The sequence below is a fragment of the Symsagittifera roscoffensis genome, chromosome 8 (assembly GCF_963678635.1).
Source record: "Symsagittifera roscoffensis chromosome 8, txSymRosc1.1, whole genome shotgun sequence".
Lineage (NCBI taxonomy): Eukaryota > Metazoa > Xenacoelomorpha > Acoela > Convolutidae > Symsagittifera > Symsagittifera roscoffensis.
This window is the reverse complement of record NC_087069.1, coordinates 3,399,732-3,471,820: the sequence shown is the minus strand read 5'-3', so window position 1 is coordinate 3,471,820 and position 72,089 is coordinate 3,399,732. Positions and strand designations below refer to the sequence as shown.

Genomic DNA, 72,089 nt, shown 5'->3' with positions numbered 1-72,089 from the left:
GTTTACAAATTTTTGTTTGTTTTTATTTGTTTTAGATGATTGAATGGTGAAATCTAAAAAAGAAAAGTGAGAAAAATATAAATATTGATTGGTAGGTTTTTAAATTTTTTAGTTTAATTGATTAATTATACTTACAAACGGTTGTTGTCGATAAAAAATCCATTTGGGAAAATAGTACTAATAGTTTGAACTTCGATGGGCTGTATCTTTTCGTGGGGGATTATTAGTTGGCGGGATTCTTCAACAACAGGGCAGAATAAATTCAATTGTCTTATCTGGTCATAATTTCGGAGGATGCCGCTCAAAATAGTTTTTTTTAGACAATAAGTGAAGTTTAGAAAGTTTGGTGAGGTGTATTTGGAGTTATTGAAAGTGAATATATGTTGTGGTTTTCGTGATGGTGTGTTAGTTATGAAGTGTTGTTGAAAAAACTTACACTAGGTGTATGTGTGGGTAAGCTTAGTGCGTAACATTATCTCATGCGAGCAGTGCTAGTCAACTTTCTTTTGGTGTGAGAAAATTAAAATTAGTGAAAGGTGATTAAAATTGTTGAAAAAATAATGGTAAGCTTTGTTGTCTTGGATTGCAGTAGAGATAATATTAACAATTTTTTTGTTCATGCTTTTAAACGTTTTGTTTTTCATGAAAAAAAAATCAGTTAGTTGGGTATTAGTGTTTTTGTCTTCCTGTATGACTAGTTTTTCCATATATTAAGGAAGAACTTGATCGTAGTGATTAATTGAAAATCTGTTTGCGTTTTGCGCAACAAATCTGTTAAATGTATGCGTTAGTCCTATGGTTGTGAATTGTTTTTGAGGTAGTGTTGTGGTTAGGTCGTGTAGTTGGTATTGACATTTTTCATTTTGAGCTGGGTTATTGTATGAAGGGAGTGCTGGTGGATTAGTGAAGTGGTAGTATGAGGTCCATGATAGGTGTGAACCAGACTATACTCATCAACTTAAGTTCGTTGGTCGTTCTTATTGGTCTGAGAGTAAGTGTATTGTGGGAAGAATGGTAAACTATCTTTTAAAAACTCCCTATGTTTGCGTGGAGTGGCTGAAGGGAAAACAGTCGAGTGCTTTCGTTTGAATACTCTCTGGTTTTGTCTACTGTGGAGGCTGAGTTGGATGATTCGGAGGAGGAAACGGATTGTGATGAGTGATGAATTGTTAATGTGTTAGTGTTTTGAAGCTGTTGTTGTAAAGTGAGGAAAGGTTCAAGCTCGTATTCTAGTTCTTCATTGACGGGGTTAGGGGGAGCGGATTAATCACTTGTTATCGGGGAGAGTTTTGGGGTTGTGTCTGCGTAGGATGAAGGAGCTGGGGAAGTTTCATTGGGAGTTGGGGTGAGGAGCGGACGGAAGGGGGGTTGCGAAAAATTGGACGGGTCGGGCTCGGTGTTCTGAAACTCAATTTGATTTTCAATATTGGAATTATTAAATTGTGAGATGGTGTGAAAAACAGTGTTTGTGGAATCATAAGAATCCAAGCGTGGTGAATTAGTGGTGAATGAGGGCTAGGGAGAAGAAGTGAGGTCAGAAGTTGATATGCTAGATGATTGACGTTGGAGAAAGGATGGTTAAGAAGGGGAGCGGTTGAGGGATCCGATTTGGCGGCTCATAGTGGGTTAAAAAGATGGTAGTTCTAAGAACAAAAGTTGGTGGTGTGTGGTTGTTCTACAATTGTTTCGTATTTGTCTTCTATTTTTGGTTGATGGGCTTTTATATGAGTAACTGAGCTTAGTGGGTAGCTATGACTTGTAGAGTTGGTTATCATGGAAGTTTTGTAATTTTTGTGCGGTAGGTGTAGTATTTCTGTTGTCTTGTGAAGTACCGTATGCATTTGGTGTGGTTCATAATTTTTTTTATTGTATTCGCTTATTTGAGGGTCTAAAAGAATTTTAATAATTGAGTTTAAAAAAAGTCTAAAAAATCGTGCAAACAATATGCATGCTACACTTTCTTGTTTGTTGACTTGTGTGTGTTTTGCGCATGTGTTGAAAATTTTTTTGATGATGAGAAGAGAAATCCAAAAAAAGTTAAACATAGCGTATAAGATAGTCAATCTTTCTAAGATGTAATAGGGCCATCCTAGAAAGGCGAGAAGTTCATTTTTTAGATTTACGGAACAAAAAATATTAATAGGTGAAACATCTTGTGGACGGTTTTGCTCACCGTTTAAATATAGGTCATCTTTTGTATATTTAAAGTATCCGCTGTTATCTTGTGCACAGATGTCTGAAATCCCTGCGGTTTCGGCAAGTTTTCTTGAATTCTGATCTAATGATTGTATTTGGATTTTGTCAATTTTAGTAAGAAGTTCTTGAAACTGTTGTGCGCCAATGTGATTTGCATATCGGATCTGGAGTATATGCTTTTTGATTGTAAGTCTACATTGCGGTTACGAGCAATCGCTCTGATACTTTCTGGTGAAAGCTTCTTTAATGGTGGCATAATCGCGGAGTATGGGGTGAGAGTATTTGTCTTCATCTGAGTTTAGCTGTACAGCGTTGTGGTTATTTTCAGATCCAAATGGGACGTCTTTATCCAAAAAATATGTTCTTCTAGAAATTGTATCGACAAAATGTACTTTTTTTTTGTAGAATATAGGCATTCCTTTATAACATCTTTTGTCTTCAAAAACATATATTAGTGTTAAGTTTTTAGTACATGAAACGTAATCGATGAAATTTGATCTTTTGTCTGATAATAAATATCCTGCGTAAGGTATTTTTAATACTGCTAGTGCGAGTGATTGTAGAAATTGTGTTTGTTCTAGTTCAAAGAAGTTGTCCACCAGTATTTCCTGTGTCTTTCAAAAATAGTTTTACGTAGATTTTTCAAAAATTAAGAGTATCTAATAGATTGTAAAAGGTCGACTTAAAACAAACCTTATCATGTTTTGAAGTTTTTTTGAAAAACTTTCAGTTGTGTGATAAAAACTCCAAGTTTTTGCCCAAAATCTCTTACCACTTACTTAGCATGAACCAAAAAACTAAATACTTAACCTTCCTTTCACAAGCTAGAAGTAATTATCCTTTGATATTTATAAATTAAATAATAGGTGCCAATGTTTTTGCAAAAAAAAAACTAGAATTTTTTACAAAAAATCTAGAAAAAAATTCGTTTTTCTTACCCTTAACTCACCATCACACAAATCATGAAACCTTATCATTGGTATTCCCTATGCCTATACATTGTAGACTCTATATCCATTGTTATTACATAGCATGGAGGATCGGAATTCTATAACGTATCTTAATACTTGGGTTCTTCACTTCAGCTCCAACATCTACTACTGTTACATTATAATCTCCAATCAAGAAAATGCTTTTGTTTATCACTGATCATGGAAATAATGTCACAGTCTGTTTTTTTAAGAAAGAGACCGGTGTGTCTAGTTCTTGGCGAATAGGCAATGTTCAAATGACCTTTTTTTGATGAGCACATAAGCAAAACTCCATCAAAAAGTTCAAGGTTATGCTGTTGTTAAGATGTTGTGTGTCATCACTTAACATAGGATTGAGTCATGCATCAAATTGAACCGCCTCCTCTAGAGTTTTTGTTTGATCTATCTTGTCTAGAAAACTGATAACTAAATTCATTCATCAATAAGCTTGTGGTGAAACCGGATTCAACCCAACTTTTTGTTTTTCCATGTGTTGTACTTTCATAATTTCAAGAAAGCTTCGATGCTTTTATTTTTCTTGATTTTGCTTTGAACGTTTAGATGATTTAATTTCTTAAATTTTAAAGTTTGCTTTACTTTTAACTTGTTTCATAACAACTTACAATGAGTCCAGGTTTGCTATGAATGTCTCCGCACATCAACAGTTTCTCGATAAGTGAATTTCTTAAAGAAAGTTTTCATAGAAATAAAAAAAAATTGCATTACGTGGCCAAACTGTGCATTTTGTGCATTGTAAGCGAATTCCACAACAAGGACGCTCCCTTTGTTCTTCTTTTGTTCTTTCATTTTCTTTGATCGTTCCGTAAAGTTTTAACATGTTTTAAAACTGACTGAAACTTTCTTTGCACTTTTTTTAGCTTAGTGTTATTGTGATGACAATTTTTTCGATGGTCCAAAAGTTTCGCTAATGTTTTTTGGGACCACGAGTAGCCTTTCTCATGGCGGTCCATTACGAGACCAAACTGTGCTTTTTGGGAAATGTTAGGGAGATTCCGCAACAAGGACACTCATTTTGTTCTTCTGAGTTATGAACTTTGGCCTGTACTCATAGAGTAATTTCAGATAAGATACACCGCCTGTTCGTCTCGCTGTCTTATTTTCGGCCGGATAGATTCGTGCAACCTTTTATATCTCCTAGTCTCAATAGATCTTCGCGAGTTAGTTCTTGGAGTTTATCCAGAAGGAGAACAACTGTATACTAAGATTTATTCAAAATGTTCTGGTGCTGAAACTACAAGTATTTTCAGCACTTATCAATAAGTGTCAATGTCAGAGATGGAATATGATTGGTTAGTTAGTAATATGTTATAGAGACGATTTTATCAAAAATTTAATTGGTTTTTAAATACTTGTTTAGAACTGGCTCCACCCATCCGGGTTCCAGGGATTTTTTAGTTTATAATTGATTTTTATAGTGGCGGACGGGTGATGTAGTTTTATTTTGAAGTTTTGAGCAGTGACTTCTTGGAGAGAGGAGAGATGTAGTTGTTTGTGTAGATGGAAGAAGGCTGTTTTGTTCGTGTTTTATGATGGGTCTCGTTGATCGTGGGTAGTCTTGGGTGATTGTGTGAAGACTTCTGATCGATGCTATGATATATCGATTTCATTAAATTTAGATCGAGACTACGTGCAGGATGAAGTTTGACTTTTCCGTGTGAAGTGCCAAGTGACTAGGATCGGTATGTGAGATCAACATCGAGATGGTCATTGGTCTGGCTCAATGGGTTTCCTTTGCTGCGATGTTGAGTCCATACCTAAAAACCCTTAAGGGTAGTGACTTCGGCAGCAAACCAAATAGATTTGCAATTCCAGATTGGAATGTAGTCGGGTTGTCATCTCCTTTGCTGCTCGTTGCTTAGGCTATAAGAAATCTTTACAAATTGCTTTCATATGTTAACATCTTGTTGGTTAAGTTTTGTTTTTGGTTATGATTGAATAATAAATATTATCGCAAAAGCGTTTTAATTTTAGCTTGGTTATTTTAAAAATTCACTCACCCTAGAGCAACTCTCGTCAAAGTTAGAGTGTGGGTCACAAAACGTGGTAATGGCGCGATGGGTTAGGCCAGCTATAGACCATGCTCAGGACGTCGCTCTGGTTGGTGAGGCCAGGAATGGGCTATTATTTATCGTCTCTTTGTGCAGAGTCTTTTTTATGTTCAACCTTTTGTTACATTTTCATTACGTTTTTTTCTCATTTTTGTTTTGGTAGTGACCTTTTCTCAACATCACAATCATTTGTTTTGGTTTTGTCTTTCGACTTTTTTGTGTTTTATTTGGTTTTTTTTAAACTTGAAAATGGCTTCCAAAAGATGATTTTATCCAATTTCAATTTGTGTTTAGGCCGGTTTGGGTACTGTGAGACTTTTTTTCTCGGTCATGATATTAGTTTGTGGTTTTGTGGCGTTTTTAAGCTGCGTTGGTTAGCTTAATTTACTTAATAATTTCCTTCCAACCGGGTCAAAGGAAAGTTTGAAAACAAGTTAGAGTTGTTATCAGTGAAGGTTAAAATTGATGTTAATTATTTAAACAATTCTTTGTGGGCGAGCTGTGCGGCTGTGAAAAGAGTGTGTGATTTATGGGCGAGTGGAGAATTCAAATTTATAAACGAAGCGTCTTCTAACAAGTTCAAATTTCTTCAATTTATTTGCAACTTTATGAATTTACTACATATCAATATAGTTTACTGCTAAGGAAATTAAAATTTATGAAATTACTGCTTTGAAAAGAAAAATTTAATGCTTCAATTACATACTGCGATTGTTAAATTATATTTGAGCACTTAATTAAAAAGTGAGACATTTAAAAACTGGTTAGTTTTTTTTTTAATTTTTAAATTTAAATAATTATTTATACTTACAAACGGTTGTCGTCGACAACAAATCCATTTGGAAAATAAGTGCGAATAGTGTCTGATGATGTGAGGAGCTTGGCAAGCTTGTGGATAACACATTTAGTTTGAAGGAGAGGCCATAGAAGCTCGAGTGCTCGGATGATGTTGTGCTTTTCACTATTGAGTGAGAATTCATGCGGCGTATTTGGGATTAGGTTATATAGCTTGTGATTGTTTTTAGTGTTGTGTATGTATTCTAGAGTTTGGACTTCGATGGGCTGTATCTTTTCGTAGGAGATGATTACTGGGTGGGCAGAATGGGGTTGCTTAGTGGGCAGAATAAATTCAATTGTCTTATGTGGTCATAATTTCGGAGGATGCCGCCCAAATTAGTTATTTTTAGACAGCAAGTGAAGTTTAGAAAGTATGGTGAGGTGTATTTGGAGTTAATGAAAGTGAATCCGTGTTGTGGGTTTCGTAATGTTGTGTTAGTTATGGGGTGGTATTAAAAAATCTTAAAATAGGTGTATGTGTGGGTAAGCGTAGTGCGTAACATTATTTCATGCGAGCAGTGCTAGTCACGTCTTTTTGGTGTGAGAAAAATAAAAGTTATTGAAAAGTGATTAAACTTGTTGAAAAAGTAATGATAAGCTTTGGTGTCTCGGAGTGCAGTAGAAATAATATTATTAAATTTTTTGTTCAAGCTGTTAATTACAAAAACATTTTTTTTTTCATAAAAATTTATCAGTTAGTTGGGTATTAGTGATTTTGTCTTGTATGACTGTATATTCCATATCTTGTGCAAAAACTTGATCGTAGTGAATAATTGAAAATCTGTTTGCTTTTTGCGCAATAAATCTTTTAAATGTTTGTCTTTTATGGTTGTGAATTGTTTTTCATGTAGTGCTGTGGTTAGGTCGTGTAGTCGAGATTGACATTTTTCATTGTCAGCTGGGTTATCGTATAAAGGGAGTGCTAGTATATTAGTGAAGTGGTAATATGAGGTCCATGATAGTGTGGGAACCAGACTATACTCATCAACTTAAGTTCGTTTCTCGTTGTTAGTGGCCTGATACTAAGTGTATTGTGGGAAGAATGGTAAGCTATCTTTTAAAAATTCATTGGTGTTTGTGTGGAGTGGGTGAAGGGGAACCAGTCGGGGTGGTCGGTGATGGTGAAGTCTATGGGTATTGGGGTGCTTCCGTTTGAATACTCTCTGGTTTCTTCTACTGTGGAGGCTGGGTTGGAGGATTTGGAGGAGGAAACGGATTGTGATAAGTGATGAATTGTTAATGTGTTAGTGTTTTGAAGCTGTTGTTGTAAAGTGATGAAACGTTCAAGCTCGTATTCTAGTTCTTCATTGATGGGGCTAGGGGGTCGGGTTGATCACTTGTCATTGAGGCGCGGAGTATGGGGTGAGAGTATTTGTCTTCATCTGGGTTTAGCTGTACAGCGTTACTGCTATTTTCATATCCACATGGGACGGCTCTATCCCAAAGATATGTTCATCTAGACAGTGTATCGACAGAATGGTTTTTACTTTTGTAGAATTTAGGGATTCCTATATACAATTTTTCATCTTCAAAAACATATAATGGTGACAAGTTTTTAGTAAATGTGTAGTACCATAGTATGTTTCCTCCGTTATCTATGAAATTTGATCTATTGTCTGATAATAAATATCCTGCATAAAGTATTTTTAATACTGCTAGTGCGAGTGATTGTTGAATTTAAGTTCATTCAAGTTCAAAGTTTTTTTCGAAGTTTTTCACCAGTATTTTCTGTGCTTTTCAAAAACGTTACTGAGATGTCTGAGTTTTTTGTCACTAGAACTGTGGTACGTTGGAGTTGGGTTAGTTTTCTGTTTTCGCATTCGACAAGAAATTCTGAATATTGCGTTTTGTATAATAGAGTTTTATGGTTACAAGCGAGTTCTGTTTCGCGATAGATTTGAAAACGTGTTAATACATTTTCTATTCCATTTATATTGTTATAGCGATTTCTGTTTTGTCTTAGTTTATCAGGGTTTACTTAATCAAAATTTTTTGCAACTTGTAATGTGGCACATGTGTCTTGAGAGAACCGAAAGGATGGTTGCTTGTGTTCTTGTGGTGGGATCTCAATAACCTTGGTCATTTTTGCAAGGTAAGCGTACTCCGTGGTAAATTTTTGTGTCCTCTTTTAAATTTCGGGTTAGTTGTAATTTTTGAATTTTCCATCAAAAAACATCTTTTGGTGACACCCTTTTTTTGTGTCTGCTTTTTTTTGAAGGATTATTCATTCCATTGTGTGGCATGCAATTTGTATCCTGTAGGTCATACGTTAATTGTCCGTGTGCGCCGTGGAACGGATATTTATCATCTAATTTCATATGACCTTGGTATCTTTCAATTTCTGCTTGATGTGCAGAGTCTGGCAAAGCATGAACATTTACCAATTTTTGATTTGTGCCTTTGTTTGTGGTTAGTTTTAATCATTTGAGCTTGTTTTTACAGTCGTCGATGTTAGGATGTAAAAATCTTCTATGTTATTTTGATAGTAAGAATCCTGATCAAGTCTATTTTCGTTTCCATATGACATTTGGGAAAACTGTACTTTCTTTCTGTGAAAATGTTGCTGTGAATTTATATCCTGTTAGGGTTGTAGCTCGGGCTTCTGAATAAAGTGTCGCTACTATTTATAATTCTTGTGGTTCTGATTCGCATTGATTCACTTGGTTCCTGGCGTAGTAATGTAGTGTTTTTTTTTTGTTAATTTTCTTCACAGTCATAATGTGTATCTAATAAATCTTGAGATCCTGTTCGAGGGGAAAGATTTTGATGGGATGTTGTTTCTCAAAAAACTAAAGGAGAGAGGGTTTGTTGAAAAAAATTATTAAAACATACATGTGTAGGATAGTCCCGAATATGGGTTATAGAATGTTATGTAGCCAAGTGTCTTTTTTGCATATCTATCGTATTTATAGATTAGTTCTGTTTTTATAAATGAGGGAAAAACAATGAGCTGTTTCTTTTGGTGGAGCTAGGGGTAGATGGTGATGTACTAATTTATTCAATTCTACTGTTCTTTCAAAATTATTTGTTAAATTGTCTCGTGTAAGGATCTATTCTTGTAAGTCTTTGTCAATATCGTGTCTGTATTTTAACCTGTTGAATGCCGATTTCTGCAATCTGTTGCAATCAAGATGTTGACAAAAGAAAGGAGGGGTTGTTACGAATGTATTCGAATCTAATCGTAGAGGTATATTGTTGGTTAAGAATTCTCTATATCTGCCATCTAAATTTGTGGGGAAATTTAGTGGAAATGTTGTAGTTGGAATTTGACTTCTTGTTGAAGGGTTTGAATATAGTAGTGATAAAGTTTCTGATAGTGACAAAGACGTATCGGATGATTTTCTAAATCTGGCTCACCTTGAGTGAAAGCTTGTGTCATCCAATGTGGGAGACGTTGTGTTGAAGTTGGGGGGTTAACGGGATTTTCACCAATTTGTTCGGTTGTGGGGGGTTGATCCTACGTAATCCGATGGTGTGTTTGGAGTGCTGAGTGCTTTGTGGTGGAATCGTTTGTAATGGTGGGGGGGGGGTGGTACTTTCAATTGAGTTAATGGAAAGTTCCAGAGGATTTGGGGATGGTGATGAGGGTATATAAAAATGAACTTTGGGTGTTAAAAGACTTCTATTTCATCTTGGATGGATTATTCATCTATCTATTGTAGATTTTTGATGTTAGTTTTGACTAGGGTGTATTGGTATATTAAGGTGTCGTTGGAGAGAAGAAAGATATTGAATGTTTGTTCATTTTGCGGTTCGCTTAGAGGTGCATGGCGAACTACAGGTATTAAAAGTACTGAAAGTAAAGCGTGTCTTTCTTCATTTGTGTAGGGTTTTCTTGAAAAGAAATGCGTGTTGATAATTGGGGTTGATTTGGTTGTTGATTAGCAATTTTGAAAAATTTGGATTTTTTTCTTATGAAGAAAATCTTTGTTGTTCATAATATTCTTCAATGATATTGATTACGAGATTTGTTGCTAGTGCAAAGGTGATTATTGCCTTTTTTATACATTTACATATAGTCAAAATCAGGGAACCTAGAAAAGTGAAAAAATTACTAAAAGAAGAAGGATGTCTTTCTTGTTGAATAAATGTCTTTGTATTTAGATAGTTGTTGAAATATCATACCTGAGGAGGTAGGCTTTTGAGGTAGGCTTTTGAGAGAAAGTGAAAAATTACAAAAAAAAACTGCAAGAAATTATGAGGAGGAGGAGTAATATATCAAAGGTGTTTATGATGAAAATATACTATGTTGAAGAAAAACTGTAAAGAAAGAAAGTGTTTTGAAATGAATATCTTGAGGAGTCGAACTGTTTGAGAGAGAAGCATTTGAGAAATGTTTCCTCACGTCGAATTTTTTTTCGAGTGAAAAAGTGAGTGTGGTCGGATTCTTTATTGATTTTGAGAAGGGTTGGTTATAGGCAATTTCGATGGAGGGTCTGAAGGTCTAGGAATGAGCTTCCTAGTTTTGTTTTTGTTTTTTGGTTGATTAGGGGTATTCAGGAGAGGAGTTATATCTACTTTAGGCTAAATGATCATGTCGTATTTTTTCTTTAGGCTTCTTTAACATTTTCTTCGAGCGAAATTTGTAGTGTAATTTGAGACAATGTTGTTGACTTTTGTACTGGTTGATAGGGGAGGGTTATAACAATTAGATTTTGTTGATTTAAGTTCTCAAATATAAGTTGTCGATGAGAAGAGAAATCCAAAAAAAGTTAAACATAGCGTATAAGATAGTCAATCTTTCTAAGATGTAATAGGGCCATCCTAGAAAGGCGAGAAGTTCATTTTTTAGATTTACGGAACAAAAAATATTAATAGGTGAAACATCTTGTGGACGGTTTTGCTCACCGTTTAAATATAGGTCATCTTTTGTATATTTAAAGTATCCGCTGTTATCTTGTGCACAGATGTCTGAAATCCCTGCGGTTTCGGCAAGTTTTCTTGAATTCTGATCTAATGATTGTATTTGGATTTCGTCAATTTTAGTAAGAAGTTCTTGAAACTGTTGTGCGCCAATGTGATTTGCATATCGGATCTGGAGTATATGCTTTTTGATTGTAAGTCTACATTGCGGTTACGAGCAATCGCTCTGATACTTTCTGGTGAAAGCTTCTTTAATGGTGGCATAATCGCGGAGTATGGGGTGAGAGTATTTGTCTTCATCTGAGTTTAGCTGTACAGCGTTGTGGTTATTTTCAGATCCAAATGGGACGGCTTTATCCAAAAAATATGTTCTTCTAGAAATTGTATCGACAAAATGTACTTTTTTTTGTAGAATATAGGCATTCCTTTATAACATCTTTTGTCTTCAAAAACATATATTAGTGTTAAGTTTTTAGTACATGAAACGTAATCGATGAAATTTGATCTTTTGTCTGATAATAAATATCCTGCATAAAGTATTTTTAATACTGCTAGTGCGAGTGATTGTAGAAATTGTGTTTGTTCTAGTTCAAAGTTTTAGTCGAAGTTGTCCACCAGTATTTCCTGTGTCTTTCAAAAATAGTTTCACGTAGATTTTTCAAAAATTAAGAGTATCTAATAGATTGTAAAAGGTCGACTTAAAACAAACCTTATCATGTTTTGAAGTTTTTTTGAAAAACTTTCAGTTGTGTGATAAAAACTCCAAGTTTTTGTCCAAAATCTCTTACCACTTACTTAGCATGAACCAAAAAACTAAATACTTAACCTTCGTTTCACAAGCTAGAAGTAATTATCCTTTGATATTTATAAATTAAATAATAGGTGCCAATGTTTTTGCAAAAAAAAACTAGAATTTTTTACAAAAAATCTAGAAAAAAATTCGTTTTTCTTACCCTTAACTCACCATCACACAAATCATGAAACCTTATCATTGGTATTCCCTATGCCTATACATTGTAGACTCTATATCCATTGTTATTACATAGCATGGAAGATCGGAATTCTATAACGTATCTTAATACTTGGGTTCTTCACTTCAGCTCCAACATCTACTACTGTTACATTATAATCTCCAATCAAGAAAATGCTTTTGTTTATCACTGATCATGGAAATGATGTCACGGTCTGTTTTTTTAAGAAAGAGACCGGTGTGTCTAGTTCTTGGCGAATAGGCAATGTTCAAATGACCTTTTTTTGATGAGCACATAAGCAAAACTCCATCAAAAAGTTCAAGGTTATGCTGTTGTTAAGATGTTGTGTGTCATCACTTAACATAGGATTGAGTCATGCATCAAATTGAACCGCCTCCTCTAGAGTTTTTGTTTGATCTATCTTGTCTAGAAAAATGATAACTAAATTCATTCATCAATAAGCTTGTGGTGAAACCGGATTCAACCCAACTTTTTGTTTTTCCATGTGTTGTACTTTCATAATTTCAAGAAAGCTTCGATGCTTTTATTTTTCTTGATTTTGCTTTGAACGTTTAGATGATTTAATTTCCTAAATTTTAAAGTTTGCTTTACTTTTAACTTGTTTCATAACAACTTACAATGAGTCCAGGTTTGCTATGAATGTCTCCGCACATCAACAGTTTCTCGATAAGTGAATTTCTTAAAGAAAGTTTTCATAGAAATAAAAAAAAATTGCATTACGTGGCCAAACTGTGCATTTTGTGCATTGTAAGCGAATTCCGCAACAAGGACACTCCCTTTGTTCTTCTTTTGTTCTTTCATTTTCTTTGATCGTTCCGTAAAGTTTTAACATGTTTAAAGATTTGTCTTGGAATTTAGGAACATACAGACACAAGTGCAGAGTTTGGCCTCGTAATGAGGGCGTGAAAGAGATATATTCTGTAGTTGTTGTTTTTGTTATGTCGATGGGGCTCTCCAGCGTTCCACTGGAATTTAATAAGTGGAAAATGATATCACCTAATAGAGTCAGAAACACTAGACTTTGAGCAGCTGTAAAGATTTTTACTGCAAACAAACACTATCAATTTTCTGTTTTTTTTTCGTTCAAGTATTAAAAAAATCGATTGTTTTCTTTTGAAATTGGTTCGTTTAAATACTGAGATAAGTGAGACAGAAAAATTTTTTATGCGCATTATTTCTAGGCAGCGCCGAGTTCTAGTTTAGGACAACGTGGATCCACTTTGTTTTGATAATTTCTGGATGATATGGAAATTTGAACATTGGAGTGCTATTGAAACTAACAATGTTTGTTGTTGTTTCTCTAATTACTAGTGATCAGAGTATCAGTTAAATCAAAGTAAGTTTACCTCCTGCATGAGTTTTGAATCTTTTCCATGCTTTCCTAACCTTGGTTGATCAAGGTCAGCACATAGGGAACTTTTTCAAACAAAACTCTCAGTTGGTATTTCTTGTCCCAGAGTAGGCTTTCTTAGATATCAAATGCATTATTGTTAAACCTTTAGTAACAGTTATAATAAAATGACGATTGATATTTTAAAACTGACTGAAACTTTCTTTGCACTTTTTTTAGCTTAGTGTTATTGTGATGACAATTTTTTCGATGGTCCGAAAGTTTCGCTAATGTTTTTTGGGACTACGAGTAGCCTTTCTCATGGCGGTCCATTACGAGACCAAACTGTGCTTTTTGGGAAATGTTAGGGAGATTCCGCAACAAGGACACTCATTTTGTTCTTCTGAGTTATGACCTTTGGCCTGTACTCATAGAGTAATTTCAGATAAGATACACCGCCTTCTCGTATCGCTGTCTTATTTTCGGCCGGATAGATTCGTGCAACCTTTTATATCTCCTAGTCTCAATAGATCTTCGCGAGTTAGTTCTTGGAGTTTATCCAGAAGGAGAACAACTGTATACTAAGATTTATTCAAAATGTTCTGGTGCTGAAACTACAAGTATTTTCAGCACTTATCAATAAGTGTCAATGTCAGAGATGGAATATGATTGGTTAGTTAGTAATATGTTATAGAGACGATTTGATCAAAAATTTAATTGGTTTTTAAATACTTGTTTAGAACTGGCTCCACCCATCCGGGTTCCAGGGAATTTTTAGTTTATAATTGATTTTTATAGTGGCGGACGGGTGATGTAGTTTTATTTTGAAGTTTTGAGCAGTGACTTCTTGGAGAGAGGAGAGATGTAGTTGTTTGTGTAGATGGAAGAAGGCTGTTTTGTTCGTGTTTTATGATGGGTCTCGTTGATCGTGGGTAGTTTTGGGTGTTTGTGTAAAGACTTCTGATCGATGCTATGATATATCGATTTCATTAAGTTTAGACCGAGAGTACGTGCAGGAGAAAGTTTGACTTTTCCGCGTGAAGTGCCAAGTGACTAGGATCGGTACGTGAGATCAACATTGAGATGGCCAATGGTCTGGTCCAATGGGTTTCCTTTGCTGCGATGTTGAGTCCATACCTAAAAACCCTTAAGGGTAGTGACTTCGGCAGCAAACCAAATAGATTTGCAATTCCAGATTGGAATGTAGTCGGGTTGTCATCTCCTTTGCTGCTCGTTGCTTAGGCTATAAGAAATATTTACAAATTGCTTTCATATGTTAACATCTTGTTGGTTAAGTTTTGTTTTTGGTTATGATTGAATAATAAATATTGTCGCAAAAGCGTTTTAATTTTAGTTTGGTTATTTTAAAAAGTCACTCACCCTAGAGCAACTCTCGTCAAAGTTAGAGTGTGGGTTAAACCTTTAGTAACAGTTATAATAAAATGACGACTGATATTTTAAAACTGACTGAAACTTTCTTTGCACTTTTTTTAGCTTAGTGTTATTGTGATGACAATTTTTTCGATGGTCCGAAAGTTTCGCTAATGTTTTTTGGGACTACGAGTAGCCTTTCTCATGGCGGTCCATTACGAGACCAAACTGTGCTTTTTGGGAAATGTTAGGGAGATTCCGCAACAAGGACACTCATTTTGTTCTTCTGAGTTATGACCTTTGGCCTGTACTCATAGAGTAATTTCAGATAAGATACATCGCCTTCTCGTATCGCTGTCTTATTTTCGGCCGGATAGATTCGTGCAACCTTTTATATCTCCTAGTCTCAATAGATCTTCGCGAGTTAGTTCTTGGAGTTTATCCAGAAGGAGAACAACTGTATACTAAGATTTATTCAAAATGTTCTGGTGCTGAAACTACAAGTATTTTCAGCACTTATCAATAAGTGTCAATGTCAGAGATGGAATATGATTGGTTAGTTAGTAATATGTTATAGAGACGATTTGATCAAAAATTTAATTGGTTTTTAAATACTTGTTTAGAACTGGCTCCACCCATCCGGGTTCCAGGGAATTTTTAGTTTATAATTGATTTTTATAGTGGCGGACGGGTGATGTAGTTTTATTTTGAAGTTTTGAGCAGTGACTTCTTGGAGAGAGGAGAGATGTAGTTGTTTGTGTAGATGGAAGAAGGCTGTTTTGTTCGTGTTTTATGATGGGTCTCGTTGATCGTGGGTAGTTTTGGGTGTTTGTGTAAAGACTTCTGATCGATGCTATGATATATCGATTTCATTAAGTTTAGACCGAGAGTACGTGCAGGAGAAAGTTTGACTTTTCCGCGTGAAGTGCCAAGTGACTAGGATCGGTACGTGAGATCAACATTGAGATGGCCAATGGTCTGGTCCAATGGGTTTCCTTTGCTGCGATGTTGAGTCCATACCTAAAAACCCTTAAGGGTAGTGACTTCGGCAGCAAACCAAATAGATTTGCAATTCCAGATTGGAATGTAGTCGGGTTGTCATCTCCTTTGCTGCTCGTTGCTTAGGCTATAAGAAATATTTACAAATTGCTTTCATATGTTAACATCTTGTTGGTTAAGTTTTGTTTTTGGTTATGATTGAATAATAAATATTGTCGCAAAAGCGTTTTAATTTTAGTTTGGTTATTTTAAAAAGTCACTCACCCTAGAGCAACTCTCGTCAAAGTTAGAGTGTGGGTCACAAAACGTGGTAATGGCGCGATGGGTTAGGCCAGCTATAGACCATGCTCAGGACGTCGCTCTGGTTGGTGAGGCCAGGAATGGGCTATTATTTATCGTCTCTTTGTGCAGAGTCTTTTTTATGTTCAACCTTTTGTTCTATTTTCATTACGTTTTTTTCTCATTTTTGTTTTGGTAGTGACCTTTTCTCAACATCACAATCATTTGTTTTGGTTTTGTCTTTCGACTTTTTTGTGTTTTATTTGGTTTTTTTTAAACTTGAAAATGGCTTCCAAAAGATGATTTTATCCAATTTCAATTTGTGTTTAGGCCGGTTTGGGTACTGTGAGATTTTTTTTCTCGGTCAAGATATTAGTTTGTGGTTTTGTGGCGTTTTTAAGCTGCGTTGGTTAGCTTAATTTACTTAATAATTTCCTTCCAACCGGGTCAAAAGAAAGTTTGAAAACAAGTTAGAGTTGTTATCAGTGAAGGTTAAAATTGATGTTAATTATTTAAACAATTCTTTGTGGGCGAGCTGTGCGGTTGTGAAAAGGGTGTGTGATTTATGGGCGAGTGGAGAATTCAAATTTATAAACGAAGCGTCTTCTAACAAGTTCAAATTTCTTCAATTTATTTGCAACTTTATGAATTTACTACATAGCAATATAGTTTACTGCTATGGAAATTAAAATTTATGAAATTACTGCTTTGAAAAGAAAAATTTACTGCTTCAATTACATACTGCGATTGTTAAATTAGATTTGAGCACTTAATTAAAAAGTGAGACATTTAAAAACTGGTTAGTTTTTTTTTTTTAATTTTTAAATTTAAATAATTATTTATACTTACAAACGGTTGTCGTCGACAACAAATCCATTTGGAAAATAAGTGCGAATAGTGTCTGATGATGTGAGGAGCTTGGCAAGCTTGTGGATAACACATTTAGTTTGAAGGAGAGGCCATAGAAGCTCGAGTGCTCGGATGATGTTGTGCTTTTCACTATTGAGTGAGAATTCATGCGGCGTATTTGGGATTAGGTTATATAGCTTGTGATTGTTTTTAGTGTTGTGTATGTATTCTAGAGTTTGGACTTCGATGGGCTGTATCTTTTCGTAGGAGATGATTACTGGGTGGGCAGAATGGGGTTGCTTAGTGGGCAGAATAAATTCAATTGTCTTATGTGGTCATAATTTCGGAGGATGCCGCCCAAATTAGTTATTTTTAGACAGCAAGTGAAGTTTAGAAAGTATGGTGAGGTGTATTTGGAGTTAATGAAAGTGAATCCGTGTTGTGGGTTTCGTAATGTTGTGTTAGTTATGGAGTGGTATTAAAAAATGTTAAAATAGGTGTATGTGTGGGTAAGCGTAGTGCGTAACATTATTTCATGCGAGCAGTGCTAGTCACGTCTTTTTGGTGTGAGAAAAATAAAAGTTATTGAAAAGTGATTAAACTTGTTGAAAAAGTAATGATAAGCTTTGGTGTCTCGGAGTGCAGTAGAAATAATATTATTAAATTTTTTGTTCAAGCTGTTAATTACAAAAACATTTTTTTTTTCATAAAAATTTATCAGTTAGTTGGGTATTAGTGATTTTGTCTTGTATGACTGTATATTCCATATCTTGTGCAAAAACTTGATCGTAGTGAATAATTGAAAATCTGTTTGCTTTTTGCGCAATAAATCTTTTAAATGTTTGTCTTTTATGGTTGTGAATTGTTTTTCATGTAGTGCTGTGGTTAGGTCGTGTAGTCGAGATTGACATTTTTCATTGTCAGCTGGGTTATTGTATAAAGGGAGTGCTAGTATATTAGTGAAGTGGTAATATGAGGTCCATGATAGTGTGGGAACCAGACTATACTCATCAACTTAAGTTCGTTTCTCGTTGTTAGTGGCCTGATACTAAGTGTATTGTGGGAAGAATGGTAAGCTATCATTTAAAAATTCATTGGTGTTTGTGTGGAGTGGGTGAAGGGGAACCAGTCGGGGTGGTCGGTGATGGTGAAGTCTATGGGTATTGGGGTGCTTCCGTTTGAATACTCTCTGGTTTCTTCTACTGTGGAGGCTGGGTTGGAGGATTTGGAGGAGGAAACGGATTGTGATAAGTGATGAATTGTTAATGTGTTAGTGTTTTGAAGCTGTTGTTGTAAAGTGATGAAACGTTCAAGCTCGTATTCTAGTTCTTCATTGATGGGGCTAGGGGGTCGGGTTGATCACTTGTCATTGAGGCGCGGAGTATGGGGTGAGAGTATTTGTCTTCATCTGGGTTTAGCTGTACAGCGTTACTGCTATTTTCATATCCACATGGGACGGCTCTATCCCAAAGATATGTTCATCTAGACAGTGTATCGACAGAATGGGTTTTATTTTTGTAGAATTTAGGGATTCCTATATACAATTTTTCATCTTCAAAAACATATAATGGTGACAAGTTTTTAGTAAATGTGTAGTACCATAGTATGTTTCCTCCGTTATCTATGAAATTTGATCTATTGTCTGATAATAAATATCCTGCATAAAGTAATTTTAATACTGCTAGTGCGAGTGATTGTTGAATTTAAGTTCTTTCAAGTTCAAAGTTTTTTTCGAAGTTTTTACCAGTATTTTCTGTGCTTTTCAAAAACGTTACTGAGAAGTCTGAGTTTTCGTCACTAGAACTGTGGTACGTTGGAGTTGGGTTAGTTTTCTGTTTTCGCATTCGACAAGAAATTCTGAATATTGCGTTTTGTATAATAGAGTTTTATGGTTACAAGCGAGTTCTGTTTCGCGATAGATTTGAAAACGTGTTAATACATTTTCTATTCCATTTATATTGTTATAGCGATTTCTGTTTTGTCTTAGTTTATCAGGGTTTACTTAATCAAAATTTTTTGCAACTTGTAATGTGGCACATGTGTCTTGAGAGAACCGAAAGGATGGTTGCTTGTGTTCTTGTGGTGGGATCTCAATAACCTTGGTCATTTTTGCAAGGTAAGCGTACTCCGTGGTAAATTTTTGTGTCCTCTTTTAAATTTCGGGTTAGTTGTAATTTTTGAATTTTCCATCAAAAAACATCTTTTGGTGACACCCTTTTTTTGTGTCTGCTTTTTTTTGAAGGATTATTCATTCCATTGTGTGGCATGCAATTTGTATCCTGTAGGTCATACGTTAATTGTCCGTGTGCGCCGTGGAACGGATATTTATCATCTAATTTCATATGACCTTGGTATCTTTCAATTTCTGCTTGATGTGCAGAGTCTGGCAAAGCATGAACATTTACCAATTTTTGATTTGTGCCTTTGTTTGTGGTTAATTTTAATCATTTAAGCTTGTTTTTACAGTCGTCGATGTTAGGATGTAAAAATCTTCTATGTTATTTTGATAGTAAGAATCCTGATCAAGTCTATTTTCGTTTCCATATGACATTTGGGAAAACTGTACTTTCTTTCTGTGAAAATGTTGCTGTGAACTTATATCCTGTTAGGGTTGTAGCTCGGGCTTCTGAATAAAGTGTCGCTACTATTTATAATTCTTGTGGTTCTGATTCGCATTGATTCACTTGGTTCCTGGCGTATTAATGTAGAGTTTTTTTTTGTTAATTTTCTTCACAGTCATAATGTGTATCTAATAAATCTTGAGATCCTGTTCGAGGGGAAAGATTTTGATGGGATGTTGTTTCTCAAAAAACTAAAGGAGAGAGGGTTTGTTGAAAAAAATTATTAAAACATACATGTGTAGGATAGTCCCGAATATGGGTTATAGAATGTTATGTAGCCAAGTGTCTTTTTTGCATATCTATCGTATTTATAGTTTAGTTCTGTTTTTATAAATGAGGGAAAAACAATGAGCTAATTCATTTGGTGGAGCTAGGGGTAGATGGTGATGTACTAATTTATTCAATTCTACTGTTCTTTCAAAATTATTTGTTAAATTGTCTCGTGTAAGGATCTATTCATGTAAGTCTTTTTCAATATCGTGTCTGTATTTTAACCTGTTGAATGCCGATTTCTGCAATCTGTTGCAATCAAGATGTTGACAAAAGAAAGGAGGGGTTGTTACGAATGTATTCGAATCTAATCGTGGAGGTATATTGTTGGTTAAGAATTCTCTATATCTGCCATCTAAATTTGTGGGGAAATTTAGTGGAAATGTTGTAGTTGGAGTTTGACTTTTTGTTGAAGGGTTTGAATATATTGATAAAGTTTCTGATAGTGACAAAGACGTATCGGATGAGATGTAAATATATAGAATGATTTTCTAAATCTGGCTCACCTTGAGTGAAAGCTTGTGTCATCCAATGTGGGAGACGTTGTGTTGAAGTTGGGGGGTTAACGGGATTTTCACCAATTTGTTCGGTTGTGGGGGGTTGATCCTACGTAATCCGATGGTGTGTTTGGAGTGTTTTGTGGTGGAATCGTTTGTAATGGTGGGGGGTGGTACTTTCAATTGAGTTAATGGAAAGTTCCAGAGGATTTGGGGATGGTGATGAGGGTATATAAAAATGAACTTTGGGTGTTAAAAGACTTCTATTTCATCTTGGATGGATTATTCATCTATCTATTGTAGATTTTTGATGTTAGTTTTGGCTAGGGTGTATTGGTATATTAAGGTGTCGTTGAAGAGAAGAAAGATATTGAATGTTTGTTCATTTTGCGGTTCGCTTAGAGGTGCATGGCGAACTACAGGTATTAAAAGTAATGAAAGTAAAGCGTGTCTTTCTTCATTTGTGTAGGGTTTTCTTGAAAAGAAATGCGTGTTGATGATTGGGGTTGATTTGGTTGTTGATTAGCAATTTTGAAAAATTTGGATTTTTTTCTTATGAAGAAAATCTTTGTTGTTCATAATATTCTTCAATGATATTGATTACGAGATTTGTTGCTAATGCAAAGGTGATTATTGCCTTTTTTATACATTTACATATAGTCAAAATCAGGGAACCTAGAAAAGTGAAAAAATTACTAAAAGAAGAAGGATGTCTTTCTTGTTGAATAAATGTCTTTGTAATTAGATAGTTGTTGAAATATCATACCTGAGGAGGTAGGCTTTTGAGGTAGGCTTTTGAGAGAAAGTGAAAAATTACCAAAAAAAACTGCAAGAAATTATGAGGAGGAGGAGTAATATATCAAAGGTGTTTATGATGAAAATATACTATGTTGAAGAAAAACTGTAAAGAAAGAAAGTGTTTTGAAATGAATATCTTGAGGAGTCGAACTGTTTGAGAGAGAAGCATTTGAGAAATGTTTCCTCACGTCGAATTTTTTTTCGAGTGAAAAAGTGAGTGTGGTCGGATTCTTTATTGATTTTGAGAAGGGTTGGTTATAGGCAATTTCGATGGAGGGTCTGAAGGTCTAGAAATGAGTTTCCTAGTTTTGTTTTTGTTTTTTGGTTGATTAGGGGTATTCAGGAGAGGAGTTATATCTACTTTAGGCTAAATGATCATGTCGTATTTTTTCTTTAGGCTTCTTTAACATTTTCTTCGAGCGAAATTTGTAGTGTAATATGAGACAATGTTGTTGACTTTTGTAGTGGTTGATAGGGGAGGGTTATAACAATTAGATTTTGTTGATTTAAGTTCTCAAATATAAGTTGTTGCTTATTTTTGGGCTGGAGGTCTTTAAGTTATAGTTTCATATATGTGTGGCGTGAGAAAAAAGTCGGCTGAGGAAGTGGTATCAGAATGAGATGATGTTTAAAGAGATTGTCAGTGGCTAAAAATGAATTAGTTATTCAAGAGTGTCAACATGCAATTTAGAAAAGTAAAGAAAAATATGTTGCATTTCAATTGTGTGAAATGATAAGTTTTTGGAAAGGGAGTTTTGAAATTCAACTTTTTAAAATTATTTTAGACTGTGCGATGAAAGTTTTGTAATCTTTCCGTGGTTCAATTCGAAGTCGTGATGATTGTCGTTGTTGAGATTTTTGATTGAATATTCTGTCTTTGTAATATTTTTTTGGCTATTTTTTGATAAGTTTCCTTGTGTTTTTTAACTCTATTTAGAATCCATTCCGTATGTGTCTTAGAGGCTAATTTTAAGATTTGCAGGAGGTAAAAAAGATCTGCATCGTGTGTACGTAACTTTAAATTATAACAAATTGATTCTTTAGTAGGTTGGCAACCACCTTGTAAATTTTTGGCGAATTTGCTGTGAACATTATTGGTTTCAGTGGTTTTTCTTTGAAAATAATTTCATAAGGTGATAGTCCTAGGGTTGTTATTATCTGTGAAATGGAGGATAAGGTGTATAACTTCACATCTGTTGACCATTCGGTATATTCTGTATCATTTCCATTTATGATACATCTGAGGTATTCATGTAGTGAACGGTTCTTATCTTTGACTAAACCATTAGTCCATGGGGCTTGAGACGTTCGGGGTTTATTTTTAATGTTATAAATATGGCATATTGTGATGACTTCATGATTTATTATCTCCATTATCTGTAGCAAGGATTTCTGGTAATCCAAATTTTGCTATCAAGTGATTGTATAGTGTTGAATATGCATAATAAGCCTTAAAATGAGGTACAGGGCGGAGTGCTACATAATGTGCAAATGCATCAACTATAACCATTATATGTGAGTTTCCTTCTGAGGAGGGTGATATAGGTCCTTTTGCATCAAATGAGATTCTGTGGTTGAAACATAAATTTTGTCCTTTAAGGTCTTGTTTTTCTGCTGTTTGTTTCTGATGTGGGTATGGTTGATTTAATTGGCATATTATGCAATCATTAAATAAAACTTTATTTCAAATTGGTGCATTTGGAGACTAGAAATTTTGGATGAAAATTGAGTATGTTTTTTTTTCTGATTCTGCATGTCCTTTTGTATTTAAAGAGTGTGAAATGTGAAATGCTAGGAGTATCATACTTAAGGGTAGTCAGGAAATTTTATTTCAGATGTTTGGTATTCCAAATTATTGGTTTTCTTGTTTATGGATCTGTTATTAATTTTTCTGAAATATCTAAGAATTGTTACTTTTCCTAGAATTGTAATGTGTGCTTTTACGTGTTTTGTTTTATACATGTGGCAAGATTTAAGTTTTTTAATGACTTGGTCAAGGTTTCGATATTTTTGTAGTAGTTCTAGTGTCATTTTTTCTGTGCCTGGTAGAAAAATATTTTCAATTTTTGTTTGAGAGAGAGTTATATTATTCAAGAGTTTCAAGTAGATTAAAAACTTGATTTGTTGTGTATTTTGAGTCCTAATCTGGGGGTCTTGATAAACTTCTATTATCAGTTAAGTTTTTTTTTCTGCTAAGGCGAATAGATCTGTCCTTTACATTTTTTGTTTAACTGGTTTTTATTGTGTTTTGTTTTTAACCCATGATGAATATGGTATCGGTTTAATTGTAGAGTTTCCTCATAAATCTACTTCGTAATGGTTATTTTGGCAATCTGGATATAATGAAAAAAGTTGTAAAATACTTATTTGTGCTTTATCAAAGTCGGTTTTTACTGCATATTTACATTCTAATCGTAGTGATGTTTCGTATTTTGCAAGGAAAAACTTTATCTTTTGAGGTATTTTTACTGTCGTTTTTCTTTTTTATCAATTCAGGTGGTCTGTTTCGACTGAGTGTATCTGGTAAGGCAAGATCTTTTGTGCAGTCGAGACCTTATGTAAGATTGAGAATTTCATAAGAATTACTTGAAATTGATCAACTCTATGGTTTGGATTGGAGTTTTGTGTAAATAGGATAATTATAAATTTATGATCTGTAAATAGATTTTTCGGATGTTTTCATCCAAGTCTTATAAAGTCATATTCTGTGAGAGTATATATTATAGGTGTACAATCTCTCATAAGTTTGAAGTGTCTGAAATCGGCTTGTGTAAACAATCTTGAATCTGCTGAGACAAGATGCATTTTGTTTGTGACTTTGTGTAAAGGTAATAAGGCTGCGCCCATTCCAAAATTCGAGGCGTCGCGCAAAGCATAATTTCGTTGGTCTGAATCTGGGATCGTATTTGATGCTTGTTAAGTGAGAATTGTTTTTTTTTCTTTGAATTGTTTTTGGTGTTCTGTCGGCCATTCAAAATTATTTTGTTGTTAGAGAAAATTATAAAAAGGTCTTAATTGTAATTTCGTTTCATAGAAAAATTTATTTAAAAGTTTAGCATTCCAAGAAATTCTTGGATTTTCGTTTTATTTTACGGAGTTCGAAGTTTTATGATTGCGTCTATGCGACGTTTTAATGGAGATATTGCGTTTCCTTCAATATTAAGTCCAAGTATTTATACATGAGAAAAAAAGAACTGTGATTTGTCTGGGGCTGCTTTCATGTTTTCCTCAAGTAGTGTTTGGTGGTATTTTTCCAATGTGTTAGACATTTCGTGTGTTGATTGTGATTGCATGAAAACATCGTCTAAAAAGCTTGTAACAATCTTGCTGAGAATAAGTGGTCGAAAAATTTTACCAAAAGGAAACTCCATAGAAAAGTCTATCAAATTCGTTTCGTTTATTTCCGTTAATGAATTGTGTTAAGCGCCGTGATTGTTCATCTAGTTGCATTTGTTAATACGCGCTGTTCAAGTCGGCTGTTGTAAAATATTGTCCAAATGTTTTAGTGCGAACTACTTGAGTTGGTTCTATAGGCCAATCACATTTAGACTCATCAATAACGAAGTGAGTTAGTATCTAGCATCTAGAACAATTTTCAATGATTCTCCTTTAGCAAGGATAAAAAAGGGATTTAAGAATGTGTTTTTTTGTGGTTGTTATCTTTTATTAACTGGGGAAATGATTTCCTATTGTTCTAAGATATCCAATAATGTTTTGACTTTATCTGTTAAGTGAAATTGGAACTTTGCTTGCTGTTTGTTTTTTGAAAGCTGCGTCAGTTTTAGAGGTGAATGTAGTGGTGAATTTGAATTTCCAATATCAAATTTGGATGTAGCGTAAGCCATTAGGTAATTCAATAGTAGTTCTTCTAATTGTTCAAACTGTTGTATAATTTGAGATTGTTGATAATTGAACTTAGTAAGACATTTCTGTTGTTCAGTGGTAATTTTTGATTTTTGAAATGTTGGTTTAAGCTATGGTGTTTTTTAGAGTAGTCTGTTTTCCGTTTTGAATCCCTAATTATTTTATCAATTGATGATTCTTCAGTGACAATTACTGATTGACATATATCTAATAATTTCAAGATGTAACTTACATTATATGATGTTCCTACTATTGGGGAAAGTGTTGCATTGGTTCCACGATATCCTAAAAGTCCTAGGGGTAACGTTATTTTATATAGGGGATTTTTCTGTACGTGCAAAGAAATTATATCTGAACATGTTTTTTTTGTGGATTCGATTGATGAGGTTGTGACTCAAAAAAATATATGGATTGAATTGAACTCAAGGTCGGACATATATAGTCTTTGTTTGTTTTGATCTACAATGTATTGGTGGAATTGACTTATTGAGAAGTTAAATTGTTTTACTGATAATGGTTTCAGATGTTTTCTTACTTGGTTGTAAATAGGATAAAAAATGGAGAAAAATGAAAATTTTTTATTTAAAATTTGAAAGAATGTGATCAATGTGTTTTTCATTCTTGTATATTTATTCTTTATATGTTGTTTGCTATTAAAGATATTATTAGTGGGATATATTTAATAAAAAACGGTATTAAAATGATATTTCATTTTATCTCTGTGATATGAAACGTTCGTTTGATTGTTTTATTCAAAAATTTATTGTGTTCCATTGTTCGAGTAGGAACGAGATGTAATTGATTTTTTTTCAAAATTTGTTAGACGTGATCCTTGTGCTGTAGCTAATCAGCTTGAAGTCTTTGACGGTAATAAATTCGGATGTAAAAATTGTATTTGATTCCATTTTGCTCCTGTGTCTATTAGGAAACTAATTTCGAGTTCTGGTGATTGAAAATCTTTGCTTTTTGGACCTGCTAAAAGAAGTGATTTTGTCCAAATTGTTTTTTATGTGGTTGTTTTTTATTTGCTGTATTTTGATATATATTCTTCGTACTTCAACTTCCTTTAAACTCTTGTTTTGTGTAATCTGTTATGTTTTGTGTATTGTCTGACTTTTTGAAAGTATTTAAATTTTCTTTTTTTGATAATAATTCGATTCAATTGATGTTTCATCTTCATTTTCAATCTGAAGCATGTTTATTGAAAGCGTGTTTTTCCTGATTCGCTCTCATCATCTGTGGGTTCAAAATTTATCTGATTTAGTTGTTACTCTGAATTTTCTGTGTTATCCATACCGGAAAGGTCTGATTGAGTTTCTTCAGCTGATTGTACCTGATTGATTTGACTTTGATGTTTAGGTGTACTACTTCTATAGCTTTCTTGTGATTTTTAATATTGTTTATCATCACTTTGTGGTGACTGAGAATAATTTCTCTGTCATTTTGTATGAGTAGAACTTCGATTCCTGGAACTTCCACATAATCTATTGTGGTAATTAAATAATTTTTATCTAATGTTTGAATAGTTTCATGATCTATTATCTGAGTATTGACTACTTCTATTGTTTGAGTAATTCTTTTTTTTTATCATCTGAGGAATTTCGGGAATGTTCGTTTGAATAATATGTTTTTGGAGAGTTTTAATGAGAACGATTTTTATTATAATTTGATTAATTACTTCTGTTTGAGTTTAATCTTGAATAAATTTTTCGATATTGATTTTTTGACTGTTTGATCGACTATATCTTTATGGTGAGAAATATTGTGAGTTTCTTCGATCTGGAGATTTTCCGCGATAGTTATTTTGATAAGGTGATTGTTGTCTACCGGTATTATAGTTATCTGGGAGTGGTTTTCCTGAACAAGTCTTACTGTGTACGTTTTTGTTGGGTAATTTCTGGTCTTTGTTCATGTACTGATACAAGAATATTTTTGGTTCTCTGTGTTTTTGTGGTTTGTTCTGATTACCTTGTTGTTTTTGTCTACATTCAGCGAAGTTATACCATATGTACGGCAGTAGTTACATCATTTCTTGACTGATGGTTTACCTTCAAAGTTTGGATTTTTCTCGTTGATATTTAAAATTTGAATGATTTTTTCAGCTAGTTAAATGTCGGAGTCAAGGCTGTTATTTTCTTGTGAAGTAGTTGTATGGATTTTGCTTAGGTATTGTAGTTTTAAATTTTCTATTTCTTCCAATATCATAGTGATTTCACCTTGTCTACTAGTTTTCGGAAGGAAGTCTTCAGGTTCTTGAAATGGAGAGGGTTGTGATGCTCTCTTTTTCTCTTTTTTATTGCTTTTCTCTCGTAGTTGATGTGTTAGAGTCATCATTGAGACTTCTGTCATCTTCGTGTTTTTATAATCATGCGTAATAATAGAATATGCTTTATTGACTTATGTTTCGATTCTTACTGCAAGTTGCCTAATTGTTTCTTTAGGGAGTCTACGGATTTTGTTGCATAGAACTCTTTGATGTTGCTTACTTCTTTCAGAGGCAAAAATTTTTGAAGATTCTTGTGTCAATTTTTTCCAGTCTGATTTAATGTCTTTAGGTAAAACCGAAAACCATTTGTGGGCTGCGCCATCAAGTGTGGTTTGGATCCGAGCTGTGCGTCATTGTGTCCAATTGTGATGAAGAGGCGTATTTACTGGTTCAGTTCCTATGATTAAAATAAAGATAGCTGTGACTGCGTTTAATTAATTTTTTACTGGGTATTCAGGATCTGTTGCTGTGAATACCATGATTTGTTTTTAGAAGATATAGAAGATCCACCCAAGAGGTATGGAGTCATAGTCATTTGCAGTGATTCTGCGGCTTTTGGTATTTGGGAAATATTTGTAAGTTGTGTATTTGTAAAAACATGATGTTGAAATTATTATGGTGATGGGATTTCATTTTGCATTTGAGTTGGTTGAACTTTGTGTATTTATAGGATTTTGTGATTGAAAAACATTATTATATGGTGCTGAGTTTGTTTTCAGAGGAAAAGATTGTCTTGTTTGTCTTGTTTGTCCATTTCGTGTATATGGCTCAAAAATTTCTTGTTCATAAATAGGATCTGGTTGATCAAATTTCCAGTTATTACTTTGTTGATGAAACGTCACTGATTTTGGCTATAATAGCCTTCATCGTCTCATTAATGTGGTTGATTTCTTGCAAGATCTTTATTAGTTATTTTTAATTTTAGCTGGAAAAACGAGAAGTTTCCGCTACGACCCACTGTAGCTCTTGGTTAATCGTTGAAAAAAACTGAGTGCGAGACTTGTTGTGGTTCTTGTTGATTGTAGTTCTCTGTTTGTGATTGGTTTTGATAGGGAGGTTCATATAAGGGTTCTATTATTTTGTTTTTCGCAAAAAAATTGTAGTTATTATCTTAAAAATTGTTTCTTCTAGACTTTTTGGTTTATTTGTTTATCGTGATGTCGTTGCTGGTTAAAATGTTTGATAATCCATTTGCGAGTTTTTTAGAGAAACAGAAGGTTTCGCTATGGGTTGTATATTTGTATGTGGAAATGCTGTAATTTTCTTTTGGGGAGTTGTATGTGTAGGATGAATGGGGGAATTGCTTTGTTGTGTTGTTGTTGGCATTTCTTCGACTATTTCTTCATTATTGAAAGGTGATGGAGTTTGAATAACTTGTTTTGTAATGTTTCCATTTAAATTTTGTTGTTTATTTTTGACTGGGGAGTTGAAACTATTATTTCTTGTTCTGTCAGTGAAAAAAGCAACATAATTTAAAGGTGTAGCATCAATCTTATGTGGAGGTTTCTAACATATTTTTTGTCAACAGAGAAATTAGTGATCGCTGTACTTGATATATCAGTTGTCATATTAATAAATGATGGATGAGACCAATCAGGGTCCCAAACATAGTCTGTTTCCTCTGCTAATACAGTTTCATCGTTTGAGCTTTGCGGTCGAGAATTTTTTCTTGATTGTGCTATGAGATCGATGTTATGGACAAAATAACCAGTTATAAACCATACTAGTTTTCTTTGCATGACGTTTTGTGGAATGTTGTTTTTTGATAACATTTTCACGGATTGTATCAAGAAATTTTGAGAAAAGATAGATTTATTGTCTTACAGTTTAGTGCCGGGATGGTTGAGGCGGTGACTCATTATGTGTTTCTTTCGATTCTAATATTGATAAATAGCTATAAATAAATGAAAAAACATCATTTGTGAATGTTGAATTTGTTCGTTGTGAAATATGGTGTTGTATATTTTTAAACAACACCAAAATTCACAAAGAGCAAATTCAATATTCACCAAGAAGAGCAAATTCAATTTTCACAAATGATGTTTTTTCTATCTTTCTATATGTTCTGTGAAAACTTTTGAGAATTCCAATTCTATATCATCTGTTTGTATTCATTGTAGTGATAAGATTTCGAGAGTGAATATACCGTAATATGATGTAATATTACAAATACCTTAAAGAAAGTGATCAAGGAATTCTCATTTTACTCTTTTTTCAGGAAATTCTTGTTTAGATGGGCTATTTCCCCTTTCGAATAAAAATACAATTAGGTTGTGATAAACTTGTACTTATCCTCCGGGCGGGATTACTTTGTGGTTGTATGAAAAATGGAAGTATCGAGTTATCATTGAAATTTTTGTAGTAATCTATCATTTTTTGTATTGTGGAACTGTTAATGGTTAATTTTCTATATGTCTTTTTGGTTGATTCCAATTATATAAGCGTATTGGTTTGTTGAAGTACAACTTTTTTATTCTACGTTTTTCTTTATTTGACAATGGTGTTGTAGCTTCTGAGTCAGAAAAATATATTGGGTTATTCTTATTAATTGAACCTTTCAAATCTTGAAGTTCCTGTAATGTGTTTTTTCTGCCTATGAGACTGCGTTTCGTCTTTTTGAAAGTATTTGTTTGATAATTTGCTTTTGATTTGTTTTAATTGTCTTTTTCGTGTTTGTCTTTTTGATCTAATATATCCTATTGTTTGTCTGTCCGGTGTGATTACAAGATCGCACCTCTCGTTTTTAATGAAACAATTAAGTAATATGATTGTTTGCTTACTGCCTAGATTACCTCTTGACATAAGGCTTACGATCGGAGCAATATTTGGGGGTTAGAATTTTTATCTTCCTAAACTAGTGTTCTTACGGTTTTTGTAAGGTTATCCTATCTTGGGGCATAGATTGTGCGGTTGACGGGTTGGAGAGAGAGTATATCCTTTCGTGAAAATGATTTTCTTTGTTCTCGTGACTAGGTTTTAATTCATGATTGACTTACCTAATCTTACTTAGGGGTTGTGATTTGCGATCAAGGGTTGGAGAGTAGTAAATCAATCCGCAAGGCTCAGTATAATTCGAACAGAGTAGACTGTTCGATACTATTTAATGACTTACTTATTACTTAGGGTTTTAGCCTGGGTCATCTAAAAGGAAGAGCTCAAGTGAAGGATGAGTGAGCGAAGTTCTTCACTGTTTATTTCATTTAAAATGGTTAGTTTGTTTTAAAAAATGTCTATTAGTCCTGGGTTGTTTATAAGGGTTAGAGAATGAATCGACGTTTGAGATCCTTAAACACTTTTAAAATTATGGGAGGGGGAGAACAAAATTGATCTGATTTAATCCAAGGTAACCCTTGATGATCAGACTTAAAATAAAACTAACTTAAATAAAAATAAAGATCCAAGGCAAACCTTGATGATATGTTTATGAAATAAAATGAATTATGGAAAAGCAATGAAAGGCCTTGATAAGTTTTTATGTAAAAATTTCAGTTTAAGAAAACTTAATATTTGGATGATATTAGTATTTTGAGATTATGCTGTTATGTTTTAGTTGATGAAGCTGAGATGAAAAAAAAATATATATATGCGTGTTACTTAATGAAACTAACAATGAAATTTAATACTAATAAGTTTTGAATTTTTTCAATTAAATATTTATTGAAAAGTTTTGATTTACTGCAGATTTTGGAGGAACGACTTGTGTTATTTTCATCAGTCGTTATTGTTTAAATACTAGGTTTAGCACCAAATGAGTTGTTGAAGAATTAATCTTTAAATTATTTTCATGTCAATAAATGAAAATCTAAAATTGCTGCACAAGGAATTCTAAATACAAAAACTCGCTCCGGTTTTCGTCGTACTATCATCTACTAGATTGGTCCGTTTTCTGATCGTTGTTCACGCCTTGATATTGCTCTTCTTGCAAAACCTGGTGTTTTTTGTATTGTTTGGCAAATTGGCGTAGATTTATTGAGACGTAGAGCCATTTCTATTAAATTGTCAATTCCATCCAACACGTCGCACCAGATGAGTTATGACCTTCGGCCTGTTCTCGTAAAGTAAATTCAGATAAGATACACCGTCTGTTCGTCACGCTATATTATTTTCGGCCGGATTGATTCGTGCAATTTTTTAGTCTAATACCAATCTTAATCTTACTCTTTTATCTCCTAGTCTCAAAAGATCGTGTGTGTACTGGTTTTCGCGAGTTAGTTATTGGAATTTATCCAAAAGGAGAATAACTGTTTTCTAAGGTTTATTCAAATTTTTCTGGTGCTAAAACTACAAGTAGTTTCAGCACTTGCAAATAAGTGTCAAATTTAGAGATGGAATATGATCGGTTACTTAGTAATGTTTTAAAGAGATAGTTTTATCACTAAGACATTTGGTTTATTTATTTTAGTTTAGAACTGGTTCCACTTCTTTTGTTCTTTCATTTCATTTGATCTTTCCTACTCAATATTAACATGCCTAAAGACTTGTCTGGAATCCAAGAAAATGCAGACACAAACTGTGCGCCTTTCCAGTGCACAGTTTGGCCTCGTATTATCCTGCATAGAACAAACAATTTTGCTGCTCTAGCTAATTGCACAATAAAAACACCTTTTACATGATTATTCTTACTGTTGCATCTGTCCTTCAGTTTTGTCAGCAAATCGACCGAAATCGGATATGTTTCGACTGTGTTTGACCCAAGTTTCGACCTTCTCGACCCAAATTATGGGTATGCTTCGACTGTGCTCAACTTATGTTTCGACTCTTTCGACAGAAATCGGGTATGTTTTGTCTTTGTGCTCGACTTGCAATTGCTTCTCGACCGCGTAATTTCAGTCACAAAATTGCACGTGCTTTAGTTTCAAAGTCGAAACATGATTCGAGCACCTCGACTCCGGTGTGGGTCAATCAACAACCAACCGAGTTTGTTCCAGGCTTTATTACGTCTTCTTGAGTGTGTTGGCTCTGTAATTGGGGCTCAACGCGAACCCCATTATGGAACCGACACATTCAAGAGATTTCATTTAAGTGAAAGACTTCATCTAACTCAAAACACTAATAAAACAATTTTACAATTGTGAAACTAGCTTTTCACACGTCCAGAAAACACCGGATAATTCTACGACTAGCATTTTTTCAAAGTGTGAAGTTCATTGACTAGCATTTATGTGTTATATGGTATTGCGACTAGTCCTATAGACAAGTACCATAGCGTTTCTCATGCAGTGATGATTTAATTTATCCGAACTAAACGGAAAAAAAATATTGATATACAGAACGCTTTTTCTCACATCGAGTTCACATAAGACAAAAACGAGGAGGAAGAAAAAAATTGTTGTGAAGTTCAGAAAAGTTAGTAATTTAATTTGCAAAATTTGAGCCCAAATTTTCACACAAATATAGTCAATCAAAAATTATTCCGAGAGTATTGGTTCAATTGCTTACGAAACATACATATCAAAGTGAGCCTCTTACATATCCCAACAAAATATTTTAAAAAATGATAACCATCTCACTATTATATAATTAAATACATTTTTTTGGTTGCCTAAATGCCAACTTAGATAAACTTAAAACTGCTGATTTAAAAATCATTTATGGATGGTTTGCGACAATGTTTTGGTGATCATACAAAAAAAAACTGTTAAGCTTTATAAGTGGCTCATTTTGTTGAGCAAACCGATACGCTGAGCGATAAAAATCCCACAGATAAACTGTTTTTACAGATTCGCCATTCTGTTTTAAATTCATATATAAATGTAACAACAAAATGTAGTTTCTTGCATACGGATAAATAATTTTTTTCTAAAAAAAAAGTTTGTAGAATGCGGATTGTTTTGTGGCAGACTTTAGTTCTATCATTCTTTACAAAAATATATAAAAAGTTCTGTGACACACAAAACGCATAATCTGATTTCTTTTCTTTTTGTGAGGAACGAATATGCCTGGTCAATTTGAAGACAAAAAAGTCAATTTTTTCAAAAATTTTTTTTCTCTAACTTGCAAGCTCTTAAAAAATGCATATAATTAAAGGTTCGCCTTATTGCTAAAAAAAACAGCTATTCATAAAAGTTTCAAAGCATGAAACTGTATGACTAACACTTACTTTTTCTCAAAAAAATCATATATTTTTTTATTGTTGGTTTTTGTCTCCGAAATCAAGTTTGTTACCAAAACAGTTGGGTTATCAATTTTGAAAAACCTCAGATTTAGTTACAAAAACTTCTTGCTGATGTCCCAAGTTAGCCAAAGCTTCATATCGTACAAAATGATTATATGAAAAACTTCTAATTATGTAATTCCATTGAATTCCTAGGTACAGGAAATTGTATTGAATCTTTATGATAAAAAATTTTCTGTATAAGAAACTTTTATTCAAAGCATTTTTCTATACATCGAAAGTTTTTCTTTTTAATTTTAGTTTTGAATATTTTTGGGTGGTGTTCGTAAATTAACATAAGTGAGAAATACCTTGGTTTGCTCAAAGCTAGAGTCACTGAAAGTTTTTCAACCGTTTTTGTACACAAAAGTTACAAACTTTTAAATGTCGGTAAAACGTTTCAATTATGGTTTTTTAAATTTGAAGTTTAAATTAATAGGGCATTGATCAAGGAATACATGAACTTGACATTGAAAATAAAAAAAAACGTTTTAGGAATATGTGAATAATCAACAAAAAAAAATCTGGCATTTGTGTATCCAGGACTACGTTATTCTTAAAAAATAAATTCCGCGTGCAAAAAAAAGTATTTGAAAGTTTTTTTTTCAGGCTTATAATTCGATATTTTTTGGGAAAAATCAAATTATACATTTAACTAAATATATATTTAATATACATATAAATTATATATAGACAACCATTTTTTCATAGTTCGAAGTTTCATGGCTAACGGTTTCTTATTGCCTCCGTTTGAAAAACTGTATGACTGGCTGGATTTATGGAATTGTATGACGCTTGTTTCCGGTGTATCGAAATGTATGGTAAGCGAGTTTGGTGTATAGAGTCAACCTGGATACAAGAACACTAGTCATTTTTTCATAGTTTTTATTTCATTGGCTTTGTTTGTGAAACTGTATGAATAGTATGATGGATGGAATTGTGTTATTAATATTCGAGTTGTATGGAATTGTCTGCTAAGCGTTTTCAGTGTGTGGAGGTCATCCCGGGTTAGAATAAAACTAGTAATACCTTCACATTTCGAAATTGTATGATTAGCAATTTGTCCTTGGCTTCATTTGTGAAATTGTATGAATGTCACAATGCATGTAAGAGTATGGTAAGCATTGTTGGTTTATGATATTATATGCTAGGCTTTATTGTTGTTTGAACTGAATTGGAAGCCTTTTTGGTGTATGGAGATCATTCCGACGCGGAAAATATTTGGTGTATGAAACTGTATGTTAAGCCATTTTGGTGCATGAAATTGTCTGCTAAGCATTTTTGGAGTATGGTGGTCATTCTTTCATATTTGGAAATTGTATGACTGCCATTTTTTTTCATTGGCTTCATTTGGAAATTTAAATGACTAGCATGATTTATGGATTTGTATGATAAACATTTTTGTTGTTTGGATTTCATGCCAAGCATTTATGGTGAATGGAGGTCAACCCGGGGTATGAAAAGACACTGTAATTCGAATCTGTATGACTAGCGTTTTTTTTCATTGAGTTCATTTGTAAAATTGTTTCACTATCATGATGTATGGAACTGTACAATAAATTTTTTTGTTGATTGAATTTCATGCTAAGCATTTTTGGTGTGTGGAGGTCAACCCGGGTTAGAAGAACACTAGTCATACCTCCACGTTTCGAAATTGTATGACTAGCGTTTTCTTCTTGGCTGCATTTGTGAAATCGTATGACTGTCATGATGCATGTAAATGTATGATGAACATTGTTGGTGTAGAAGAACACTAGTTATAGTTTCCTTGTTCGAAATTGTATGACAAACGTTTTTTATTGGTTTTGTTTATGAAATTGTAAGAACAGCATGATGCATGGTTTTGTGTGATAAATGTTTGAGTTGTATGTAATTGTCTGCTGAGAGTTTTTGGTGTATGGAGGTCATCCCGGGGTACAAGAGCATATGTCATACTTTCTTAATTCGAAATTGTGTGACTAGCTTTTTTTCATTGGCTTCAGTTGTAAAATTTGGTGATTAGCATGATGTATGAAAATGTATAAAAAGCAGTTTTGAAATAAAGCAGGAGAATAAACAGGGTTAAAAAACACTAGTCAAACTTTTATAGTTTGAAATTGTTTGGCTAGCGTTTTTTTCATTGGTTCTATTTGCAAATATTTATGAATAGTACAATGCATGGAAATGTGTGATACATTTTTGAGTTGTATGGAATTGTCCGCTAGGTGGTTTTGGTGTATGAAGGTCAACCTTGTGAAGATAAAGAAGGTCAAACTTTCATAGTTCGAAATTGTTGGACAAACATTTTTTCATTAGCTTCATTTGTGAAATTGTAAAACAAGCATGATGCATTTAAGTGTGCGATAAAAATGTGAGTCGTATGGAATTGTCTCTCAAGTCTTTTGGTGTATGAAGGTCAGCCTTCTGTAGAAAAAGAAGCTCCAACTTTCATAGTTCGAAATTGTTGGACAAACATTTTTTCATTAGCTTCATATGTGAAATTGTAAGACAAGCATGATGCATTTAAGTGTGCGATAAAAATGTGAGTCGTATGGAATTGTTTCTTAAGTGTTTTGGTGTATGGAGGTGAGCCCGGTGTAGAAGAACACTAGTCATACTTTCATAGTTCGAAATTGTATGACAAGCGTTTTTTCATTTGCTTCATTTGGGAAATTGAATGAATAGTATGTTGCATGGAATTGCTTGACAAATATTTGAGTTGTATAGAATTGTATGCTAAGTTTTTTTGGTGTATGGAGGTCCACCCGGTGAAGAAGTCATCTTTTCATAGCTCGATCTTATATGAAAACCATTTTTTTCATTGGCTTTATTTGTGGAAATGTATGACGAGCATGAGGCATGTAATTATGTGATAAAAAAATGAGTCTTGTGGAATTGTCAGCTAAGTGTTTTTGGTGTATGGAGGTCAGCCCAGTGTAGAAGAACACTAGCCATACTTTCATAGTTCGAAATTGTATACAAGCCTTTTTTCATTTGCTTCATTTGGAAAACTGAATGAATAGTATGATGCATGGAATTGCTTGATAAAAATTTGAGTTGTATTGAATTGTATGCTAATTTTTTTGGTGTATGGAGGTCAACCCGGTGTAGAAGTCATCTTTTCATAACTCGACCTTGTATGAACACCTTTTTTTTCATTGGCTTTATTTGTGAAACTGTATGACGAGCATGAGGCATGTAATTATGTGATAAAAAAATGAGTCTTGTGGAATTGTCAGCTAAGTGTTTTTGGTGTATGGAGGTCAGCCCAGTGTAGAAGAACACTAGCCATACTTTCATATTTCGAAATTGTATACCAGCCTTTTTTTCATTTGCTTCATTTGGAACACTGAATGAATAGTATGATGCATGGAGTTGCTTGAGAAAAATTTGAGTTGTATTGAATTGTATGCTAATTTTTTTTGGTGTATGGAGGTCAACCCGGTGTAGAAGTCATCTTTTCATAGCTCGACCTTGTATGAAAACCTTTTTTTTTCATTGGTTTTATTTGTGAAACTGTATGACGAGCATGAGGCATGTAATTATGTGATAAAAAATGAGTCTTGTGGAATTGTCAGCTAAGTGTTTTTGGTGTATGGAGGTCAGCCCAGTGTAGAAGAACACTAGCCATACTTTCATAGTTCGAAATTGTATACAAGCCTTTTTTTCATTTGCTTCATTTGGAAAACTGAATGAATAGTATGATGCATGGAATTGCTTGATAAAAATTTGAGTTGTATTGAATTGTATGCTAATTTTTTTTGGTGTATGGAGGTCAACCCGGTGTAGAAGTCATCTTTTCATAGCTCGACCTTGTATGAAAACCTTTTTTTTTCATTGGCTTTATTGTGAAACTGTATGACTAGCTTGATGCATGGAACTAAGTGTTAAAAACTTGAGTCGTATGGAATTGTCTCCTAGGGTTTTTGGTGAATGCAGGTCAGCCCGGTGTAGAAGAAAACTAGTCATTTTTGCTGATTTCGAAACTGTGTGACAAGTGTTTTTTTCGTTGATTTGTTTGTGAGTTTGTATGACTAGCCTGATGTATGGAATTGTATGATAAGCAATTTTTGTGTCTGGAATTGTGTACTAAGCCTTTTTGGTGCATGGAGATCAACGGTATAGAAGAAAAACTAGTCATACTTTAAAAAATCGAAACTTTATCACAAGCGTTTTTTTACTGGCCCCTTTCGTGAAATTGTATGAATAGCATGATGCATGTAAATGTAAGATAAGTCTCTTAGTTGTATGGAATTGATTATGCTAAGCAGATTTGGGATATGGAGGAGAAAAAGGGGTAGAAGAACACAATTAATGCTATTCCAGTATGGAGTTGTTTGACTAGAGATTTTTTTATTGGCTTGTTTTTGAAATTGTATGACTAGCCTAATGTATGGAATTGTATGATAACCGTTTTTGGTGTATGAAATTATGTGCTAAGCATTTCTGGCGTATGGAAGTCAAAACGGTGTAGAAGAACACTATTCAAACTTTTCTAGTTCGAAGTTATTTGACGAGCAGCATTTTCGGTGTAAAGAGGTCAACCGGTGTAGAAGAACACTAGTCATACTTTAATAGTTCGAATTGATATATTCAGCGTTCTTTTCCTTAGCACCGATGGTGAAAATGTACGAATAGCATGATGCATGGAATTGTAAGATGAAGATTTCAGTTATATGGGTTTGTATGCTATGCAGTTTTTCGATATGGAGGTCAAAGCTGCGTAGAAGTCATCTTTTCATAGCTCGACCTTGTATGAAAACCTTCTTTTTCATTGGCTTTATTGTGAAACTGTATGACTAGCTTGATGCATGGAACTAAGTGTTGAAAACTTGAGTCGTTTGGAATTGTCTCCTAGGGTTTTTGGTGAATGCAGGTCAGCCCGGTGTAGAAGAAAACTAGTCATTTTTGCTGATTTCGAAACTGTGTGACAAGTGTTTTTTTCGTTGATTTGTTTGTGAGTTTGTATGACTAGCCTGATGTATGGAATTGTATGATAAGCAATTTTTGTGTCTGGAATTGTGTACTAAGCCTTTTTGGTGTATGGAGGTCAGCCCAGTGTAGAAGAACACTAGCCATACTTTCATAGTTCGAAATTGTATACAAGCCTTTTTTTCATTTGCTTCATTTGGAAAACTGAATGAATAGTATGATGCATGGAATTGCTTGATAAAAATTTGAGTTGTATTGAATTGTATGCTAATTTTTTTTGGTGTATGGAGGTCAACCCGGTGTAGAAGTCATCTTTTCATAGCTCGACCTTGTATGAAAACCTTTTTTTTTCATTGGCTTTATTGTGAAACTGTATGACTAGCTTGATGCATGGAACTAAGTGTTAAAAACTTGAGTCGTATGGAATTGTCTCCTAGGGTTTTTGGTGAATGCAGGTCAGCCCGGTGTAGAAGAAAACTAGTCATTTTTGCTGATTTCGAAACTGTGTGACAAGTGTTTTTTTCGTTGATTTGTTTGTGAGTTTGTATGACTAGCCTGATGTATGGAATTGTATGATAAGCAATTTTTGTGTCTGGAATTGTGTACTAAGCCTTTTTGGTGCATGGAGATCAACGGTATAGAAGAAAAACTAGTCATACTTTAAAAAATCGAAACTTTATCACAAGCGTTTTTTTACTGGCCCCTTTCGTGAAATTGTATGAATAGCATGATGCATGTAAATGTAAGATAAGTCTCTTAGTTGTATGGAATTGATTATGCTAAGCAGATTTGGGATATGGAGGAGAAAAAGGGGTAGAAGAACACAATTAATGCTATTCCAGTATGGAGTTGTTTGACTAGAGATTTTTTTATTGGCTTGTTTTTGAAATTGTATGACTAGCCTAATGTATGGAATTGTATGATAACCGTTTTTGGTGTATGAAATTATGTGCTAAGCATTTCTGGCGTATGGAAGTCAAAACGGTGTAGAAGAACACTATTCAAACTTTTCTAGTTCGAAGTTATTTGACGAGCAGCATTTTCGGTGTAAAGAGGTCAACCGGTGTAGAAGAACACTAGTCATACTTTAATAGTTCGAATTGATATATTCAGCGTTCTTTTCCTTAGCACCGATGGTGAAAATGTACGAATAGCATGATGCATGGAATTGTAAGATGAAGATTTCAGTTATATGGGTTTGTATGCTATGCAGTTTTTCGATATGGAGGTCAAAGCTGCGTAGAAGTCATCTTTTCATAGCTCGACCTTGTATGAAAACCTTCTTTTTCATTGGCTTTATTGTGAAACTGTATGACTAGCTTGATGCATGGAACTAAGTGTTGAAAACTTGAGTCGTCTGGAATTGTCTCCTAGGGTTTTTGGTGAATGCAGGTCAGCCCGGTGTAGAAGAAAACTAGTCATTTTTGCTGATTTCGAAACTGTGTGACAAGTGTTTTTTTCGTTGATTTGTTTGTGAGTTTGTATGACTAGCCTGATGTATGGAATTGTATGATAAGCAATTTTTGTGTCTGGAATTGTGTACTAAGCCTTTTTGGTGTATGGAGGTCAGCCCAGTGTAGAAGAACACTAGCCATACTTTCATAGTTCGAAATTGTATACAAGCCTTTTTTTCATTTGCTTCATTTGGAAAACTGAATGAATAGTATGATGCATGGAATTGCTTGATAAAAATTTGAGTTGTATTGAATTGTATGCTAATTTTTTTTGGTGTATGGAGGTCAACCCGGTGTAGAAGTCATCTTTTCATAGCTCGACCTTGTATGAAAACCTTTTTTTTTCATTGGCTTTATTGTGAAACTGTATGACTAGCTTGATGCATGGAACTAAGTGTTAAAAACTTGAGTCGTATGGAATTGTCTCCTAGGGTTTTTGGTGAATGCAGGTCAGCCCGGTGTAGAAGAAAACTAGTCATTTTTGCTGATTTCGAAACTGTGTGACAAGTGTTTTTTTCGTTGATTTGTTTGTGAGTTTGTATGACTAGCCTGATGTATGGAATTGTATGATAAGCAATTTTTGTGTCTGGAATTGTGTACTAAGCCTTTTTGGTGCATGGAGATCAACGGTATAGAAGAAAAACTAGTCATACTTTAAAAAATCGAAACTTTATCACAAGCGTTTTTTTACTGGCCCCTTTCGTGAAATTGTATGAATAGCATGATGCATGTAAATGTAAGATAAGTCTCTTAGTTGTATGGAATTGATTATGCTAAGCAGATTTGGGATATGGAGGAGAAAAAGGGGTAGAAGAACACAATTAATGCTATTCCAGTATGGAGTTGTTTGACTAGAGATTTTTTTATTGGCTTGTTTTTGAAATTGTATGACTAGCCTAATGTATGGAATTGTATGATAACCGTTTTTGGTGTATGAAATTATGTGCTAAGCATTTCTGGCGTATGGAAGTCAAAACGGTGTAGAAGAACACTATTCAAATTTTTCTAGTTCGAAGTTATTTGACGAGCAGCATTTTCGGTGTAAAGAGGTCAACCGGTGTAGAAGAACACTAGTCATACTTTAATAGTTCGAATTGATATATTCAGCGTTCTTTTCCTTAGCACCGATGGTGAAAATGTACGAATAGCATGATGCATGGAATTGTAAGATGAAGATTTCAGTTATATGGGTTTGTATGCTATGCAGTTTTTCGATATGGAGGTCAAAGCTGCGTAGAAGTCATCTTTTCATAGCTCGACCTTGTATGAAAACCTTCTTTTTCATTGGCTTTATTGTGAAACTGTATGACTAGCTTGATGCATGGAACTAAGTGTTGAAAACTTGAGTCGTTTGGAATTGTCTCCTAGGGTTTTTGGTGAATGTAGGTCAACCCGGTGTAGAAGAACACTAGTCATTTTTGCTGATTTCGAAACTGTATGACAAGTGTTTTTTTTTTCGTTGCTTTGTTTGCGAGTTTGTATGACTAGCCTAATGTATGGAATTGTATGATAAGCATTTTTCGTGTATGGAATTGTGTACTAAGCCTTTTTGGTGCATGGAGATCAACGGTATAGAAGAAAAACTAGTCATACTTTAAAAAGTCGAAACTTTATCACAAGCGTTTTTTTACTGGCCCCTTTCGTGAAATTGTATGAATGGCATGATGCATGTAAATGTAAGATAAGTCTCTTAGTTGTATGGAATTGATTATGCTAAGCAGATTTGGGATATGGAGGAGAAAAAGGGGTAGAAGAACACTATTAATGCTTTTCCGGTATGGAATTGTTGACTAGAGATTTTTTTATTGGCTTGTTTTTGAAATTGTATGGCTAGCATGATGTATGGAATTGTATGATAACCGTTTTCGGTGTATGAAATTGTGTGCTAAGCATTTCTGGCGTATGGAGGTCAAAACAGTGTAGAAGAACACTATTCTAAGTTATTTGACTAGCAGCATTTTTGGTGTAAAGAGGTCAACCGGTGTTTCTAAGTTATTTGACTAGCAGCATTTTTGGTGTAAAGAGGTCAACCGGTGTAGAAGAACACTAGTCATATTTTAAAAGATCGAAATTAAATGACAACTGTTTTTTTCCTTGGCTATATTTATGAAATTGTAAGACTAGCATGACATATGGAATTGTATTATTGACATTTTCGATGCATGGAATTGTATGCCAAGCATTTTTGGTGTATGGAGGTGAACCAGTGTAGAAGAACACTAGTCAAACTTTAAAAGATCGAATATAAATGACAACTGTTTTTTTTTTCTTTGGCTTTAATTGTAAAATTGTATGACTAGCATTATATATTTTATTGTATAACTGATATTTTCGATAGATGTAATGGTATGTTGAGCAGTTTTGGGATATGGAGGTCAAAAAGGGGTAGTAGTTCACTTGCCATACTTCCATAGTTCAAAATTGTTTGACTAGAGCTTTTTTCTTGGCTTCATACGTGGAATTTGGTGACTAGCATGACGGATGCACTTGTATGATAAACAGTTTCTATGTATGAACTGGTATGCTAAGCAGTGTTAGGATAGTTGTTCAATTGCTTCTTTGGGAAATTGTATGACTATCACGATGCATGGAATTGTGTGATAAACAATTTTTTTGTATGGAATTGTATGCTAAGCATTTTTGGTGCAACGCAGGTAGAAGAACACAATTGATACTTTCACAGTTCGAAATTGTATAGCTAGCATTTTTTCTTTAGCTAAAATTGTTAGCAAACATAAAACTCGGTATTATGAAAGGGGGGGACTGGAGAAGAACCTAAGCATTTTTGTGTATGGAGGTCAACCCGGGGTAGAAGACCACTAATCATACTTTCAAAGTTCCGAATGGTATGACTAGCATTTGTTCATTGGCTTCATTTGTCAAAGTGTTTGATCATCATGATGTATGGAATTGTATGATAAACTTTGATGTTGTATGAAATTCTATTTGAGGCATTTTTGGCGTTCGATGGTGAACTCGGGATTAGAAGAGCAGTAGTCTTATTTTCATAGTTCGAATTGGTATGACTAGCCTTTTTTCATTAACTTCAATCAAAGAATTCTAAAACTAGTTCAGTAATTGGAACTATATTATACTTTTTGTTTCTTGTATGACTTGTATGCTAAGCTTTTTTCGTTTATAGACGTAATACTTTCAAAGTTCAAAAAGGTATGACTAGCATTTCTTCATTGGCTTCATTTGTATGGAAATGTGTGCTAAGCATTTTTGGTGTATGGGCGTCATACTTTTATAGTTCGAAATTGTATCACTAGTGTTTTTCATTGGCTTCATTTGTGAAATTTTATGACTAGCATGATGTATGGATTTGTATGATAATCGATTTTGTCGAATGTAATTGTAGGCTAAATATTTTTGGTGTATGGACGTCAGCATGATGTAGAAGAACACTAGAAATACTTTCATACTTCGAAATTGTATGACTAGCATTTGTTGTTCTGAATTGTTTTCGATGCATTTATGTTGAATGAAAGCCAACCCGGGGACAAAGACTAGTCATGCTTTAATAGTTTAAAATTGTTTGAGTAGCGTTTGATCATTGGCTTTATTTGAAGAATTGTGGAACAGTATGAAATATATGAAAATGTATGGAACTGTATGAAAGTTTTTTCTTGTATTGATATACATGCTAAGCAGTTTTGTTGTATGGACGTAATACTTTGATAGTTCCAAATTGTTTGACTAGCTTTTCTTCAATTGCTCCATTTGTGAAATTGTATGACTATCAGGATGTATTGAATTGTATGATAAACTTTTTTTTGTTTGAAATTGTATGCTAAGCCTTTTTGGCGCAAGGAGGTCAACGCGGGTAGAAAAACACTAGAAATACTTTCATAGTTCGAAATTGTATGACTAACATTTTTTGTTTGGAATTGTATTCGATGCATTTATGTTGAATGGAGGTCAACCCGGGGACGAAGACTAGTCATGCTTTAATAGTCCAACACTGTTTGAGTAGCGTTTGATCATTGGCTTTATTTGAAGAAGTGTGGAACAGTATGAAATGAATGAAATTATATGGAACTGTATGAAAGTTTTTTCTTGTATTAAAATACATGCTTAGCAGTTTTGTTGTATGGACGTAATACTTTCATAGTTCCAAAAACTTTGACTAGCTTTTTTTCAATTGCTTCTTTTGGAAAATGTATGACTATCATGATGCATGGAATTGTGTGATAAACAGGTTTTTTTGTATGGAATTGTATGCTAAGCATTTTTGTGCATGGAGGTCAACGCAGGTAGAAGAACACAATTAATATTTTCACAGTTCGAAATTGTATAGCTAGCATTTTTCTTTGGCTAAAATTGTGAGCAAACATAATTCTCGGTATTTTGAAAGGGGAAAACTGGAGAAGAACCTAAGCATTTTTGTGTATGGAGGTCAACCCGGGGTAGAAGACCACTTGTCATACTTTCAAAGTTCCGAACGGTATGAATAGCGTTTGTTCATTGGCTTTATTTATCAAAATGTTTGATTATGGAATTGTATGATAAATTTTAGTGTTTTTTGAAGTTCTATTCGAGGCATTTTTGGTGTGCGAAGGTGAGCTCGGGATTAGAAGAGTAGTAGTCTTATTTTCATAGCTCCAAATAGTACGACTAGACTTTTTTCATTACCTTCAATCCAGGATTTCTAAAACTAGCTTGATAATTGAACTGTATTATGCTTTTTGTTTCTTGTATGACTTGTATGCTAAGCTTTTTTTGTTTATGGACGTAATACTTTCAAAGTTCAAAAAGGTATGACTAGCATTTCTTCAATTGCTTCATTTGTATGGAAATGTGTGCTAAGCATTTTTGGTGTATGGGCGTCATACTTTTATAGTTCGAAATTGTATGACTAGTGTTTTTCATTGGCTTTATTTGTGAAATTGTATGACTAGCATGATGTATGATTTGAATGATAATCGATTTTGTCAAATGTAATTGTAGGCTAAGTATTTTTGGTGTATGGACGTCAGCATGATGTAGAAGAACACTAGAAATACTTTCATAGTTCGAAATTATACAACTAGCATTTGTTGTTCAAAATTGTATTCGATGCATTTATGTCGAATGGAAGCCAACCCGGGGACGAAGACTAGTCATGCTTTAATAGTCCAAAATAGTTTGAGCAGCGTTTGATCATTGTCTTTATTTGAAGAATTGTGGAACAGTATGAAACATATGAAAACGTATGGAACTATATGAAAGTTTTTTCTTGTATTGAAATACATGCTAAGCAGTTTTGTTGTATGGACATAATACTTTCATAGTTCCAAATTGTTTGATTAGCATTTCTTCAATAGCTTCATTTGTGAAATTGTGTATTGAATTGTATGATAAACTTTTTTTGTTTGGAATTGTATGCTAAGCCTTTTTGGTTTATGTAGGTCAACCCGGGGTAAAAGATCACTAGTCAGACTCTCATAGTTCGAAATTGTATGACTGGCATTTGCTCATTGGCTGCTTTGGTAAAATGGTATGACGATCATGATGTATGGAACTGTATGATTAACATTTTTTTGTATGGAATTGTATGCTAAGCGTTTTTAGTGCATAGAGGTCAACGCAGGAAGAAGAACATAAGTAATACTTTCGCAGTTCAAAATTGTATGGCTAACATTTGTTCTTTGGCTAAATTTTTGAACAAACATAAAACTCGGTGTTTTGAAAGGGTGGAACTGGAAAAGAGCCTAAGCATTTTTGTGTATGGAGGTCAACCCGGGGTAGAACACCACTAGTCATACTTTCAAAGTTCCGAACGGTATGACTAGCATTTGTTCATTGGCTTCATTTGTTAAAATGTCTGATTATCATGATGTATGGAATTGTATGATAAATTTTAGTGTTTTTTGAAGTTCTATTCGAGGCATTTTTGGTGTGCGAAGGTGAGCTCGGGATTAGAAGAGTAGTAGTCTTATTTTCATAGCTCCAAATGGTACGACTAGACTTTTTTCATTACCTTCAATCCAGGAATTCTAAAACTAGCTTGATAATTGGAAGTGTTTTATACTTTTTGTTTCTTGTATGACTTGTATGCTAAGCAATTTTCGTTTATGGACGTAATACTTTCAAAGTTGAAAAATGTGTGACTAGCATTTCTTCATTGGCTTCATTTGTATGGAAACCTGTGCTAAGCGTTTTTGGTGGGTGGACGTCAAACTTTCATAGATCGAAATTCTATAACTAGCATTTTTTTTATGGCTTCGTTTGTAAAATTGGCTCTTTTCCAGTTTCCCATCCCCCTCATAAAATCTCGAAATGAAGCTGTTAAAAAATTGTTCACACTGCGTTTTGCATTTAGAATTTTTTTGAACATTTGTTCACCTGCACACGCTTACGCGTTTTAATGCAGTTTGACATGTAAAGTCGTTCTCGTATAATAAACTTCCGAAAAATCCAAGGAGGGAACTAGAAAAGAGCCGTGAATTTGTCTGAATAGCAAGATGTTTTGATTGAATTGTACGATAAACGTTTTTGGTGATGAAATTGTGTGCTAAGACTTTTGGTGTATGGAGTTCAACTTGCTGAAGAAGACCACTAGCCATACTTTCATAGTTCAAAACTGTATGAATAATTTTTTTTTCATTATTTCTTTCAAGGATTTGTATAACTTGGAATTGTGTGCTAAGCATTGGCTCGTTTACGGTTCCCCCTTTTCGATTTCAAATTTGAAAAGCTTATTTAACATTGTCATAATGCAATGAAATTTGGGGCGGTGAACAAATTGACAACTGTCAACAGAATTGTTCTTCATACTTTAAAGCGTAACATCACGAATTTAACCGTAAAAACATGTAAAACAAACATAAGACTTGGTATTTTGAAAGAAGGAACTACAAAAGAGCCTAAGTAATTTTTTGTATGGTTGTCAACCCGGGGTAGAATACCACTATTCATGCTTTCATAGTTCCAAACGGTATGATTAGCAGTTGTTCATTGGCTTCATTTGTCAAACTGTATGAATATCTTGATATATGGAATTGTATGATAAACTTTATTGTTTTTTGGAATGGTTTTCGATGCAATTTTGGTGTGTGGAAGTGAACCCGAAGTAGAAGACCCCTAGTCATTTTTTCCTGGTTCGAAATTAAATGATTAGCGTTTTTTCATTAGCTTAAATCAAGGAATTGTGAAACTAGCATGATGATTGAAACTGTATGACAAACATTTTTCTTGAATGAAATTGTATGCTTAATATTTTTGGCGTATGGACGTAAAACTTTCATAGTTCGAAATTTCAAGACTAGTATCTCTTCACTGGTTCATTCGTGAAATTGTATGACTAGCATGATGTATTGAATTGTATGATAAACGATTTTTTTGTTAGCAAATACTTTCATGGTTCAAAATTATATGATTAGCGTTTTTTCATCAGCCTAATTCAAGGAATTGTAAAACTAGCATGATGATTGGAGCTGTATGACAAATATTTTTCTTGAATGGATTGTATGTTTTAACTGTATGCTAATGATTTTTGACGTATGGACGTAATACTTTCATAGTTTGAAATTCTAAGACCAGCCTTTTTTCACTGGTTCATTTGTGAAATTGTATGACTTGCATGATGTATTGAATTGTATGATAAACAATTTTTTTGTTTGGAATTATGCGCTTAGCCTTTTTTGGTTTATGTAGGTCAACCCGGGGTAGAAGACCACAAGTCAGACTTTCATAGTTCGAAATTGTATGACTAGCATTTGCGCTTTGGCTTCATTTGTTAAATTGTATAACCATCAAGTTGTATGGAAGGGTACGCTTCGTGGTGTATGGAGGTCAATCCGGTGTAGAAAAACACTAGTAATACTTTCATAGTTTGAAATTGTATGGCTACCAGTTATTCAATTGTTTCCTTAGTGAAATTGCAGGAATATCATGATGTATGGAATTGTATGCTAAACAAATTTTGTTTAGAAGTGTGTAAAGCTTTTCGGTGTCTGGAGATCAACCCGGGGTAGAAGACCACTAGCCATACTTTCACAGTTTGAACTCTATGACTAGCGTTTGATCATTGGCTTCACATGTGAAATTGTATGACTATCAAGACTTATGGGACTGTATGATAAACTTTACTGTTATTTGGAACTGTATTCGAAGCATTTTTGGTGTATGGAGGTCAACCTGGGGTAGAAGACTAGTCATGCTTTATTACTTCATTATCTGACTAGCTTTATCTTTCATTGGTTTCAATTGTGAAAATGTATGAATAGCATGATGTGTGGAAATGTATTGTAAACATTTTTGTTGTATGGATTTCTATGCTAAGCGTTTGATGTATGGAGGTCAACGTGGCGTAGAGGACTAATCGTACTATAGCAGTTCAAATTTGTATGACTAGCGGTTTTTTCAAAAGTTTCATCTGTCAAAATGTATGAATAGCAAGAAATATAGAATTGTATGATAAACAATTTGTTGTTTGAAGTTGTGTGCAGAGCTTTTTGGTGTATGGTGTATGACTTGCAGTTGTCCATTGGCTCCATTTGTGAAATTGCATGACTATCATGATGAAAGAAATTGTATGATAAAATGTTTTGTTGTTTGGAATTGTATGACTATAAAATGTTTTGTGTTTTGGAAACGTATACAGTTTTGAGCTGTATGACTAGCGTTTGTTCATAGTCTTCATTTGTGAAATTGTATGACTATCATGGTATATGGAACTGTATGATATACTTTATTAGTCGTTTGGAATTGTATTCGAAGCCTTTTTGGTGAATTCAATTCAACAACCGGGGTAGAAGACTAGTCATGCTTTACTAGTTCATTGTTTGACTAAATTTATCTTTCATTGGTTTCATTTGTGAAATCTTATGAGCAAAATGATAAAGGGAATGTATTATAAACATTCTTGTTGTATGGATTTCTATGCCGAGTTTTTTGGTGTATGAAGGTCAACCTGGCCTAGAAGACTAATCATACTACAGTGCTGAATTAAATTAACCGGACAAAACGGGTTAAACTTGAAATTTAAAACGCGTTTTTCTCAAATTGTGTTGAGTTTAGGTGAAAATTTATGAGACAAAACTTGCCAAAAATTATAGCAGAATTAATATGGTATAATTTGTTTTGCAAAATTCGGGCCCAAAATTGTACCCCTAAAATGGGTCATTTTTGCTTTTCTTAGTTAATCAAAAATTACACCAAAAACAACAATTCGATCACAGACATAATTATATCAAAGTGAGCCCCGTACGTAGCCCAACAAATTTTAACAAGGGTATATTCTCAAAAGGTAGTTTTTACTATATAAAATACCCACTTTTGATTCAAAAACAATTTTAAAACGGTTTGCAGTTTTTTTAGAATATACCCTTCTTAAAATTTGTTGGACTACGTAAGGCGCTCTCTTTGATATATTTATGTGTTTGACTGGGTATTTTTGGCGGAATTTTTGATTAACTATGAAAAGCCAAAATGACCCAATTTTTGGGTAAAATTTTGGGCCCGAATTTTGCAAAACAAATTACAACATATTAATTCTACTATAATTTTAACAAGTTTTGTCTTCTTAAGTTATCATCTAAACTAAACCCAATTTGAGAAAAACGCGTTTTAAATTTCAAGTTTAAGGAGTCTTGTCCGTTTAATTTAAATCAGCTCAGTATAATACTTCAAAATTGTATGACTAGCGGTTCTTTCATTGGTTTCATTTCGAAAGTTTATGAATGGTATTGTATGAATGGTATAATATATGGAATTGTATCATAAACATTTTTGTGTTTGGAATTGTGTGCAAAGCTTTTTGGTGTTCGGGGTAAAAAATCAGTAGTCATCTTTTCATAGTTTGAAATTGTATGACTAGTGATTTTCATTGGTTTTATTTGTAATTTTTTGACTAGTGTTTTCCTCGTGTGGAGGTGAACCCGGGAACATGAAACTTTAGTATTAACCTCCTTGCCAAACTTTGCAGCAATATTTTGTAGCAATGAAATAATTTTGATCATTTTTAACTTAAACGTTAAATAACATCAGTGCAAATTATCGGTTCTAACACTTCAAGCTTACGATAAAACGAATTCAATAAACAAAACTCGATTATGCTTGCCCTCATTTGCTTTTGAAATTGAGTTAAAATAATAATCCATATCACGTTATGCTTACACACATCCTTAAGGTGTTGATCTTTACTTTCGAAGAAAATGAATAGTAAATTTCTTTGCTAACTTCGTGTAATTTTAAAGTTTGGTGCTCTTTAAGAGAAATTGTTTCAGCCCAAGGTTGACAAAGGCAAGTAGGACGGTCTGAGGAGTTAAAAAACCAATTCAAATTCAAGAGTTAGTACACTTTTGCGACTTCAGCTTCGGGCCATAAAGAAAAGAGCAGCTTAGCAGAAACTTATTAAATCGAAAGTCTTTGTTTTTTGGTTTTTTCCATTTTGAGCTTCGTTACAGTTCATCGTTCAGACAGTTTTTAAATTATTTTCGTCCGAACATGTTCAAGATTTTGCTGATAGCTTTGAATACTCCTATTCTTTCGTCGTCGAGTTCATCTATTTGAGCGTCTACTCCACCATTTTCCCTTTCCATCATTATCCTCGCGTCGTTCGCACGGGCATGAACAAAGGCTCCAAAAGTGAGAGCAAAGAGAGCCACGACAATCAGGATGCGGTTCTAAAACAAATTAAACATAACTACAAACGAACAAAAATATAAAGTACAATCGATACAATCAACAAAAACTAACCATTACAGATACTTCAGAAAGGGGATTAAGCTCTGGATAATCAACAAGGAGCTTTTCTTTGAAGTAATGATACATCATAACTTTATCAAAGATAATTATCCCTCTTTAGTTGCAGTTCACGCGTGAACTAAAGACAAAGAAAAGGTCTTTTGATTTTTTTTTGAAAAACACTGCAATTAAACTCAAAAAATTCGGAAAAAATACTACATCGTGGGTTCATTAGAATTAAGGGATGTCAATCAGACTGAAAAAATAAATAAATAAACAACAATTTCCTACACAAAGCACGACTAATGGCAATCCGTTTAAAAATGATCAGAAAATCCGGAATCGGCTGGCATCTTACATTCCTGATTGCAATACGGTAAAGAAATTGGGAGCATCTTAGGTAGCTCTTAAAAATATGCGAAACCATTACCAGGTCAAACTGTGCATTGAAAAGGCGCACAACTTTATGGCTGTATGTTCTTGGATTCCAGAGACAATCTTGTATGATAAACTTTATTGGTGTTTGGAATTGTGTTTGAAGCACTTTGGTGTGTGGAGGTAAACCCGAGGTAGAAGACAAGTCATGCTTTCTAGTTCATTTTTTGACTTGCTTTTTTTTATTGGTTTCACTTGTGAAATTGTATGAAAAGCATGATTTATGGAATTATTTGATAAACATTTTTTTGTTTGAAATTGTGTGAAAGGCTTTTTGATGTATGAAGGTCAATCCTGGTAAAAGACCAGTAGTCATACTTTCAAAGTTTCAAACTGTCCAGCCTCCCACAGATTAATATCCTTTTTTTTGTACCTAAAGGGATACAAAACTTGTTAACGATACCCAACAGACGATTCAGGATCAGTCTTCTTCTCTAATCCCAAGGATCAGTCTTCTTCTCTAATCAGTCTTCTCGGATCGGTCTTCTTCTCTAATCCCAAGACCCTTCCAGATTGAGCGCAAATTAGCATTAACGTGCTTAAATACTCAAATAACCCTACAGTACAAGTACCACAAACGGGCCACAAATTTGATCGTAAAGATTCTGACTGATAAAAATGCCTGTAACAGCAATATATCTAACAACAACAAACGGGAGGGTCGGATCACTTCTTGTCTTGGGGGATGACTTCTACTGATTTTACATTTTTTAAATGTTTTTGGTTTTTTCTGCTATTTATTTGTTTTTTTTTTCAGGTACTATACTACTTTTTGTTGGTTTTCTCTATATCTTTAAGTGTTTTTGGTCACAGATTTCTCAGGGAACGACGAGAAGGCCAATCCCCCCACCCTTCCTGGTTCGTGAATTTTCGGTCTTAACTAGGTTAAATAAACTATTCACGGGAATCCGGTAGGCTTCAGCGTTCCGAACTACCCTTCCGCCCTATGTACCATTCCCTATAAAACATCTATCTAACATTCGCCCCGAAGTGCATATCGACGGAAAATAATGCTAGGTTCTAAAACGACTGGCTAGCGTATAAACACAGCTCTACATCCTTTTCATCGTCTCTGCCAAAGTCAGTTCTTTTGGTGCTCTTTCAAATATCGGGTCGACCAAAATCGTTACTTTCCGGCTTCGATCAGAACACACTAATTAATTCAATTATAAGCAAAATAGTGAGCTCATGGCTGGGTCTCAGTATCCCCAGACCACGAGGTCACTCCTAAAAACAGGGCTACTACTTATACTATATCATTATTGTATTTGTTCAGTAGATAAAAATCATCATCTCCATCGAAGATGGATCAACCCTTCCACCCAACTCCTAGCTTCTCATGATCTAAAAATGATTTTGGTATTGATTAAATTCAACTCAAGACATTCCGAGAAGCTAAAAGTTGTTAAAATCAGGAGTTGCAGTTCTTTCCCGAGACCCTTCCGGATTCTGGAATCCGGAGAAACAACGCTCTTTTTTCTTCCCGGAAGGCTGGACACGTCGTCCAACACCCTTCCTTGTTCTTGTGAACTGCTCTGTAACGATTCTAGCGGCACAATCGTTAAAACTCGAGAAGCAGCTTTGTTCCACTAATTTTTGCGTGTAACGGAGGAGCAGCACAAAAATAAGTTTGAGGAAAGCAATCCTCTGCCTTATTCATAAAATTTCACCGATGTATATATACAGCGTTGGTACGGCCCTATCCAACCTGTACACGTACCGTCGCATGACGGAAGGGCCCATTTTAATTGACCTTTTTTAAAATCTTCGTACAGAATTGATTATCGAGTAAGCGCATTTTTTCAGTGAAAGCAATGCATAGTTATTCATTCTATTAAATCGAGAAATGGAATCCGGAGAAACACCAATTACTACTTTGAAACTTCTCATCATTGGAGATAGTGGAGTTGGCAAATCTAGGTCTGGTTTTTTGAAAAATAACGTTTGGTTTCATTTTAATGCTTTTCTTATCTTTGGGTATTTCGTTTATTCTTAGTTTGCTTCTGCGATTCAGCGATTCACAGATGACAATTTTGACCCAGATCATGCTGCAATAATTAGAGTTGATTTTAAGGTCACTACTTTGACAGTGAATGGCAATTCGTCAAAGCTTACAATATGGGTGAGGTTTAGCTGTTTAAGCTTTAATTTGCTGAGACTTTGCGTTGATTGTTTTCCAATTTTATTTAGGATACAGCTGGACAAGAAAGGTTTCGCACACTAACTCCGAGTTATTATCGAGGAGCTCGGGGTTGTATTTTAGGTATGTGTTTTACCGATGTACCTTTTTACCAACCCGACCTTTTACCAGACCACCATACAATCTGCAATTAGGAAAAGTCAGAATTTACATAGATCCGAAAAGGAAGCAGTTGAAGCAAATAAAATTTTGCTGAGAAACCGTGAAATAATTGACCCTTATTCACCAGGCTCAGATGAGTTAAATCCGTAGGTTAAGTGAAGATTAAGCTGGTGATACGGCTTCGAGTCACGTAGTCGTCACAAAGATTGTCTTTTAAATTTATTTTTTTAGTCCACGTTGTCTGGTTGCTTTCACCCTTGCAGGGGTATTGCAGTCGGGTATGAGGCTTTTCCCCCATACAGAAATTTGTTCACAGGATCTTCATTTTACTACGTTACATGTTTTACAGCTGTAGTTTAACAGCTGTCCTAGAGCTACTGAAAGGATTTTGAGTCTTCAGTTGAAAAAGAGTTTTTTGTTACTTTTTTTTCCATGTCAAGTATTTCAATGTTAGAGTTTAGTTTTTTATGAAATTTTTAGCTAGTTTTTTTTTGCAAATTTGATTTGCCTGTTTACGAAAGAGAGAGGCGAATGTCGCACGAGTTTCAGGAGGTGAATTCTTTCTGTTTGAATTTTTTGAAAAAAAAGAAGCGTTATATTTATTTTTTTCAAAATTGCGGCAAGTTTTTCTCGCGGCAATTGTTTGAAAGTTTTGCATTTATTTATGAATTTTGATTTTTTTTTCATTTTGATTCAGTAGTGACCGGTTCATAAAGGACAGCAACGGTAGATAGGCAACAGCCATGAGATGAGACTGAAAAGCTTAAGGTAGTAGGTTTCAATTAAAGGATTTTTGCGTTCAAAGTTTTTCCGTTTTTAATTTTTTGCTTGATTTTTTAAGCTTCATCTTGCGGTTATGTTTCTCTTGTTTGTGCATTGCATCTTTGCCTCTATGAAAACTTTTTAAAATTATTCATGCAGTTTTTCTTATGACTCAGTAAATATTGCTCATGATTAAAATTGACTCCTTGCATACGATTTAGGTATGTTTCAATCGTTCTAATTGAGTTTCGGAAATTGAAAGGGAAAAAAAATTTAAAAAAAGTTTGGAGAAAAAAAAATTTCATGGTCAACTTTGTTCAGTAAAACATGAATTTGATTGAAGTAGAAAAGTAATTGGCCAAGCAATATAAAGTTGCGAACTTCAATCGTGCTATAAGAGTAGTTCGTGTTTTCAAACGATTCGAAGTTTTTCTAAGCAAAGCTACATATATCATTGAACAATTTCGTGCAAAATCTATTCCGCTTTACCTAAGCAGCCTGAGATGAGTTATTGCGGCCTAACTTAAGTTCAAACGTATTCCTGTCTGTTTGCTTTTGTTTTTAAATGGGCGCGAATTTCGTAGTTGGTGGCGCAAGCGAAGTGGCTTTTGCTTAGAAGTTTCGACTAACATAGTTGTAGGAGTTTCTGTCTGGATTTTTTTTGCTTTTAAAGCTATAGTGTGGCAATCAACGTTGTTAAGTTGCTTTGTAGGTCGTGATGATTTAATCTTTTTCAGATTTTTTTTGGAAATTTACGTTGTTTTCTTTTAGTTCAGTTCAATGCCTTTATTTAAGGCAATGCAATACCCACTATTGAACAGCATAAGGGTAAAGGTCGCAAAAGTATGATAGGCTTCTAGTTTCGAAAGTGGATTCCAGTATTCACTTTTCTCAGCAAACAAAAAAGAATCCATTTTTCTCAAAATGGGTTATTTTTATCAAAAAATGTCAAACATGAATTAAAGATCTTTAAGGCCATATAATTGTTGTTAGAATTTTGAAAGTTGTTGTTGCTTCAAAAAACAAGTCATTTTTTGTGTTTACTCGCGTTCATTGACCTTTTTCAGCCAATACTTTTCCTCAATTTTTCTTGTCGTTCGTAGCTTTTTTGCAGGTAAAATTTTTCTGCTGCAGTAAAAATTCTATGACGTAATCAGTGATGCTCAACAGGGTTCCACCATCCCTTCCCATCTAGTTGAAGCCAGGAAAGTGAATGCAGAATAAGATCGTTATTGAAGTTTCTGTTCCATATCCAACTTCATTTTAAAAAAAATGGATTTTAAGTGATATAAGAACTATTTGTCTTTAAGGATTATTCACTTTTTACTCGAGCAAACCCTCGAGAATAGTGTCATACAGTCAGTCCACTAACTCGGATATAAAAGTGCTCAATAGAAGCATCAAAACATAGTTTGAGTTTTTATGCTCAATTCTTTTTGGTGGCTGGTGTTTTGAAGTTAGCAATGGCATATAGCCGAATGTTCAAGACACGAGACTCGAAACCTGTAGGTGGCAGGTTTGAACATGTAGAAGTTTTTTTAACACTAGTTTTTTTAAAGCCTTGTATTCATGAAGCAGCAAAAGTGCCTTGTTACTGGAGTGTGTATTATTTTCTGAGTATACATATGTTGCAAAGAAATTTACATTTTGGGGAAGTTTTCATCTTTCTTATAAGCAGAATGAGATGAGATCACATAGCTAAAGTATTCTTATTTTAGTTGTCAGGCACTAAAATTTTGCTATTACGCGAAATGGATTACCTTACGAGAAACAATTTTCATCATAAAAACTGCTTTTGAAATTCCATCAAAAATCACATATAAAACGTATGGCCAATTTCAAACCCAAGTTTAAAAAAGTGACGGAGTCTTTAAAGTTTTCATATTTTTTATCGAGTTAAGTTAGTCTGATCCATTCTGGATATATTTTAATAAAAAAACTTTGGAGCTTTGTTTAAAAATGTGAAACTTTTTTTTCTAAACTAGCAGAAAAAAGTTATAGCCCAATCGGTCAAAGCCGTTTTTTTTTGTAATTAGCTGTTTCAAAGGAAATTGGCTGTTCATGACTGATATTTTTTTGTTTAGGAAGAGAATGTGCCTCTTATACTTTTCGGGAGAGATCTTTGAGGTTTTTTTTGCAAATAAATCAAGCATCGATTGGCTGGTTTTGCTTAACTATTTTTCTCTGAATTAGTTTCAGGCCTGAATTTTGCTGAATCAATTATACCATTAGATATTTGGCGAATATTAAAATCTCTGAAGTTGAACAGATTTTCTAAAGCCAGCCTATTCCGTCTAAAACGCTATCAAAATTTTGATGCTCAAAAACTGCTGTACGAACACTTTTGCTGTCTGACTTTATATCCGCTGCATCAAAACTTGCATGATTACATAGCTAAACAAATTAATGAAGCTGTCTTCGAGCACGAAAACTTGATATCGTTATACACTAAATGGGTTACCTTGCGAGAAAAACTTTCAGTTAGTAAATGTCGCTTTTGAAACGCCACACTTATTTCAGAGAATTTTTTTTCAGGATTTCGGTCAATGTGTAAGATACAGTCACGCATTATGCTAAATCTTTGATTTTTGATCAAAATTTTTGATTTTTTTTTTGCGTAAAAGAACTTTTTGGGTCTCTCAAAAATCTAAAGGCACAATTTCATTCAAGCGAAAAAAATTTAGCCTCGAGCAGCCAAATTCATTTCAAACAGCTATGTTTTTTTTAAAAAAATTTATTAAATTTAACGACTCGGAACTGAATTTTTTCTGTTAATTTTGAAAAAGAGAGGGAACTTCTACACATCGAGTTTCGAAATTTTTTGTATGCCCAGATTTAAATGGATCATTTTTCGGCGCATCAGTCGTCCACCTAAGTATTGCCTGCTTAGTTACCGCTTTGTTTTGTATTAAAATACTAGGTTAAGGCCAAAGATTTTCTCTCGGCATGTTTTTTTCTGAAATGATTATCATTCGAAACAATTTGTGATATGTAATTTTGGTAGATGTAGTTTTAAATTTTTTTTAAGCTTCGACGCTGCATATTTTTTGTCGGCTGACCCGCCATGCAGTTTTATTGATGTATGTTAACATTATTTTACGAATGCGAATATAAAATGCGATAAACAATATTTTAGTGAAAAAATTTTCTATACGTTGTCGTATGAATCACAAGCAATACATTCGTTTTTTCCTAGTGTACGATGTGACTTCGCGATCTTCCTTCGACCAATTGGGCGTGTGGATGCGGGAACTGGACATGTACTCAACGCACTCTAATGTGGTGAAGATGCTAGTGGGTAACAAGACAGACAAGAGCGACCGAGAAGTGAGCCGGGAAGAAGGCTTGAACTACGCCAAGAAACATTCCATGCTTTTCATCAAAGCATCCGCCAAGATCAGAGAAGGAGTTCAGTGCGCATTCGAAGAACTGGTCGGTAAAGTTCGTCTTTGCTTTTTCTGATAATTTATAAACAATAATAAGAGGTAGTTTTAAAATGAAGTGTCACAAATACTGGTCCAAATTTTTTTGATAGAAGTATAAGCAAGTGCAAACGAGCGAAATGAATTTCTTTTTGTCTAGGTCAGTTTGTTTAAGCAAATTTCCTTTATTTTGTCTTGCAATGGGTTTTAGTTTTCAGATTTACCGGCGGTGCATAAATTACATTGCTCCAGTTTTTTTAAATTGGCTTAACTTTATTACACAGGGGTCAATCATTCCATATTTGAATTTCAGCGAGCTTTATAACTCCATCCGAACTTAAAAGTTGAAATATTTTATTTAAAAAGTCAGGCACTTTTTGCATCCTCTAGTTACCCTTGCGAAGCATTTTTAATTCATCAATTGAACCGAAGAAAGCTGTTTGTTTCAAACAAAAAAACATAAAATCTCGATTTCAGAAATTTAACTCAATTTATCTCATAATTCTTTAAAATGCATAATTTATACATAATGTGGCTTTTGGTTTGCAATTTTTTACATGCAAAGTTAAATGCTTTTGTATTTGATGTTACTTTTGCTGCATCCAATTGGCAATTCATTAGCATTTGTAGCTGCATTATTGTTGCCTATTTTTTGGGATTTTTAAGCATCCGTAGCTGAATGGTTAGTGCGTGAGACTCAAATCTGCTACCTGGCAAATTTGAGTCTCATGCACTAACCATTCAGCTACGGATGCTTAAAAAGCCCAAAAAATGCAAACTCGAGGCTTATTGCTACTTTTTGAATGTCACTTGATAGAGCTGGTTTTTTTTTTGCCGTGTTCTCGTAAGTATTTGCGAAGCGCAGCTTCACCTCTGGTTTAAATATTACTTTCCAACTGTCTTTTGGGTATGCTTGACCTTTTTCTTCTACGCAATGCTTGAGCGAACCTTGATCGATAGTCTTTCAGGTTTTCAAATGCCGCAATTCAAAACTTGCTGCCAGATCATGTTTCATACTTTTCTGGAGTCTTCTTTGGTAGCAATGCAAACATTTGAGGTGGTGTTGGAGTTATTTCAATAGAACCATGTTTTGTTTAAACCTAGTAGACTGTTTGGGCTATTGAAGAAGTTGAATTTCTACGATATATGTCATACTGATATGTTACGTCGAGCTCATTTAGTTTGGCGAAATTCAATCTGCCAGACCCCGGCTTTTGTCTACAACCAACACATCCTCTGAAAACTTTCAAAGCGCAGTTGCTGAATCTGATTTAAAAATTGGTAAAAGTTCTTTACAAAAGAAAGTATATTTTTGTTTTCATCATTTTCATTCACGATATGCGGACTCTCTCAGTTGTTTTTGTTAGGCCGATGACACGAAATTATAAGCAACAGGATCTGATTTAAAGCGAAACTTGCAAGACAATATAGATGTCTTAAACTGAAGGACGTCTGATATACAATTGAGTTTCAACGCTGATAAGTTTTGTTTCATTATTTCAATGCTGCCGATGATCCGAAATTGCCATTTCATCAAGATAATCGCTACCAGGGTGTTTATATGGATGGTACTCTCATAGAATATTTTTAACCATTTCATCAAGTTCATCAAGATATCCGCTTTTTTAGCACCATCATATTAGGCCTCAAGTGCTATCTTTTTGAGTTTTTTGCCTCAAAACGTCGCAGAGGAACCAGAGGTACTTAGATTCTTCGACTGAAGCATTGGTTTGTGCACAAGCAGTTGACAAAGTCGTCTTTTTCTTCAGAGATTTTGATTGTTTCAACGGTTCTGTCCAATTAGTCAACATCAAAATAATAGACCCGTCGTCAACCTTCAAGCGTTTAATACGAATCTCTCTTCAGGGGCACTCCAGAAGCGTATATAACCTGCACATAACTTAAATATTGTACTTGAAGTGCCGATGCTGCTCATATGTGTTTGCTAAATTTTTTAATTAACTATTTGCGAAGTTTTTTTTTCTATGTTTTTGCTGGTTTTTAATCATTTTTTAAATTTCGTTCATGAATTTGTACTCTTTTTTGGGTAATTGAAGTCTTTTACTACTAATACTCATTTCAGAAACTGTAGAAGTTTTGAAGAAAGATTCAATACTGTACAGTCCGTTTCGCTAGACCACAAACTCATCCAGATAATTTAGCACCAGACTGACCCATGACTCACAGAATTGACCGAAGTTTGCTTTGACGCGGGACCAGTACTACCCAAGGTGATTGGTTGAAGCTTCGGTTTCTGGGTTGATTCAAATTTTCCGAATGATTTTCCAGTGTTCAAATTCACTCAATGCTTATTCTCTAAGCAGCCTTATCGCTCGAAGCGTTGGGCGCCTTGCTTCACACATAGTTGAATCGAAGGTATTAATTTGTCGCGGTTTCTTCTATTCACGAGTTGTTTTTTTCCTATCTTCCTGCATCTACTGTAAAATTCAAAAATCTATACTCGAAGGGAAGCCTTTACACGCCGTATATTGTACGTTCACCAGAAGACTATTGAGTTCATCAGTCTTTACGGTATTGCCGACTCAACTAGCTTTATGATAAACAGAGCTAACTATCAATGTTGATTCAATAAAGCGCTTCCACGCTTACTGTGCCCCTTCAGAGTATCTATCGATCTGAAATGGTAGACATCATCGCAAACCAGCTATAAAACAACTGCACTACGAAACAATTACAAACCTCGCCAATACGAAACTGGGACTGAGTTATCGATAAAATAATCATTGATAATTTGTTGTTAAATACACTTGCGAGTGAATTGTAATCAGAACTTGTCTTTTTCTCTTAAACAACTTTTTTTACAAATCTTGTTTTTTTTTTGTTTTTTTATTGTTTTCTCTTTATAATGTTAAAATTAAAGGTTTTTTTTCCTACTTGGTCTAAGATCTGGGGTTTGAGACTCGGTGGGACCTTGTTTTTTTTCAGTATGTACGCAATTGAGAAAAGTTTTTCAATTAAAATTGAGTTTTGATTGTCTGCTCAAGTTTTGTCGGCTTAGTTGCCACGTCATGGATTATGCTTGTGCTGTAACCAACTCTCTTGGTAGTTGCAATTACAATTGTTGCTGATTTTAGTTTAAGGGGGACTTGGAGCATTTAAAAAAAAATCTGATCATTTGTTGTCTGCAGAAATGTTGTCGGCCTAGTTGCCTAATCAAGGATCTTTCTTAGGCTGTAAGAAACTTTCATTATAGTTACATGTGCATGTGTTAATCATTACAGTCTCAGGTGCGAGTTAGCACTTGAGTTCTTTAAATCATTTTTTTCGGCTCAAATTGTGTCTGCTAAAGAAGATTGTCAGCTTTGATTCCTCCACGTAAATTTTTGATTCCGTTGTTATATGATTGTGTTTATGTACGTATGTGTGCGTATAAGTGTGATTCTTTTTCTCTGAGTAGACTATACAACGAAATCAGACTTGGACAGCTGCCTCCAGCATGGATGGCCATGGTGCTGATGTTGCATCCATTTTCCCACTCGTAATTGACGAAATCAGTTGCCTCAAAGACATTTGGGTTGTTTACTATGTGAATCTAGATCTGACAGATCTCATAAATGCAAGTTTTTGGCGCACGCCCATTTTTTTCGTTAATATCGTTTCTTGGAATTAATTTCAAGCGTCAATAATTACTGCGCTGGGAGTTAAATCCAGGACGTTTTAAAATTTTGTTGTACGCTCCATTCAATCAACTACTTATTCGGTTTTGTGAAAACCGCGTTGAATAGATAAAACGTCCACAAATTCCGTATCAGTGCGTGTTTTAGCAGCTCTTTGCATTCTACTGATTTAATTCATTCAAGTGCAGATAGATTTCCACGCTTTAAGTTATCATCCATATTTTGATTGAAAGTTGTTACCGTTTGTAAGCGTTAAAAAATTTAAAACATTTTTGTGGTACCTTGACCTTGCTAGCTTGATTTTTAGTTTCCGCCTTTTTTCAGATTAAAACTCAGGGGATTTAGGGAGTCTTCTTACTTTTGAAAAATGACAAAAATCTAGGAATCTGGAAGTTGAATTTTGCCACTAATGATGCCAAAATGAGTTTTATGGAATCTGACATACAGCTTCGGAGAATTTTAATTTTGCTTCATCTGAGAAATAAATGCGATTTGGAAGTTGGTTGATCTCTAGGTTTTCTGATTTTAGCTTGATATCGACAGCTTTACTTTATTCTTAAAGTCTCCGAAGAGATCTAGCGTAACTCAATTTGGGTGCTGCATTAAGTTGGGAGCTGCAGTAAAAGTTAAGTCAGTTTCTGCGATTCGAGCAATTTTCCCCGAAGCATTACCGTATGCGTGGTTTGTTTTTCGAAGTTGGCTGATGTTTTTTTTGAGACACCCATCAACTTCACAGACACTCAATCAAAGAAATTTAAGGTCATCTATGTCAAAACACTATGGCGAAAAACGACCCCTAGTTTTGAGAGCAAGTGCGTATGGTTAATTTGACAGTGTTGCAATTTGACCTGTGTTCAGATCATCCAGACACCTGGTCTGTGGGAAACAGACGAGAATGTGAGAGGAAACCGGAACAGGAGTGGACTGCAGTTGAACGGAGCAGACAGGAACTCACAATATGGAGCAGGATTTTGTGGCAGCTGCTGATAATACGGTTAAACTCACTCGTGACCTCACAAGTTTGAATTTTAACAGAAAGGCTGCTTTTAAACCGTTCCGCTTAAATTAGTGCAAATAATCTGTTAAAAATATTCTAGTTTGTTCTTGTAATTATAGAACTAGGTGCTTTCCTCGAAGTATTTTAAAGTTTCTTCGATTTTGCTGAGCCAGAACAAATTAAGAAATCGGAATTCTTTTGTGGGATACGTTTTTTTTCAGATTGAAGCTTTCTGTGATTAAACAATTTTTAAAAAGAAATAAAATTTGAGTTTGTTTAAAAGAAGCCAGAATGTTGATTTTGGACTTGTTTCTATAATAGATTAATTTTCTCAGATTTGATTGTAGATAATCTCAAATGTAAATTATAAGTTATCATTTGCTAGTTCGGAGATGTGGTAGATTAAACTTGTTAACCAATAAGTACTTTTTTCATTTATTGAAATTATACAATCGAGAACCGATCGTTTCCTTTTGATTTGTGTTATAACGTTCGCTAACTTCATTCACTTGAGTTATAGAAGGGAGTTTAGTAACGGTTTGGCGGCTATTATTGAATTGATTCCAGAATTTCTTAGGTTTATATGGTTTTTATTTAAATAACATAATTTTTTCTAAATTTCTAATCAGGGAAAATTTTTCAACGCTGCAACTTGATTTTTCGCGGTTTGACATTTGATTCATTTTTTTCTATTTCCTTCCGTTCATGACTTTTTCGATTTGTCTGGTGGTTATGTTGAAAAAAAACGATTATAGAATCATTTTTTGATAGCAATTGCGAACGCAAGTGTCTTGTAATCGGGACCTAGACTTTTTTCCGGTAAACAACTGTTCTTACACATGTGTAATTGAAATTGATGTTGCTTTTTTATCGATTCTTCGTAATTTTCAAGCCCCCTCTCACTTAGCCTGGAGGTAGAGCGGTTGCATTTGCACCCCATGGTCTGGATTTGAGTTCCGGTCGGATTATTATTATTTTCAGTGAAAATGGAACAGTCGGACTCTAGCTTGTCGGATAATGTTTTTTCGTCTTTAAGCATTTTTCTTTGTAGTCTCACGTGTCGTTGATTAACTCCGGTAGTTTTTAACATTTACTATGCCTGACTGATATATTGGCTGAGTTTTGTTTTATTCGGCTTGAATGGTTTCGGCTCGATTTAGAGATAGAAAACGGTTAGTCTTCTTTTGATTAAATTGGGTCGGTTGATAGTATATAAATTCAAAATTCAATCGCTCAAAGTTTTTGATGACAACAAGATCTTATGGCATTTTTTGTTTTCGGCTCAATTGGCGTCTAACCTTGTGTTTTTGTCTCAGTGAAAGTCTCAAAATAGTCAATGCTTATTTAATGCTAGTTGTTATGTTCCTCGTCTGTTTTTTTGTTTGAGGATTTCCGTAATTTTCAGTATTTCCGACAAAATTGTTAATTTTTTAAAGGGTTTTCATCTTAGTTATTTCATCTCAGTCTTTTTGGTTTCTGTTAGCTTGCAATGATGCGTTTTCGCTGTTTCGCAATTGATGCGAAGCTCCGCTTCGCCTCTGTCTATAATTTTTGTAAATACTATCAAAAAAATTTTTTCTATTTAATAATAGAAGCAGATTGAAAAAAGTTTATTGATCTCGTTTTCAGAAAAATGGTGTTTGAGGAACTTTATTTTTTGAAAGGTTAATAAAGTTATAGAAAACTAGATTCTAAAATGCTTCATCAGTTTTTCGCTGAATGTTGTTATTTGCTTATTATGTTTTTTATCTTAGCAACTGCATACGTGTAGATCATCTCAATGGCGTGGTGTCCGATAGACTTGCAATTAAATGTGTTCCACAGGGATCAATCCTAAGAACTTTTGTTATCGATCTTTAATTTAATGATCTGCCTTTGACATGATACCACTGGATTTTTTGTTCAAAACACACCAAAAAGTTCCTAAAAACATGTTTTTGGACTTGTTCGAAATTTTTTTGCGGCGCAGAAAGTTTGTCAAAATAGGGTCTTTATCATGATTTGGGAGAGCTCGGAACATCAATTTAGTCTAGCTAAAAAATAGGTCGACAAATTTTTCGAATTTTTGTCCTCCTCCTCTGGAGAAAATCCTAGATCAGCCCCCCGTCGTTATGATTATTTGTTTTTTGGGAACAAATCTTCAGGCTCAAGTTTATTTTTCTCGGCTTCAATTTCGGTTTCTTTTCAATTACGTTTGCTTTCTAGGGAAGCCAAATTCCTCTATCGAACAACACAGCGTGAAGGTCATGAAGAAAATGAGCGAATTCTTGTATGTGACGTGGATTTTAATTGACAGATTTCGCAGAGGAAACAAAAATTAATCTTTTGATCCCCTTTATCTCGAAGTTGAATTGTCTGTGAATTCAAAGAGCGTTATGGCCATATGTTGTTTTCTTTGAATCTCGAAAGCTCAATTTTTTTTCAAATGAAGACGTTATAATTTTCCTCCTTTCCTGCGTCAATTGACATTAAGTTTTTCTACGTTTCTGTTGTAGATAATTATCCCTGCGATAAGAAAGGTTATTGCAATCGGGTACTAAATTTTTTTCCCTTAATAGCATTGTTCACAGGACTCACTTGGACTCCTGGTGGTACCTTGGTTCACAAGGAATTCAATTTTCTCCTACACATTTAGCCTGGAATTAACAAATACGCCTGAGACGGCAAAGGTACCGTGTTCGAGTCCACTTAGGCACTGCTTTTTTCAAACACTAATTATTGCGGTTCAAAAAACATTTCTGCCTATTAGTTGTCTGTTTTGTTTTTTCCGCTTAGTTGCCAACTCTAAGAATAGTTTTTTTTTGCTTTAATCATTTTTCACTGTAGTTGCTTCGAGTGTCTTAGCTTTTTCGAAATCCAGCCGAATCGAAATTTGTTTTATTTACTGGTTGTAATTCTTGATAGAAAAAGGGACAAAACTTTTTCTTAGTTTTGATTTTTTTCCCTTGAAAGGTTTCTGCTCAGGTATTTTCCGCTTGATAACCTCTTGGTATTGTTAAATTCAAAGTCAAACAACCATCTGGCGCATCTGGCGTAGAGGTAATACAGCTACTTGAGACCGCAAAGGGTTGCGGTTTGAATCCGGTGGGACTTTTTTTTTCGCTGACTAGAGTTCTCTCTCGCTCTATCTCTCTCTCTATCTCTCTCTGGCTCTCTCTTTCTCTCTCTCTCGATCGAGTGTTCACACTGTTGGGATTCCAGCTCGTCGCCCTCTGTAGCACCTTGTGTGTCGCTCCAGTTTTGTTGCAGGTATCAGTTTTCTGCATGTTGGACATTCTCTATTTGCTGGGACGTATTTCGTTTGGCTTGTTGTACTACACCGTTTATTTCCATGGTTCTTCAGGTTTGATTTTTGTGTGAATTTGGCTGGACATCTTTTGCACCTGTGCTCTTTCTTGTTTTCTCTGTGCAATTCCCTTGTATGTGTCGCTAGGCCAGCTCTCGATTTGAAAGTTCGTTCGCATTGTTTACATTCATTGCGTCTTATCAGACTTGGTTCTTTGTGATCTCTCGATTTTTTCTCCTTCCAAACCGTTCTCCTGCGACACCGCACATCGTTCCAAGGAAAAAAACTCGGCTCCTTCTTATCGCTCATCACTTTTTTTTATCTCTAGCTTGTCCATGCCCGCTTCACACATCAACTTGAACCAGTGTCTGGGGGTGCATCGGTGCTTTTTGGATTTCACAGTCTTTTCCAGATTGCTCAGACAACCATAGGTTTTATGCTTTACTCTCCTTTTGTCGGGGATTCATATCACGTGTCCTAGCCGTTCCATACTTCGTTTCTCAATTTTCATTCTGATAGATTTTATTCGAATTTCTTTTCTCTTATTCCATCTGTTTTGTATTTTGGTTTTCCATTTCTTTGTGGCGCTTGATTTTTGGAACTCCACACATAACGATAGCATTTGTCCACTTTAGTATAAATCTTGTTTATTTCTGATACTAGTCATGTGCGTACTTGGCAATTGAACAACAGGGTGCTTCTTACTACCGCTCCGCTTATCGTGCTTGTGTCCTTTTCGTTAATCATTTGTTTTTGAGGCGTTTTTTTGACCTTGATCTATGCCCTTTACCGAGTTGGATGCGCAGTTTAGTATCTTCGGACTCAGTAGGCCACACGCCAAAAAATCTGGTCGTTGCGCAGTTTTTGCCGAGTGCTATGTTTTCCTCCTTCGATTCGTTTGTCTTCTCTTCGAAGAGGCCCATTACTATTTTGGTCGTGTTTCTCGCATCGTCCATGCTTCCCTTGTTACTCACAAGCGTAGTGTCGTCGGCAAACTAGGTGTTCTTAAGATTTAAATTTTTTGCTTCAGCATTGCCGCTATCCCTTAGTTGAGTCATTCAGGTGTTGGGTATCTACGAGATCTTTGGCCCACTATTTTTACGCTGCTTTTAGGCACCTCTCGTCGTAATCTAATCAAAGCTATTAAAAATTATAGGAGAAGAAGGACATCCTTCCCTCGATCATTGTTGCGGGGTTCATTTGGAGCTAAGCGCCTTGTTGCCTTTCATCATTTATTCTGTTAGCTCATGCAGGTCCTTCAGACTTCCAAGAAAATCAACCCGAACCCATATCCTTCCAATATTTTCCACAATAGAGGTCGGTTGACTCTTGGATAGGCTTTCTTCAGATCAAGAAGACAAGCACTTTCTCTGCTCAGACTCTCTGTTTTGCATAACCATCGGTTACCTTCCTGTAGTCTGATCATTATTTGGGTAGTGTCCGCTGTAGATCTGTTCTGTCGAAACTGTTTTGATTATCATCTAATGCCCCGAATTCCTCACTCCAGTCTCTGAGTCTTGTTGCCATTACTCGGGCAAGAAGTCAGCTTATCATAGATAACAAACACACACCGCGGAAATGGTCTAGGGTGTCTTTTGCCCCTTTTTTATGCAACGGGGTTATGATTCCCACCTTGATAATGTCGTCTCAATGATCGAAAGTTGTTGCGAACATGGTTTGCACTACTTTTACATATTTTCCTGAAAGGCTAGGGGTGCTGAATTTAAGTAAATTATGCGGATATTGTCCTTGCCAGGTGCTTTTTCCTTGACTTTTTTCCACTCCTCAATAATCTCTTGCCCTGTGGACATGGAGCTACAGTGTTCTACCATTTGTCGGCCTTCTGGCGTGGCTCCTTCGAACTCCCGTGTGATTTTCATCGCTTTGATTTAATCTGTCAGTCTGTTTTCTCCGGGTCGTTCTTGGTTTTTCTCAAAGTGTTGCTTAAAAGTTTACGCTGGGATAAGAGTTGCTTTCGAATTGGGTACTTCATAATCTCCTAACTGGTTCAGGATGTTGTACATCTCCCTGATATTCTGTTTATGCATAGCTTACTCGCATTTGGCCAGCAGCGTTTCCCACCATTCGTTTTCCCAATCCTTGAGTTTCTTTTTGCATTCCAGGCGGAGCTCTTTTAGCTCCTCCTTTGCATTGACTCTCTCTTACTCGTTCGTCGCCGCGTTGCGCTTTTTGGCAGCGCTCTTGATTCCCTTTTTGAACTCGGAGACCTGGTCTTCATGACCCCTCATCCAATGGCTGGTTTTGCTTCTTGTATCTTCCAAACCACATACTGTTTTCGCTGCCCTCTTCATGGTTTCTGACAATAATGTCCATGTTGGTTCCCTTGAAACCGGGGCACGGTTAATGTGTTCAATTTGTTGATATCCATTGCTGTTGGCCCCGGATTCGGATGGATATCCATCAAGCACCATATAATTATCGTAACCTAATGTCGTTATCCAACCCTGCGCACCCGACCGCTCTGGCGACAATTATAGCCTACGGATTGTTTTAGGTGCTCGGTTCGGATATTTGCCGGGCCACTCTTTTCCCAAAAAGGCTCCTGAATACGATTTCTTGTTTAGTCGTTTCTGTTCCCTCTTCTTGGGGCGATGTTGCGTTTGTAAAATTGCTCTCGACCAACTGGTAGGTGCAACGTCCGGGAAGACAACAAACTAGAAACTTTTCGGCTAATTCAGATTGTTGTAGGTCTGCTTAATTTTGTCGGCTTAGATCCGCAGAAATTGTTTATTTTTTGAAAATTCTGTTTTTTCTAGCCTTCCGAAAGCTCTTTGTAAAGTGTGTAATGATGCCAGCAATTTTGTTCCGGATAAATTGGGCTTTTGTTGCAGTTTTTTCTAGACCACAATGAATTTTCCAAGTATCTTCATATTTTTTCGTTTAATTTCAATCATAGTCATTCATTTGTATCACAAGTGATTTAACATTTTTAGGTCGTAGAGATAGAAAAATTGACAACAATTCGGATTAGTTTGAATAATTGGTTAATAGTAAATTTATTGGTAAATGATTCATCTAAAACAGTACAATTGAACGTTAGATCTAGTGATTAATGTTTTAACTTCAAATTGAGTTCGCTCAATCTAACTGTTAAAAGTGTCTGCAAGTATTTAGTCTTCTTTTCTTGACTAAGCTATCTTCTGTTAGTCACGTTAATTTTTTGTGCGCACTGTGAGGATAATTTTGAGGAAAAAAGTTTCAGCCTGCGAGCTTCTAAAATTTCTATTAAAATAATGATTAAACCTTCTTGTAGGTAATTGAACAAAATTGTTGTTTTCAAATTTCGCAAAACCACAAGGTGAGGGTTGATGTTAATTAAGTCGCTTTTATGACAACTCTCTAGAGAAGCCATAATAGTGCTTGATAGTTAGTTTATGTATCTGCTTGTCTATTGCGCGAAGTTGAAGCTCCTGCAATTTTGAAATTTAATTCTGAAGAATAAACTTGTCTTCTGTTCTTATTTGAATTTAATGTTTTGATAATAAAACCTGATCCACTTCCAGTTTTTCTTTCTTTTTAAGTTTAAGGCTGAATGAGCTAAAATTGAATTCGATTTGTACATTTCCTTGATGTCTCAACTCCATAATTGATTGAAAAATTTAAACTTCTGAGCTAGTTGTTTAGCTTGTCTTTGCGAGAAGCTGCTTTTCTGCAGTGTTTGATTGTACGTAATGCTTTTAGAATGTTGTAAGTTTCAAATCATATTGCCCTCCTTTTTTTAAACATTCAATCAGTCGCGTTTCGCATGTAGCTTTTCCATGTCTACGTTTTTGTTCCGACCATTTGAAAAATGAGGAGAATTTTTCTATTCGGGTATTTGTTTTTTCCCCCTGTCTTCGCAAAATCAGGTAGCACAAATAATGTTTTGACTGGGATGAGTGATATATTGTGTTAAAGCCCTATCAGACGTGATTCGAACGACATTAAAATTTTCAGAATTGGGAAAAAACAAATTTGCAGATTTAAGTTTTTAGTCTAAATTCGAGCGAATAAAGCGAGCGAGCATGCGTATAGTAGCTTATTTTTGCTTAGTTTAGGCAGTGAAAACTTAGTTGTAATCAATTCAAGTAAACTTTTGGAGTGTTTTAAGCGCCATTTGGGAATGCCTATTCAACTACGACTGTTGCAGTTTTTAGTTCAGATTATCTTTTCACACCACGTTACCAAAAAAAAACAGATTTAAAATTTTAAATTCTCAATCTAAATTCTCAGACTTGAGCAAGCGAATAGGCTAACTCTAGCTTTATTATGTTTAATTTAGGCCGTGAAAACTTAGTTTTACTCAATGAAAGTTAGTTTTTGGAGTTATTTAGCGCCATTTGGTAATTAAAAACTTCAAAAATACTCAAAATTTTTTAGATTTTTTTGAACTCATTTTTCTATAAAACCTGTTGTCAAATTTGCCTATTCAACTACTACCGTCGAATATTCCTGCTTCTAGTTTTTATTTCAGATCCTTTTAATTTACCACACAAAACACGACACTAATTTGAGAGAAAAAAACGTTTTTAGTGTTATTTAAAGACTCTGGTCGGACCATTCTGTGCTACTTGCACAGTAAACGGCTATCCTTGTTTCATTTGACTACAATTATAGAGTTTTTTTCGAGAGCAACGCCTGTGTTACGATTTTTTTCTTTTTCAAACAAAGATGCATATTTAGGTGTCAATGAACGAATTGAAGACAGTTACTTAAATTATTCCTCCGACTATTGAAAATGGAGAGGAACTTTGTTTTCGTGTGTTTTCGTTCTTTCTTCAATTTCTTTCTAATTAAAGCCCTTGTAGTTATGATTCGAACGACAATAAAAAGTTCTAAAATTTAAGAAAAATCGAGCCAATGAAGCAAGCGAGCAGGCGTATAATTGGCTTTTTTACGAGAAAAAAAATCCGCCTAAAGCCCCGAAAATATAAATGTGCGCTAGTTAAATTTTTTTTGAAGTTTTTAGCGCAACTTTTTGATATTCAAAAATCTTTGCAAAAAAAAATTTTTAACGATTTTTTTTTGTTTTTCTAGTCATTTTTTGACTAATACTGTGGCCAATTTTACAAAGTGTCGAGTATATTCAAGTGTTAGGCTTTCGTCCAGTCTTTTCATTTCTTCCACAAAAAAACGACATTCAATTGAAAAAAAAAACAATAATTTTTTTCTTTAGTTTTTTTGAAGAATTCTGTGCTACTTGTACAGCAACCGGCTATTCCTGTTTTGTTTTTGTTTTGTTGTTTTTTTAGCAAAATATCTTAAAAACTGAACACGCTGAGTTTTAATTTTTCGCATTATGAGTTTTGAAATTACGCTTTGTATTAATTAATTTGCAAATAATAAATGTGCAAAAAGGAAATCGAATGACGTTAAGTTTCGGAAATGGAATTTTCTTTGATGATATCCCAACTTAATACAAATCCATGTTAAGTTTGTTAAGTTGTTTAAAATAGTTCAATAGTTAACTTGATGCTGGTTAAATTGATAGTTATCGATTTGATGCTTGATAGCTCAGTAGTTAGTTGATGTGCCAGATTCTCTAACTAATGTTGAACACCAAAACTCCCAAGATCATACACAGTGAAACATGTGCAGTTACGTGCGCTTTCACTGTTTCTGAGGGAACAGAAATTGTTTTTTTTTGTCATCGGCTCTGGTAACTTGCTCTCTTCGAGACAGTTCTCGCTCAAACAAAACAAATGAAAAGTACTTGCCTAAACAAAACAATCGCTTAAACTCAACAATTGCCCTAACAAAACTATCGAAAAAAATTCCAAAAAAAATGTTTTTGCAAGTTTTTTCTCGGCACTCATTAAAACATTAAAAAGCCCGAGGAACTCAAATGTTTGCATGCTTAATACTTCTCAACTCCCTGCTCACGGTTGATTTGATAACGCCTCTGCTGTGTTCTGACAGTTTGAACGACCCTGAAAAACGCAGCGATCAAGACTTGTAATCAAATGGCCAGCTGGCGGTGCGTTTAAACTGTGCTAATAGAGTCACATGAAGCTAGGAATATCGAATGAGTCGAATAGTTTAATTTGTTTTTCTTCAATTTAAGGTGCAATATGAAAGAGCTCGCCTGATAGCTTGATGGTTTCTATATAAATGGGTTTACGTAATTTCTGACTAAAATTGAAAATTGTCTGCCGAGGCGCTTAATTTTTACCAATTTTTTGAATTGCAACAGGATTGTTCAGTTGATGACATCAGACGAAGTTATAGAAGACTGGCTTTAAAATTACAACCCGATATGAACCCAGACGGAGAGCGGAAAACATGCGAGTCAAATTTCCAAAAAATCAATGAAGCTTTTATGACTTTAAATGACCCTGAAAAACGCAGTGAATATGATTTGTATTTAGACAATGAAGCAAGTTACAACTTAGTTAGAAAAAATGTTAGATCCGAAACTCCCTTTAGAAATTTTAGCTGCCCTGAAGATTTTGAGAGACAATTTTTCACAAGCGATTTTCCGGAAATGTATTTTTGTAACTTTAGTTCTGAAACTAACACTGGAAACAAGAGATTTGGAAACAGTTCCAGAAAAAGTATTCACATACGGGCTGGCAAAACTGGGAGGCGACCCAAAATTGAAAAAGAAAGAAGTTTCGAGGTTTTGACTATGGAGCTATTCCTAAACAAGACGAAGCATTTTGGCGGCATTATATGAAACGGAATAAAGTCGCGTCTCACCACGACGACCCAATGTCTTATGTTGCATACATTACACCACTTATTGTTATAGTTTTGCTACTGATTTTGAATGCTCTTATTGAGTCGAAATCTCTATTTTCATTCAATTCGGATTACTATTACACCGAATTGCGACATACGAAGGGAAAAAATGTGGCCTACTATGTTCACGAACATTTTGTGGATAAGTTCGAAGGAAGCATGAAAGAGTTCGAGAATCACGTGGAGTTCACTTTCAAAATCTACTTGCATAGTTTATGTGAAGAGGAATCAGAGTATAAAATGA

General features: G+C 34.6%; 1 pseudogene; it reads left to right on the top strand.

Annotated features, from left to right (window-relative positions):
* The first annotated feature begins 52,543 nt into the window (after positions 1-52,543).
* LOC134853237 (ras-related protein Rab-18A-like) lies at positions 52,544-61,897 on the top strand (annotated as a pseudogene).
* Positions 61,898-72,089: the final 10,192 nt, after the last annotated feature.